The 71,306-nt window shown below is 45.6% G+C and overlaps 1 protein-coding gene across 2 annotated transcripts; it reads left to right on the plus strand.

Moving 5' to 3' along the window:
* Window positions 1-13,846: 13,846 nt before the first annotated feature.
* On the plus strand, window positions 13,847-38,685 carry NMD3 (NMD3 ribosome export adaptor). 2 transcript variants are annotated; one of them, XM_056808068.1, is made up of 16 exons: window positions 13,847-13,925; window positions 14,232-14,288; window positions 15,571-15,705; window positions 19,557-19,653; window positions 23,011-23,091; window positions 23,764-23,892; window positions 24,380-24,470; window positions 25,840-25,918; window positions 27,091-27,187; window positions 27,965-28,082; window positions 30,133-30,278; window positions 32,002-32,114; window positions 32,681-32,753; window positions 32,967-33,073; window positions 37,586-37,656; window positions 38,396-38,685. In XM_056808068.1, exons 2-16 carry the CDS (start codon window positions 14,245-14,247, stop codon window positions 38,524-38,526), a joined length of 1,512 nt encoding a protein of 503 aa, XP_056664046.1. In that variant the 5' UTR covers window positions 13,847-13,925; window positions 14,232-14,244; the 3' UTR covers window positions 38,527-38,685. The 2 variants fall into 2 exon arrangements, with proteins under 2 accessions (XP_056664046.1, XP_056664045.1); XM_056808067.1 differs by having other exon boundaries at window positions 13,874-14,028.
* The last annotated feature ends 32,621 nt before the right edge of the window (window positions 38,686-71,306 follow it).

Below are 71,306 nucleotides of genomic sequence, written 5' to 3' on the forward strand. Positions count from 1 at the left end.
ATCAGATATCATGATTGCCATTCCTGCCTTCTTTCTGTCAGTGAGGCCCAGAAGGTCTTACTCCGTCCTTTAATTCTGACCTTGTGGGTGTCAACCCACCTCATGTGTGTTTCGTGAAGACAACATATGGTAGGGTTTTGGATTCTAATCCATTCTGGTATTCGTCTACATTTTATGGGTGAGTTCATCTTATTCACATTCAAAGTTATGATTATCATTTGTGGACTCCCTGGCATTTTGATATCCTTCCCCGGTTCTAACCTTTTCTTCTTCGGCTCTACCTTTTAGTCCAGTGATTCACTTTGAATCAGTCCCCCTTGTCCCCTCCCTTGATGTTTCCCTTTTTAGTCCCTCCCTTTTTGTTTCCCCCCTCTCTTTCCTTCCCTTTTTGTTTTCCCTCTCCCCCTCCCCCCCCCTTGGTTTTCCCTTCTCCTTACCCTTGTTGGGTAAGATAGAATTCAAGATCCCAATGGATCTGGATGTTTTTCCCTCTCAGAGTTGATTTCCCTGAGGAAATTCCTCAGGGATTCCCCTAAGGTTTAAGTAAAAAACCCTCTCTTCCTCTCCTTCTTATAGGAGTTTTCTTCCCCTCCCCTTCCCGTATGAATCTTTGTGTGAGAACGATTATTCTATTTGGTCTTTCTTTACCCCCTATTTATACATTACATTTTCTCCACATGTTAGTATACATAGATTGATATAAATGTAGTCCTTATAGAAGAGAGTTTGAGTAAAAGAAGAAGATAACATTTTCCCCCTTTCCTTAATATTTACCTTTTCAGGTATTCCTTGCTCTTTGTTTTTTGGTATCAAACTTTCCACAGAGCTCTGGTCTTTTCTTTGCAAAAAATTGGAAATCTTTTATTTTGTTGAATGCCCATACTTTCCCTTGGAAGTATATAGTCAGTTTTGCTGGGTAGATGATTCTTGGTTGAAGACCCAGCTCTCTTGACTTTCTGAAGATCATGTTCCATGCCTTGCGATCATTCAGAGTGGAACTTGCAAGGTCTTGTGTGACCCTGATTGGCATTCCTTTATATCTAAATTGTCTTTTTCTGGCTTCCTGTAGGATTTTTTCTTTTGTTTGATAGCTTTGGAATTTGGCAATTACATTCCTGGGAGTTGTCTTTTGGGGGTTTAGTGTAGAAGGTGTTCTGTGAGCTCTGTCAGTGGCTGTATTACCCCCTTGTTCTAGAATCTCTGGGCAATTTTCTTTGATTATGTCTTGTATCACGATGTCGAGTTTGGTGTTTATTTCTGGCTTTTCGGGAAATCCAATTATTCTTAAATTATCTCTTCTCCCTCTATTTTCCAGATCTGTCACCTTGTCGGTGAGATATTTTATGTTCTCTTCTAATTTCTTGGTATTTTGGCTTTGCTTTATTAATTCTTGCTCTTTTACATGATTGTTGTCTTCCAGTTGCCTGATTCTGGCCTTTAAAGCCTGGTTTCCCTTTTCAGTTTGGTCACACCAGTTTTGTAGATGCATGAATTTCTTTTGCATTATTTCCCACTTTTCCTCCCAAAAGGCTTCCATCTTTTTGGTCATTTCTGATTCAAATTCTTCATGGGTTTGTGGAGAGTTTCCATTTCCTTTGGAAGGTTTTGGAGCAATTTCTTGTGTATCGTCTTCTATCTCCTCTGTATTTTGTATTTTGGCTCCGTAGAATGTGTCCAAAGTTGCCCCTTTCTTCTTATTTTTCTTGGAATTTTGGGGCTTCTGTGCTTCTATGGAGTTTGCCATCTCTGAATGGGGAGGATTAGCTTTTCTTATCTCTGTCTGGTGTTCAGAGGCTTTAGTCCTGGGCAGATTGTCGGTTCTATGAGCTTTCCCTGGGTTAAACTGAGTATGCCTTAAGGCAATGACTTTCACTGGAACTGGAATGGAAGGGTTGGACCAGGGGGCCACACTCCCCCCCCCCCCCCCCCCCGGCTCTCTCTGTTTCCCTGCTGCTAAGGTGCTCCCTCGACTGGACTGGGTCGGGTTGCTTTCCGGAAGTTGCCTTCAGAATAGCTGGCCATGAGGCTGTCTTGCCCGCCCTGAGGGTTGCTGTTGTTTCAGACGACCCTGCTCTCTGAGGGGGGAGGGGCTGTGGCTTCCCGGAGCCTTGGACTTTGCGCTCCTACCCCTTAGGTCCGAGTGATCTCGGGTTCTGGCTTTTGAGGGGGGCTGTACCTTTTGATCCAGGTCCAGATCCAGGAGGAGGATTCGCTGTTGATCGTTTTGAATTTCGGCGCCTTAGGAGCTTATAGTTTGAGGTCGGTCGGGAAGGGTTTCCGGAGATCTGAACTTTAGCTTTCTCTAAGCCGCCATCTTGACTGGAAGTCCCCCATAAGCTTTTTTTTTTTTAAACCTCACCTTCCATCTTAGAATTCATACTATATATTGGTTCCAAAGCAAAAGAGGTAAGGGCTAGGCAATGGGGGTTAAGTGACTTGCCCAGGGTCACATAGCCAGAAAGTGTCTGAGGCCAGATTTGAATTCAGGACCTTCCATCTCTAGGCCTGACTCTCAATCTAGCTAGCCACCTAGCTGTCTACCATTCATAAATTAAAAAAAAAAAACTGTTTTGTTGTTATTTGAACAATCATCAACAGGCAAACATTTCAATATGAGAAGAATAAAAGAAAGACTGATCCTGAAACTATAAATTGGTTTTCCATGGTTCTTACCTTTAAGATACTAATAACAAAATTGTCTGTTGGGCTCCTTTTTCTGAATTCCTTTTTTATTTTCATCCAGAAACTTTTCAGGAAGCTCAACTACACTGTACCCTGGGCAGCACAGATTTCTGCTTAAAGGTTAAGACATTGTCAGCAGCCTCTTTGCACTGGAACTCAAGCCAATTAGTCATTTCTATTGCAGGCTGGAGTTTGCCCTTTGGAATATTTCATGGGAGTATTTGTCATCAAATCACAGTATTTATTGCGGCTGCTATTTATTGTGGAAACACTCCGGGGGTTTTTCAATGCCTTGGCCATTATGGTTCTAGGAAGGAAATGGGTTCAGTCTGCCTGGAACAGAAAACCAAACTGCTTAAAGCTAGATGAATTCCTTGCATGGGGAACAGGGGCGTGTTACTGCATGACAAACAACTCATGAATAAATATGATTTTCAAGGCCACTACTTATCCTCTTGGAAGCTTCCTGAGAAAAATTAATGAGTAGATCCAAGAACTGGTTAAACCCAAGTCAATTTTTGCTAAGCTTTTTGATTGCACATTCTGTGCTATGGATTAGAGGATACTGGACAGAGGCCATAACTGACAAGGCGGCCAAAGGTGTCAGGCTACAGTGGGCATACACAAAAGGGCAGATGATGAAAAAGAGGCCACATGGGGCTCGAGCTTCTTAATTGGTACCACCAGGTTCTTGCTGTCTCAGTTTGTTAGCCAAAGGTGCTGCCACTCATTTAGGAAGCCTGGAATGATAGACTCGGTGGTGGGTATCTTATTTTCTGATCATAAATATTAATTAATTAATGCTTCATTATTGTTTGGAGATTGTCCAATAAACATTTACCAAGTAGGTGATGCTACTGAGAATCAGAATCCTTGCCCATTGGGGTCCGTATGAACACTCTGCTGGTGCTTAACATTCACTGCTTTGAGGCACTAATTTCAACGATGAGGTTTTATAAAAGGTAAACATTATGCGACTGTTTCCCCTGCATCAATGATGCTTGAGCTTGGTGAGTCAAAATTCACCAAAAAACTGAGCATAACTCGGGTGATGTGTCACTTTGAGAAAAAAAATAACAATACCACCATAATTTCATGATATTTATAGTTTAAATAACCAAAATGTAATATATAACTGTATTTAACAAACCAAAAACTAATTATTTAACTTACCTGCTTAGTGACTTCTTTGTTCATCTGTCAGTCGGTTTCTTTTGTTGGTCTTGAAATTATTTAACTTGTGTGGGGTGCCATGAACTAAGATAAGTGAGGGGGAGGGGGAATTTTTTAACTAACTTGCCTATTAGTGACTTTTTTGTGGCTGAATTTCATTGGCTAAATCTTCAATTGAAGGTTGGCATTTTGTACACTTCAAGCCTAAGCAAGCGCTACTAACTTCATCTGTCAATCTATTTCTTTTGTTGGTTTTGATATTATTTAATGCTGAGAATAAGGACTCACAAAAGTACGTAGAGGGAAAAATTGTGAGTAAAACCGTTGCTATATTTTTCAGGGTGCTAAAAGTGTCTGGTAATCAGTTCCAGGCGGTCCAAATTTCCTGTTTGTAGTGGCACTCCTCGTGATTCTATAAGCGGCACCCATAGCACAGGTCCTCACCTCTCCCAGCTTTCCCCTAACTTATCTCAGTAATGATGGTCAATTAGAAATCCATGACACCCCAGAACAGTAGACTGGATGATGGTTGCTATGGTTATGTGGTTGCTGGTAACGGTGATCACTGGGCCCCCAGAGATTAGTCCCCTGTGACATTCTGCTGCTCCCTGTTCCACTGGCCAGAAGTGAGGTCAAGGATCCCCTAATGGCCTAATTGGAAGTCCCAGAATTAGATGCTCTGTGCCGGAATTCTGTTGTTTTGGCCTACAGACCTTCGTCATAGAGTGCCTACACTATACTATAGCAAATGTTTTATCCTCGGCTACTGTGCCTGGCTGTGCAGGAGCCAGGGATGAAACGTCCTTCTCAGTATGTGGCCCCATACTTCTCTGTATGAGGCTACATGTGGCTGCATGTCATCAAAAATGGCTACACGTGTCAGTGCTGACACATATGTCATAGGTTCACCATCAGGGCCCTGCATTATGCTCTTTTTGTCTTAGTTTTTCTTTTTAACTTTTTTTTGTTTTATTTTCCCAATTATATGTAATAACACTTTTAAACATACATTAAAATTATTTTAACTTTTTTTAAAGGCAGGAAATAGTGCTTATTTTAAAAATAGAAACATGGAGCAAATTCCTTAAGGAAGGACAAACCCTTTTTATATCCCAATTTACCCCCCTTGGGTTAATGAAAGTCAATGAATGTCAAGTCAATTAAGGGAACAATGCAGGGAGCCAGAGCACCGATTCCTTCTCTGGATGCTTTTCTGTACTCACTATTGTTCTGGACTCTGCCCTTGACCTCCGCCTGCTTCCTAGGGTGGCTAGCTCACCTGTCAGGTTACTGGTCAATCATGGACGTGAGTCAAAGGCAAACACAGGCACAAGCAGAGGCCTGGTTGGTGAGAACAGCCAACTTCAGGAACGTTACAGATGGGCCAGTCAAGAGCCTGGGCCAGCAACTAGTCCCCATCAGAGCGAAGGAGGAGGGAGTTCCAGCAGCATAGAATGTTAGAGAGAGGGGTAGTGAATTAGTGCAAAGCAGGCCCCAATTTCTCAAGGGGGAAAACGAAGGCCCCCAGGTCATGTGGCAGAGCCAGGAACTGACATATTGAATACTGAACAGGAAAAAAAAAAGTCTTAATTTTCAGGTATTTTGTCTGAATTCTAAGAAACCGAAATGCTGCTTCTAAAGGGAGATCCTCTTGAATTTCCTGCCTCCAGCAACCTGGCGGTCTTCTACGCACTGGGAGCCTGGACTCTATCCTGAAGGGGATCTTATGTTTTGGGCTTCAGTGAGAATGAATGGTTGGGTCTGGCGAGTTAGAAATTATGGAGAAGCAGATGCCCAGCCAGGGCTCCAGAAGCAACTGGATGAAAAGGGCTGTGAAAGCCAATTAGTTGTAGATCCTGTGCCATTGCAGTGAGCAAGAGGACAGGAAGAAATGAGCCTCCCTCCCTCCCTCCCTTGGAGAGGGAACGCGATATTGCATATGCTGTCAAAGGTGGCTGGATTGCCATTTTAAAAAGAATCCCTTATCTTCTCTATTAGAATTGATACTAAGAATCAGTTCCAAGGAAGAAGGGAGGTAAGGGCTAGGACCAAGGGTCAAGTGATTTTGCTCAGGGTCATACAGCTAGGAAGTGTCTGAGGTCAGATTTGAACCCAAGACCTCCAGTCACTAAGCTTGGCTCTCTAGCCCCTGGGCCACCTAGCTTCCCTTGCCATTTGATTTTAACTCTTTTTATTATACTAATTATTATTATCATTATTATAAGAAAAAGCTTAATACATCAGAGGAAGGGTGGTGATGTAAAAATAAAAGAAGTCAATAAAGTAGATCTTTTTTGTAAATAATAAATATTCAATGAGAATACCAATGATCATTTCAGTACCAAATCATTAGTGGAACTGGTCAATTATAAACATGAATAATATACGCAGTCAGGTGGTACAATGGGTAGAGCACTGGCCTTGGTATCAGGAAGAACTGAGTTCAAATCCTCCCTCAAACACTTATTGTGTGACTCTGGGCAAGTCCCTCAAAGCCACTCACAGCCTTAGTTTCCTCATCTGGAAAAATGGAGATAATAATAATAGTATTACTTCCCAGGGTTCTTGTGAGGAACAACTGACTTAATATATTCAGAGCATATTGAAAATATTAAAACACTCTTTTAAATGCAAGATATTACTACTAATCTTCCTGATTAAACTTAGTAGGCTTGCAATGAGGCATTTTAGAAAGCTATTTGTCTTGACTCTTTTTTTTATGCATGCCTGCCGGCCAGGCTTGCATTTGTCCTGTGCACATCCTCAGATCTGGCCTCAGACACTTTCTGGCTTTGCGATCCTGGTCAAGTCACTTAACATCCTTTTGCCTCAGTTTTCTCAACTACAAAATGGGGGTAATAACAGCATCTACCTCGAAGGCTTGTTGCAAGATCCAAATGAGATTTTATTTATTAAAAAAATTGCTTAGCATATTGTAGGTGCTCAATAAATGCCTATTCCCTTCCCTGAAGCTCTCTAGGGTCTCCCCTCAATCTCCTTCTTAGATAGCCAGCATTTATAAAGTGCCTTAAGGTCTCTGAAGGGTTATGTTTCTGTTCTCTTATTTGAGTGAATATTGAGTATGAGGAAGACAGGAGGCAGATGTGGCTGGACTTCAGAGTGTAGAAGGAGAAGCAAGGTCCAGTGAGGCTAGAAAGTTGGGTTAGGACCACCTTGTGTATAGTTTGAAGGTAAGAAGCAGCGAGGTGGCACAGGAAGTTGAACTCTGGATCTAAAATAATGAAGAAACCTAGTTGTATTACCCTGGGCAAGTCATTTAAACTTTCTGCCTCAGTTTCTTCATCTATTAAATGGGGACAATAATAGCACTTACCTTCCAGATTTATTGTGAGTATAAAATGAAATATTATTTATAAAGCACTTTACCAAACTGAAAATGCTATACAAATACCACGTGTTATTAATAAACAGAGGGCTTTATCTTTTGTCTTAGAGGTTAACAGGAAGCTATTGGAGTTGAATGGATATCACATGGTCAGACCTATATTTAAGGAAAATTTCTTTGGTAGCAGTAGATAGGGTGGGCTAGAGTGGGGAAGAGATTTAAAACAGGAAAATCAATTAGAATGCTCTTGTAATAACTGGGGGTGGCGGTGGTGGTAATAAGGGCCTGAAATAAAATGGGAATTATGTGATTGGAGAGAAGGGGGCAGATACAAGGGATATAGTGAATGTAGAAATGGCAAGATTTGGCAACAGACTGGAAATATGAGGTGAAGAGTCTGCCTTAATTCTGGGATTACAATTCTAAGAGAAGTTAGGATGTTAGTGCTTTTGAAAGAAACAGGGAAGTATGGGGCAGCTAGGTGGCACAGTGAATAGGGCACCCAGGCCTGGAAATTGGAGGATCTGGGTTCAAATTTGACCTCAGATACTTCCTAGCTGTGTGATCCTGGACAAGTCACTTAACTCCATTTGCCTAGCCCTTGCCCTTCTGTCTTAAAGTTGTTAGTGGGACAGATGGAATGGGTTAAAGAAAAAAAGGGGTGGGGTTTGTGGCAAGATAATGAACTCTGTTTGGGACACTGAGGGAATTTGAGATGTTTCTCTAATGGCCAATTTGTAATGTAAAATAGGCAAGTGATGGTATGAGACTAAGACAGGGAAACAGTGGTGGCTAAACCCAAGGAAGGTGATGAAGTAGAGAGAAACAGACAGAGACAGAGAGACAGAGAGAGTCAGATAGGAAGAAGGAAAGAAGCCAAATTACAAAGGGCTGAGGAGCGAGAGAAGGAATGGGAAATAGAGATAGCCAGTGCAGACAGCTTTTTCAAGTAAGTAGTTTGACTGAGAAGGGGGAAAGAGTATTGCAGAGCCTTGTGAGGGGTTCTTAAGGATGGGAGACACTAATTTGTGTTTGAAGGCAATAGGGATAGAACATTGCCCTCTGTATCACCCATGATTCCGAGTCTTTTGAGATTGTGCCATTGTGTATGGATAGGAGGGTTGGCCATGTGATTTCAATGGGATCAGGAGCTTTTGGTGAGGGAACTACACAGATCAGCAACTGCCCTGCATCCAATTGTCTTAGAGAGAAGCTTGGGAGTTCTTAGTTAGTAATTTGCCCATGGCTGCAAAGCCTGTAACTGTCGGGGCCAGTATTTGACCCCAGTTCTCTTTCTATTCATTGCCTGAACATTCCTGTCCATTGGGAGAATGCTGATGTGAGAAAGCTGGGCGTTAGCAGTAGGAAGCAGCTTGGGATTAGTTCTGTGTCATTTAAGATTTATTATTATTTATTTATTAAAAGAAAAGGTCCAGGGGGCAGCTGGGTGGCTCAGTGGATTGAGAGCCAGGCCTAGAGACGGGAGGTCCTAGGTTCAAATATGACCTTAGTCACTTTGTAGCTGTGTGACCTTGTGCAAGTCATTTGACCCCCATTGCCTAGCCCTTACCACTCTTCTGCTTTGGAGATAATACCCCATATTGATTCCAAGAGGGAAGGTAAGGGGTTAAAAAAAAAGAAAAGGTCCACTGTTATCTCTGAAATGAGATAAGGCAGCTCTCTAGTCTCCAATTCTGTAGTCCAATTACAGGAAATACGCACCAATGAACTTGTTCATTCACTCAGTTTTGCTTTCTTGTGTTGCTAGGTTGATTTCTGGATCTCGGTCTAGGATATCATGCAATATGCTCCATGTCACCTGCAAAGAGGAGTGTCTGGAGAACCTCACCTAACTTATCAACACATGATTCCTCTTGAAAATGTTTCATGAAATTAATTTTCATTGGCTTCCCTTTGGCCACTCATAGAACCAATAAAAGCTATTTTCATAGAATATTTTCTCTTTTTTTCTTACTCAAAATACACCAAGAGTTACAAGCCACCATTCAGTGATAATTCTTATAAAGTACAACAGTAAAATCTTAGTGAAGAACTTCAGGAGTTCAGCTTTCTACTCTCCACTTGGAATAAATACTAATTGGAAAAGGAGATTCTTCATACTATGAATTAGTTTTGCAAGCACAAATGTTCAAAACAGAGAAACAACTTTTCAAGTGATTTGGAAACATTGTAGGATCAGTAGTTTAGAACTGGATGGCACCCAGAAGCCTTAAGAGTCCAATCTTCTCATTGTCCAGGTGAGGAAATTATGGCTTAGGGGAGGGAAGTGATGCCAGTGGCCATACACAGAGTAAGTACTCCAGTCAAGATTTAATCCCAGATCAGCTGACTCCAATTTCAACATTTCACAATTCTGCCTTCTGTACCAACCTGCATCAGATTATTTATAGTTAATGTCCCAATTAGAAGTCCTTATTTATTCATTGTGTTAAAGGCTATGGCAGGCAATCACTGCTTACTCTGAGTCCTTGAAAGTTACAGAATTGCAAAGTAAATACTCACTGATTGAATGCTAGATTTTTCAGTGGTTCACATCAGTAACTGCCCTCCTCCTTCCCCACAGTCCATCAGTATGAATTACAAAGAATCAGATTATACCCTAATCAGCAATCCCAACTGTCCCTGGAAATTGAATCTGCAAAAATTAATAGAGTTTCCAAAATAAGCATCCTCTTGAGATCACTTCAGTCTCTGGAAATAATAATGCATCATAAAGATGAAGACTGCTTGATAATAGTTTAATTATTTGCTTTCTTGTTGGTCATGATCAAAACCATTAATATTTACTACTTGAGGTCCTCTAACCCTAGGCAAAAGACTGCATTGATAACTACATTCATAAGCATTTTTTCCATTTTAAAAGGCTGTTCAGCTTTGTGGACACTTTTTGTTTTCACACAGTGGAAATTTCCCAACATTTCCTCAAGTAAATCTTGATTCAGAAAACATTCTCTGACCACAGTTTATTGATTGTTAACAGGAAAGAGAGATGGGCCCCTTAGCTTTGACAATATGGCAGTAACACTGATCATCAGAATTGACCAGTTTTGTTGCCTCTCAAGGTCAGCTTTACTTCCATTGTGGCACTCATGCACATCAATCTTTTGACCATGAGTTTCTTCACTCTGTATTACTTCATACATAGCTCCCATGTTTTTCTGAATTCCTTTAATTTATCAACTTCCAATATGTGGAATACAGTTTGTCCAACCATTCTTGAGTTGCTGGGATTATATTTTTCCTCTTTTTTCTTATGATAAATAATAATGCTATGAATATTTCTATTTCTGAGCATTTGATTGTTTTTGACAACCTATTTCCGGTATATTCCCAGTAGTGGAGTGTAAAGGTAATGAATAATTTAGTATCTTGCCCTGTATAACTCCAGATGGTTTTCCAGAATGGTTAAACCAATTCTAGCTTTCACTAGCACTGAAATAATGTAGCCATCTTCCTACAGCCCCTACAATAGGATTTCCCATATTTTGCCATCTTTGCTACTTTGTTACATCCAAAAATGTATATTTATAGGCTTATTAGTGATCTTGAATCTGCTTTTAGGGTCTTGTTTACAATTTGTAATTCTTTTGAAAAACATTCATTCTTGTTTATTTCAGTCCCCTCCTAGATTTTGGGATCTCATTTGGGGTTTTCTTGACAAAGATTCTGAGTGGTTTGCTATTTCCTTCTCCAGCTCATTTTACAAATGAAGAAACTGGGGGAAATAAGATCGTGGCTCGGCCAGAATCACACAGCTAATTCATTGTCTGAGGCTGGATTTGAGCTCCTGACTTCAGGCCCAGCACACTGTCCACTGAGCAACCTAGCTGCCCACTTACATTTTTTGACTCCTTGTCTACTGGAGAATGGATATTCCTTTTTTAGATTTTTGTCAATTCTGGCAGATTTTAGATGTCAAAGTACTTGGCTTGGAATCTGGGATTCAAACCCCAGTCCTCTGCTTTTCCCACTTTCCAACACTTGTCCCCAAGGCCATTGAGTTACCTACTGGAAAAATGAATCAAGAAAGCAAGTAGTGCTCCCTCCCCCCGCCCCCCCCCCCCCAATGTCTCCAATGGCTTCTCTACAGTCTGGCCTTTCCATCTCTGCCATCTCTGGGTCAAAGAGAATTTCTTTTCATTTGTCCTGCTCTCCCCCTAACACATTCTGTGATTTCCCACTTTTAAGTCTTTGATCTCTCTGTTCCCTCTGCTAGAATGCCCTTCACCCCTGCTTTACTGGCCCAACTGTGAAGATTACATTTAACTCTCCCCTGATTGTAACAATGAAACTACTTAACTCTCCCCTGATTGCGAAGATTAAACTGTAACCCCTGTCTATTTTTAGAACACCTTCTTAAAGTTGAGTATAAAGATCTGCCCATTTTAGATTTAATCACCAAAGGGGTAAACATCCCACTTAATCATTGAGTGGGGAAGGTCTGTGACCCACCTCAGTGATAGTGGGTGACTAATTAGAATCAACTGACTGCCTTCTGGGTAGTCCTAGAGTAGAGTGTCAACTGTGACTGGTAAACGTAAAAATAGGGGAAGACACAGGAAGTGACACAAAAGAAGCTTTACTGGCCTATCTTTAAAAAGAGCTGTTACTTCCTGTGAGAGAATTCTTCTTTCTTTGATCTGCTAACTGGACCTGAGACCCTGTTCCTTTGAACTGACACGTGGTGAGTGAAAAGCTGACTCTTAACTGCTGGATTTTCTGAAAAACAAAACAAAACAAAACTATCCTCAGGAGACACTTACTCTTTTCCTGCATCCCCAGGGCCTACGCTACAACGGCTGAGACCCCTCCAGGTAAGAACTAACTCTCCCTGCCTGGACTGAGAGAAGGGCTGGAGATAAATTACTTAGTCTTAGGCTAGATATCTTACCTTATCTTCTCTCTCATTTCTTACTTCACTCTTTCTACATTTTGTAATGAAATTGTAAATAAATCTCTCTGGAATCAAATTTCTGGTGACCACATTCAAATTATAAGTCCAACTCTTTTAAAATAACCGCCTCCCTCCCCCCCTCACAATCCCTACTTTTCCTTTAAAGTTCAACTTAAAATCCAGGTACTCAGAGAAGATTTCTCTGAGCATCTTGCCCTTAAAGGGTGCTTGGATTTTAATTCAATCCATGAAACACTATTAAATGTAAGGCAATATGCTGTCTTAAAGGAATTTATTTATTTACCAATTACATGTAATCAATTTCCACATAAGTTTTCTAGTTATATGTTCTAAACTGACTCCTTCCCCTTTTCCCTCCCCCCTCCAGGAACTGGCAAGCAATTCAATCTGGATTAGACATGTATTATCTTGCAAAATATATTAAGGAATTTATTTTCAGAAACATTTTGTTGGACTCCTCTCTAGCAGACTGCCCTTGCATTAACTGTTACTCTAATTATCCCAGTTGGTGTCCAATCTCCCATCAGAAGGCTGGGATTCTTCTTATCTTCACTTATTTCCCCCTTACCAAGTAAGCTCTACACACAGTGGGTGTTTTCAACTTGACTTTTAATTTCTTATATATGTAGTGATAAAAGTGTTGGCTAAAATCACACTAGAAGGGGCAACTGGGTAGCTCAGTGGATGGGAGCCAGGCCTAGAGATGGGAGGTCATAGGTTCAAATCTGACCTCAGACACTTCCCAGCTGTGTGACCCTGGGCAAGTCACTTGACCTCCATGGCCCAGCCCTGACCACTCTTCTGCCTTGGAGCCAATACACAGTACTGATTCCAAGATGGAAGGTAAGGGTTTATTTAAAAAAAAAAATCACACTAGACACTTGAAATTGCCCCAGAAATCCCCCCAGGATCTACTGATCCTGGGGGAGGAAGAATTCTAGGAAAAGATCACACTTAAGGGTACCTTCTAGCTATGGTGCTCCACCATTCCAAGCGTAAATAATTGTAATTTCTAAACTGCTTTGTAAATAACGAAATGCAAAAATATTAAAGTCAAAGTTTTATGCAAACAAAAAAACCACAGGATTGTGTCAAACTTCTTCAGCTGCTGGAGGGGCTTGTGGTGGACAGGAGAGCAGTGGCTCCCTCAGGTGCTAGCTGTGTGACCCTGGGATAGTCACTGACACTTCAGAATTCTGACCCATGCCCAGGGGAGGGTTTAGACCCTTCTGTCTCAGAGGCTGAGGTCTACGGGGCACAATGAAGCAATCTTAGACCCGTAGTAGCTGGGCTAACTTGTCACTTGTTTGTACTGTTTGGGTGCTGGGAGTCAATGGGAATGGCAGAGATTAAAAACAAAAAATCCTGACCTTCTGTTTTGGCATCAATACTGTGCTTTAGTTCCCAGGCAGAGAAGCGCGGTAAGGGCTAGGCAGAGAGTTTAAGTGACTTGCTCAGGGTCACACATAGCCAGGTATTTGAACCCAGGACTCCCGTCTCCAGGTAGGACTCTCAATCCACTGAGTCACCTAGCTGTACTCTCTTTACTATAGAGAGAGTAAACCCTTTCTCCTTCCTCTATCTTCCTTATTCTCTCAATCCGCCTCCCCACCCGTCACCCAGTTCCACCCGTTTCCACCCGCTTTTCCCCTCCTACTTTTACTCCCTTAGTCCTCCCCTCTATTCTCACGCTGGCCCCTTTAAGAAAGTCAAGTTTTAACTCTCGTGCGCTCTCGTGCATGCTCTCGCGAGACTTTCTTTCCGGAAGCGGCGGTGCCGGTACCGCGTGTGAGTATCCGGAGGTGCTGGGAAACTTTTCGGCCTGAGACCGGCAGATCAGGGTCGGGGAGAGGAAGGACTCCGGGCTACGATCCAACTCTGGGGGCGGAGGGTGAGGCAGGCCAGGCGGGGGAGGGGATGGTATTCACTTTCCCTTACAGAGCGGGAAACTGAGGCCCCAGCGGCTGGCACGTATGTGACCCCAAATTCTCGGTGAAGGCCTGGGAACAGGAGGAGGCGGAGGCGCTGCGGGGTCTGGGGAGGGCCCAGGAAGCGCCCTTTATCCCGACCCTACCCTTCTTTTCTCTTCTTTAGGGCTCTGCGGACCATGGAGTACATGAAGGGCCCAGCTGTGAGCAGCCAGGGATGCGTGTAAGTTACGGGATGTGGTTCACCTGATCAATTTCACTGCCTGTTTCCCTGTCAATTTCCTCGCGTCAGTTTCACCTGTCAAAAGGCTAGTCAGGAAAGGGCTGGAAGGAGCGAGTGTCTCAGAGTAGTTCCCTGAGGATATGTAGACTTTGACAGTTCTCTCAATTTTGGCACCTGAGATTGTCGTGGTACGAAACTATTTACAAATAAGCTCGAGTCTTGCCTTTCGGAGAGACAAGCCTGGGGGCCATCTGGGTCTACTTGAGATTCCTTTGGTGGGATGCTTAGTTTAAGTTTTTTAGAGAGCCCTTAAAAGTGTTGGACAGCGAGGATTGCGGAGTTTGGCTTTTTTATTTTTATTTTTATTTATTTTTTGTTTTTACTTTTTATTTTTAAATCCTTGCCTTCCATCTTAGAATCGTTACTGTGTATTGATTCCAAGGCAGAAGAGAGGCAAGGGCTAGGCAATAGGGGTTGTGACTTCCCGAGGGCCACCAAATTCGAACTGTCTAGTCTAGATTTGAACCCAGAACTTTGGGCCTGGCACTCTATCTACTGAGGCCCTTCCCTGACTCCCATTTAGATAGATACTTTTGACTATTGAAAAATAGACCACAACAGAAAAAATGAGGATGAGAACATAGAATTTAGAAATGCAGAGATTAGTTTGTTAAATAACTAAATTAACAGAAAATAAACCAATATCATGCCTGTGTCTGGTACTTAAGCTTGGATTCAGCCCTGAATTTGCCATGAGTGTGCTGACATGCCTTTGGAAAATTGAGAATGCTTGTACTCAGATTTCCAATCTTAAAAATATTTCAGTGGCATAAGATATGGCTTTACCCATCTCTTAACTATTTGAGTCAGTAACCATTTATTAAGCATCGACTGTGTGCCAGGCTCTGTGCTAAAGACCGTCCCTGCCCTCCAGGAGCTCCCATTCCAATGAGGGACACATCAGATGAACAGACATACTAGGTCTAGGACAAGTGGAATCGCTTCTGTTGTCTGCCTAAAATCTTTTTCTTCTCGGAGTGCTTTTTTTTGCAGTTGGACTGTAAAATGAAATGACTTCTTAGGGGGAATGTCCCCGACTGATGGCAATTATTCTCATTCAGTGCCAATATAGAATGAATGCATTATTTTTAAAAGCAATTTCTTGAGGATGAGTTAATGTCCGAAAGAGGGTGCTAGTGCCAATTGAGCCCCTTGGAAGATGTCTTGTCATGTCCTATTTGAGAGATCTGGACTTTGCTTAATTTTGTTTCATTTCCTGAAGCCTGTGCTGCGAGTGTGGCGTCCCCATCCCCCCAAATCCAGCCAACATGTGCGTGGCCTGTTTGCGGACACAAGTGGACATCAGTGAGGGGATCCCCAAGCAAGTCTCAATTCACTTCTGCAAACAGTGTGAAAGGTACGACATTGTAACTTATTTAACCTTCAGATTTTCATCCAGGGCGAAAGAAGCCTTAAGTTTTGGGGCAGATACTCAGGAAGTCCAAATTTTACAGTGCACTTTTCTAGTGTAAATTAAGGTCAGCATGAAGGTGTTTTTTCTTGACTTTAATAAAGTTGATGTTTTTGAGAGTAGATAAGAACAGAATAGTAAGAGGAACAATTTAGTTATTACCACTAGTTTGACTTTTTGTTTTTTCTTTGTTTAATTGATATAAGTGAAATGAAAATAATCAGCACTTTTAGTTGGAACAGTTGACATTTGTATCAAGTTGTGGATGTGTTCAGTACTTAAAAAACATTTAACTTTTCTTATTATATTCAATAATAAACATTTATTAAGTACCTACTGTAAGAACAGCTAGATGGCACAGTGGATAGAGTGCCAGTCCTGGAACACTCATTTTTCTGAATTAAAATCTGGCTTCCAGTGCTTACTAGCTGTGTGATCCTGGGTGAGTCACTTAGCCTGGTTTGCCTCAGTTTCCTCATCTGTTAAATGAACCAGATGGAAATGGCAAACCACTCCATTATCTTTGCCAAGAAAACCTCAGATGGGGTCAGGAAGACTGAATCAGCTAAGTGCTGGAGATACAAATATAAAAAAGGCAGCCCCTGCCTTCATGGAACTTACAATCTAATGGGGAAAGAGTACTTCAAAAGAAAGCTTGAGGGTGGTTATAGGGGTAGGAAGGAGAAAGTTTTGGCTGAGGAGCTCTAAATGAGGGCAGGGTGGGAAGTGAGATGTCTGGGGGCCAGACAGTTTTCTTTGTTCTCATTAGGTGATGATTGAATTCAGGCTCTACCTGATGAGGCTGAGTACCAAGACTGATAGGATCTTGCAGGAGTCTTAAGGTTTCCCAGTGATGAGCTCCCCATGAGTGCACAGACTCCGAGAGCTGCAGATACCCCCGTGACTGGCTTTGGGGACATGGATATTCAGGGATCAGATTTTGCTTATGATTTGGCAAGGCTTTGAGTGTGTCCTCAGTGATCCGTCAGTGGCCTGGGGATCAGTGTTGAGCTGGAGTATTTCACCTAAAGCCAAGAGGGGCTGCAATCAGCTTCAGTGGTGAGAGAACTTGGGCTGATAAAAATCTTATCTTTGAGAAAAGGGTTTGTTCCTCAGCTTTCAGAATGGCTGTCGTTGTAACGAGAATTATTTTACTGTAATTTTAAATTCCTAATAACATCTTTTCTGTAATGAAAACTTAATTTTCTTAGTTTGTCCACTACCTTCTGTCCCTAACTGAGCCATCCCCCCCCTCAAAACAACACCTGAAAGCCCTCAATGCACAGCTGCAGAGTCTAGTGGGACAAATCTCCCCATCAGCTCTGTCTAAACACGCTTGTCTGTTTGCATTTGAAGCCCGTTATATCTCTGGCAGGAGTTGACTTTTGGTTTCCTATTATGTTGGTCAGAATTCTAGTCTTTCAAAGGTGTTTGTTGTTCTTTGTCTGCTAACTTTGATCTGGCTCATCCCCCTTGAAATCATCCATTTTATCATTTTTTAATGACTCAAGAACATACCTACTTTCTTAGCTGTTTCCCGATAAGATACATTGTTGGTTCCAGTTTTTGGCGAGCTCAGAAAGAGCAGCTGTAAAGATACTTGTACAGACATCCTTTTCCTTTTAGCAGTCCCACAGCTGTTCTTCACCTATAGATAGATCTGTGTGTCTACATTTGTATCCACCATGATTCTTGGGGATGGATGGAAACACCTGCTGCTTCCTAGGTAGCATGGCCTGGCCTCAAAGCTTCTTTTCTTTCGTGGTTTCTCTTTGGCCACTCCTTGGAGGTCAGCCACTCACCCCTGCTCTTGGTTAGTGGGTATCTCCAGCTTCTTAAATAGCAAGAGAAAGATGTGTTCCCAGCACATTTTGCTTGCCTGTCTTGCCTGTCTTCACTTGGGTGAGGTGAGAGAACCGAGAGCCGGTCTCCCACTGAGGGAGTTTGGGACTAGTGGGTCTGGCTTCAGGGTGTGATTCTGGACCTGAGTGGGACTTTCTGCATTTCCTGGAGGACTTGGCCTTTTTTTAAGGCTATGCGTTGAGTGGTTTCATCTGAATGGTGGTTCTGACTGGAAAGCCAAGCCATCGAGGACAAAGCACCGTCTTCTCTTCTCTCTGTCCCTTGCCATCGTTGCTGACTCAGGGCTGCCCCAGCCTTGGAGAGGGTGGGCAGGTTTTCTTCTACGACTCCGTGTGGCTCCTTGAGAGGTCTGCCTGCATCACCACTCTCTGTAAAAATGGAGACTTGAATCTAGGACTTCAATCCCCAGAAGTCCTTGCTCCACTTCCCCAGAATGCTTTGTAATCTCACTGAATTCTCACCTGGGCTGAGAGCAAATTATGATATAAAAGGTCTCCACTGGCAAGCAGACGGGTCTCATGATGTGAATGAAATTGAATTGGGCCTCTCGGCCCACCTGGCACGTGCCTTTCTTACTTGTATTTTTCTTAAATTCTCAACCTTTAATAAACCTCTAAAAATATAATATTCCTTGCAGAGAGAAACTAATTTCTACCTGCCCCAGCTTCCCCCTAAATTTTAACTCTTATACTTTTGATGTCGTATGAAAAAGAAATGGCTTTAATTTGTTAAATTAGTAAAATTGGCGTCACGAGAAATATGATCCCATTCATGAAATTAAAATTAAGTTCTGCGAAAGCATTGTTTTTAGTAAAATAACTGCTGCAAGCTGGTGGGTGGACGTGGGAGTGGGGAAGGCAGAGACGCAGTGATTCTCCCGGGGCTCAGATCTCAGATTCCCAGTCTGCAAAATGAGGGAGGACCCAGCATCTTTGCACGTTCTCCCCAGGCCTACGATGGTGTACATTATTTTATGTGTCAGGAATTTAGGTGTAACTCTTGTTAAATATGAAAGCGACCTTTGGTGGGTTTCCTCATTATCAGAGGGGAGTCAGGATTGGTTAACGAGGATGGAAAAGCCTCTTAGGCATTTGTCATAACTCTTGGGTGCTCTCTGATGTTTGTTTAGCACATGAACAGGGTAAGTATTTGTCAAGGGAACAAACGATTTTCTAAAGCTTGAGAAAGTTCTCCTTACACAGAAACCGTTTGGGTATCAATTCGAGATCATCCTTCTCTGTCACTAACGGGAAGTTCTCTGAGGATCACTACTCGGGAGCGCCTTACTTCATGAACCTAAAGGAAGTTATAAAATAAAATGTAATTGTTTGGGGTACATAGTTATATAAGGCAGCTCAAATGGTTCTTCCTCAAGATAACATTTTACATGACGGCATCCTAAATATTTTATATGTATGTAGAAGTAGTCTCTTGGTAACCGAGGATGACGATTGTCTTTGTGCGTTTTTGTGCACAAAGACACTTGTGTGTGAAGGAGATTTAAGTGGAAAAGTTGGTGCACAGAGACAGTCCTTCTCTCTCGGCGTTGGAAGCCTGGGTCCAATGGCACAAAAAATTGTTACACCTGGAGACTTCCTCAGCTGCATTGGGTGGCTGTGTTGTCTTTTGTGCTCCAACACGCCCTGAGCACTCCACAGTGCTTTGCTGCGTCGCCCTCTCAGCCGTTGAACCTTCTTGTTGGTTTCTTCCATCTGTTCAGCCGAAGCAGTCTTCTTTATATGTATAAATTGAATATAAATCATGAGATGCTATAATGTAACACCATTTTTGAAACTCCCTTGTTTTGGTACTCTGTTTGGCAACTTTCTGAATCGATGATCCTGGGAACTAGAAATTGTTTGAGATGTTGCAGCCCATTGTCCTAAGGATGCGCGTCTGCTCAGGCATGTTCATAATGTATTCTTTTTTTGCAGGTATCTTCAGCCTCCAGGGACGTGGATACAGTGTGCCCTAGAGTCTAGGGAACTTCTGACTTTGTGTTTGAAAAAGATCAAGGCCTCTTTAAGTAAGGTGAGCTAATGAGCTGCTTGGACTGGCTGTTCAGATCAGACCTTGCAAGGCTCTTCATAGCAGGGGACAAACCAGAGTAAAAAGGAGGCACTTTAGGATGACACAGTAATGCACGGGTCTAGATTTCTGACTTGCTGGGAGCTTTTTGGGGTGGGGTTCTTGGCCAAGCATTGAAGTAATGCAGAAGGGAAAGCAGGGTATCTTTTAACATTTTATCCTCGCAAACGGCTTGCTTCTTTAAACTTATGTCGCTCGACTTGCTCTTTGCATGAGTTCGTTCCAGATGTCTTATTCAATTCCTGTTCAGAAGGCGGGCTTTTATGTTAAAGCTTGTCATTCGAACCCTTGGCAGCCATGCCCAGAGAGCCTTGGGCCTCAGGAATGCTTGCTGCTAACTAGGACAAAGTGGATTTGATGAGGGGCGGCATTCAGTGACTTTGGCCTCCGGGCATTCTGCAGTTGCTCAGGTTACGTTTAATCAGATTTCACAGGTTTGCTCTTCTCCGGCAAAGCCGAATTCATACAAACTCTCTTAGGCTAAAAGAGATTCAGGCGTGCAGGGCTGGCCTCGGGATCAGTGCGCTCAGTTTGAGTATTTGCCCCTGTCTTGCCCCATCAGGCTTTTGTCCCCATGACGCAAGGCTAGAGGGGTGGCGAGTGCGAGAACTGGCCGCCTGAACTGAACTCGGGGCGGGCCAGCCGGATTGCTGAACGGAGTGCAGAGATGAAGACGTGGAACTTGGGCAGCTATTGGACAAAATCAGGCAAAAAGAGACGGAAGCAGCGGGTTGTCCCGGTGCTGAGATTTGCCCAGGGCCCAGTGGCCGGAGGCCCGGGAGCCCTTCAGGGGTGGGTGCCTCGCAGCTCTCCCCAGGAGCTGCCGGAGCTCGGGGCGCTGGCCAGCAGCCTCCCTCCTGCCGGGCTCCTGGTGCTCCCAGACATGAAGGGGCTGGGCTGGTCATTGCAGCCCCGGCACCTGCGGCAGAGAGTGGGGCACAGAGATGCCCACCTAGTGTAAAAATTAAATTAGTCTCCAGTAATAGGAACGTTATATTTTATGAGGTTTGTGAAGGATTATTAGAAATCAAGGAATAAAGAGGAGACAAGCAAGAAAACCGCACGCCTCGGGCGGATTAGCCCATTCAAACCCCCGCGCTTAGCTTGCTCACTACATCCTTGCAAACGGAAGAGGGCCAGGTAGGCGCTGCTGCCAGTCAAACACTCCTGTGATCTCGCCCAGGTGGAGACTCAGGTCAGATTATAGGGAATTCTGGGAAATACCCAGGACTTCTGGGGACTGAAGTCTGGGGTTCAGATCTCCATTTTACATAGGTCAGCAGGGAGCGGCGCCCTTTTTAGTGTTCAACCCTCACCTTCTGTCTTAGACTTGATTCCCAGGACTCGTCTCAAGGCAGAAGAGCAGGAAGAGCTGGACCGTGGGGTGAAGTGACTCCCCCAGGGTCACCCCGCTAGGAAGCCTCCAGGAAGAGGCCAGGGGCGAACCAAAGACCTTCTGTCTCCAGGCCTGGTCCTCCATGCACTGGGCCACCTAGCTGCCACCTGGGGAATAAGTATTTTGAAAAGCCTCCTATGTGCTGCGAAAGGCCTTATAATGATTCATTTGGCCCTCCCAATGACTCCCTGAAGTAGGTGCTGTTGGTGGTCCATTTTCTATTTGGTAAAACTGAAGCTTAAACAAGATAAGTGACTTATCCAGGGTCACAATTATTAAGTCTCTGAGAATGGATTTGAACTTGGGTCTTCCTGACTAATTATCCCAACGTACACGTAACTTCATTTCCCAAAGCAATAAACACAGAATTTCTGGAGAGCTTGGCATGAGAGCTTGCAAGCCAAGGATGTTTGAGGATGGATCGGAGGGCAGCCATCAGGTTTGGGCATCCCCGGAAACCTGGACGGGTCATCCGAGATCTTGTGTAGATGAAGCCGCCGAAGACTATAAGATTCGGATACAGGCAAGCGGCCAGACGGACGCTTGTCAGGAGGGGCGGCACAGGGACGTTTGGCTTTGGGTCCCTTTTGTTCTTAACAGAAATGGTCAGTGCCGGCCGTTGCCACAAAGCAGGATGTTCCTGCCATGTCCCGCTCCACCAGGAAGCAGAGCTGGACATGGGGAAGAAGGCCTCTTGACTTGCTGTGACCCGAAGGTCTCGAGGTGTCGTGCCGGAAGCGCAGAGAATGGGACACGTTGATGGAAAACCCCGCAGTAGGCTGTAGGCGCTGGCTGGCCTGCTCCTCGTTTACTTGTGGATTTGTTTCCTTTCCACCCCTTTCTGCAAGCCTGCGACGTCCGGCCCCTTCTCATCCCGCCCTTTACTAAAAAGGCTTTCCTTGGGCCCGAAGTGGCTTGGAACTCGTCGGCGTGCTCCCCTCAGTGTGCCGTGCCCAGACGCCTCTGCTTCTCCTCGGACGGCTCCTCATACAGTGGGGCAAAGTAGGGCTTCCGGACACGGCTCGGCCTCCGGAGAGGACGGCGCTCTCCCAGGGCCCTGTCTCCGTCACAGCCTAGCTCAGGAGCTCCCTCCCGGAGGGGCCTCCCCCTCCACGCTCCCGGGTGGATGACTTCAGCCCCAGTTAGCCTGTGCTTGTCAGTCTGCCATCGGCAGAGTGTCAGCTCCGTGTAGGGCTTGTTCCAGCTCGTGCCATCTTGCCACTTGGCGGCCAGACCTCCAGTGGCATTGGCAGCCCTCTGCCCATGAGGCAGAGGAGCCCCTGCCCTCCCCTTGGGATCCCGAGGCTTTCCTTGGGACCGTTTGGCAGCCCAGCCAGAGGCCATCTTGCCCACAGGGTCAGCGACTGGTCCCCGGTTCTGGCTTGCGTGGAAGGGGCAAATGGTGCTCTCGGGGCCTTCCTTTGACTCCCTTCTCTGGTAGGAGAGGCTGTGGGGTCATGGAAAAGCGTCGGCCTTGGCTTTCGGAGCCCAGCTGGTCTGGGTCTGTGCTGGGCCCTCGGGAAGCCCTTAGCTCAGTCCAGGAAACGTGCCTGTCCTTCGCTCCAAGGGCTCAGAACAAACCCGGCCAAGCTCTCCAAGAAGGAGCAAGAAAGGCCGGGGTGATCTCAGGCGTGCTTCCCATTCCTTGGATGGTGAGACCGCGCCAAGGGAGAAGATGCCTTTTTCTTCCCCTTGGTAAGCGCTCCTCGTTGTGGTCTGGATCGGGTCTGTTGTGCTAACGTGGGATTTTTGCCAGTGGAGCCTGGCTGCCTGGCTGGTTCTGCTGCCTGCCCAGGACGCCGTGGCCTCCCGGCGGACCCGTGGCCTTGTCAGTTCTTGTGGGATCTGGAGCTTGGCCCAGGGGGTTGGGGAAGCTGCTCACGCTTTTATTTGTCTTCTTGAAGGTGCGACTGATCGAAGCCGGCTTTGTCTGGACTGAACCTCACTCCAAGCGGCTTAAGGTTAAGCTGACTATCCAGAAAGAGGTAAATTAAGCAGGAAGGCAAGTCCTCAGAGAGAGCGATGCAGAGGTTTTTTCTTTCCCATGGAGACAATGCTAATTCCGTCATTATTAGTCTTCTCGTTTTGGGGTCACCCCTACATCTGGCTGGCCTCTTAGGGGAAGCAGACGCAGGAACGAGGATGGGAGGCTTAGATCAGCTTCTGAGGGTTTTTCTAACTAAAATGAAAACATCAGCTCAGCTCAGCTCGGGGATCCTTCCTTTTTCTTTTGAAGATTGCTCTTCCCACCTTCTCCGTTTCCAAAGCTGAATTATATATAGCTCATCCTTCTTCAAAGACTATATTCCCAAGTGAAACTACTTTAATTTAAGAATTTTTGCTAGCCTTTGAAATGTTAATGCGTAAGACATCTGGGGCTTAATCACTATATCTTTTTACCTTTTTGATCATATAATCTACCATTTTCTACATATAGGATGTTAAATCTGAGTAGTTTATCCTTAATTAATATTGAATACATTCTGAAGGCACTTAAATGAACAGATTTTCAATTAATGACATGGTGAGCTAGCAAAGACTAGGTGCGTTTCAGGCATTAACATCTTGGAGCCACAGGGAAGGAGGCTTTAGGTTCTGAACCAGAGGTGGCCCACCCTGGGGATAAATGGGTGAAACGGCTGCTTTTCTTGCCTTAGGTGATGAATGGTGCCATTCTTCAACAAGTGTTTGTAGTAGAGTACGTGGTTCACTCTCAGATGTGTGATGCTTGCCATAGGGTGGAGGCCAAGGACTTCTGGAAAGCTGTGGTGCAAGTCAGGCAAAAGGTAAAAAATTGGAAGGTGGGGGTGGCCAGGTGACTCAATGGAGAGAACACCAGGCCTAGAGACAGGAGGTCCTGGGTTCAAATGTGGACTCAGATAATTCCTAGCTGTGGGTCCCTGGGCAAATCACTTAACCCCCGTTGCCCAATCCTTATTGCTTTTCTGTCTTGGTACCAATGCATAGTATTGATTCTAAGACAGAAAGTAAAGGTTAAAGAAAGAAATCCGGACCACAAGATGTTGGGATGAGGGAGGTGCGCATTTTAGTGATCATCTGTTAGCTTGTCTCTGGCTGGGCCCTTTCTCCCTTGAAGATGCACCACAGGTGACTTCAGGACCTGTTACATTCTTTTGAGACTTAAGGATTGAGATGTTGTTTGTATTTTGTTGATCACATTATGTTAACATGCAATTTTTTTTTTTTGCTCTTTGCTCTTTAAAGTTTGTTTTGGGTTTAATCATCTCGCCTTCTTTTTGGATCTAAATTTAGACATTACACAAAAAAACATTCTACTATCTGGAGCAGCTGATCTTGAAACATCGAGCGCATCAGAACACACTTCGGATCAAGGAGATTCACGGTGAGTCAGGGATTAGCCTGAATTTGGGAAATTTAAATGAAATTTGAACTTTCACTCCAGATTCATAAATCAAAGATGACTTTTCCCTTGTAGACATTGTTCCTTCCATTTGTCATTTGTGAAGGACCAGGGAAAGAAGGGAGGAGAATAAAGGAAAAGACCTTTCAAGGGGGAAAAGATCTGCCTTCTTGCTTTGTTCTGGACACCCCAGAGCATTTTCATGAACCCTTCAGTGCACAAGTCTAAACAAACAAAAATATTTTTTAATAACCCATTCCTTCTGTCTTAGGATTGATACTGAGTATTGATTCCAAGGCAGAGGACAGGTAAGGGCTAGGCAGTGGGGGTTAAGTGACTTTCTCAGTCACCCAGCTAGGAAGTGTCTGAGGCCAGAATTGAACCCAAGACTTTCTGACACCAGGCCTGGTGCTTCCTAGAGCTGCCCCATAAACATGTTTTCTTTTGTATTGATGGTAAGACATTAAAAGATGCCATTTAGAGTTTTCATGTGACTTTATCAGTGCCCATTTGGGGCTTTCTGAGTCATAGTTCTATATTACAAGTGCCTTCTCTCTTGCTAAGGATAGCGCTTGCTGGGGCCGCTGCCGTCTTTGCTTCTTAAAGATGTGATTAGAAGGAGCACATTCAGGGTAGTGATGGTGAACTTGCAGGCTCCAAAAAGGCAGATGGGGAAACTGAGACTTAAGTGATCAAGGGACTTTGGCAAAGTCAAGGGAGTTTGAGCTGGCTTCAGCCAGGGACTTCCCTACTGTCCCTTGCAAACAGGCCTGTTAACACTCAGTGCCGAAGGAACCCATAGACCCTGTTATATATAGACTCAGCCCATTTAGCAAGGAATTCATTGAGGGCCTCCAGGGTCTAGCAGACTTCTCTTGGGATGGGGTTTGTGTCCAGCAGGCAGAGGGAAGAGCATTTAACTGTCTTTTCTAGGTGTGTGAAGGCCAAGAAGGCCCTGCTGTCTTCTGGGACATCCTGGGCTTACTTGTGGGCAGAGCTCTTGGTGGAGTGTTAGTACAGCTTCCATGGCAGCCCCACCTTTGAGAAAATAGGGCTTTTGTCCTTTAAACTGGGGTGGGGTTGGGTAGTGCAGTGGGGGATTGGCCTTTGGAGACTTGGGGTTCAGTTCTGTTTTATGGACTTGCTAGAGGAGTGATCCTGCATGAGTCACCCGCCTCTTTCCTCCCTCTCCTCGTCAGTAAAATGGGAATGATGAGCCTCCTTGGTCACAAGGTTGTTGTGAGCAGAGCCTGTGGACCCTTCATGTGTTCTATAATTCAAAGGGTTTCTCCCCTGCGTTGTCTGTTGAAGCAGTCACAGATGTTCATAGCAGCTTCCCTTTTCCTTTAAGATGGCCTGGATTTCTATTATGCCCAGAAGCAGCATGCCCAGAAGATGGTGGACTTTCTCCAGTGCACAGTCCCTTCCAGGTAGGCGCCAGTGGTGGGGAGGATGATGGTGGAGGAGATCCTCCAGTCTGAAGTGCCCCTTGTTGAGAGTCCCAGGAGATGTGGGGACCAGCACAGGCAGGGACACCCTCAGGAAGGGCCGGGCAGTCCTGACCAGTGCAGCCAGCAAAGGCCAGTAGAGGGCATTCGGGATTGGGTGATTCTCTGGGACTGGGGAGCCAGCTGGAGCAGAGATAGGAGGGTGTGAGCCCGGGGTGGGGGATGGTGAGGGGCTCTGCAGGGCAGGCCCAGGAGAGTGGGCAGTTCAGCAGCTTCCTTACCTGGGCCAGACAGCTGACTGAGCCCTGGGAATGGAGGAAATGGGGCCCATGAAAGGGCAAGACCATGGGCTGTAGGGAGGGAGTGGGAGCAGAGGAGCCCTGGAGGCAGGGCCGCCCGGGGCCAGGAAAGGAGGGAGGGGCCCTCAGGGAGGATTCTGGAGAAGAGGTTGCGGGTGCTCCCTCCCGTTCAGCGGTGCCCTGGACAAGCTCTGTGGTCATCTCCATGCTGATGACCCCCAGAGGTGAGCTCCAGCTGTGCTGTGCTGCCCAGCCACCCTGGGTGACTGGGATCTGGGAGGTGGATTCGCTTCTTGCACCTGGCCAGAGGCCAGGTCTGGTCCCCTTCCACTCCTCCCCAGGGCTCAGCCCCGCCCACTTCCGGTCTGCCCCGCCCCCACTTCCTGCCCTCCTCGCCCGCCCCGCCCCTGCTTCCTAGTCCCGCCTCTCCTGTTTACAGCCCTCCTCAGCTGCCCATACACTGCTGTCCGAGGTTTGCACAGGTGTGCATATATGCACTGTCACGCCTGTGCACACGCACTTGCACACACATGCAGCGATCTCTTAAGCATAGGCCTGTCTGTGCTTCACCCACCACAGTAAACTCGGACTCGCGGTTCTTTCTGGGGTGTCCCCGCCCCTTTTGTGGCTTGAAGACTCTTCACAGCCCTGCTGACTTAATGCGGCTGCGGGCTTCTCTCACCTGATCCTGCCACCCTGGTGCCCCGGCGCCGAGCAGATCCTGTGCCCCGACGTTCTTTGCGTCTTCTCTCCCCCCTCCCCCCCTTGGCCTGTTGGGGGGGGGGCGGGGGCTGACCCCACCCGGCTAGGTGAGGCGGCCCGGATGTGAGCTGAACTTCTGATCTCCCATTTCAGATCCAAATCTTCGCAGAGGCTCATCTCTCATGACGTCCACAGCAACACGTACAACTACAAGAGCACCTTCTCCGTGGAGATCGTGCCCATCTGCAAGGTGAGGCCAGAGCAGGGAGGCAGGGCCCTTTCCACTGCGGGGCTGGACAAGCCTCCCTCCAGGCTTTGGGCTAGACCGGCATTAATGGGCCGATAAAGCCTAGGAAGAAGAGCCTCCGGCCTCAGCTGGCCAAAGCTGCACTTTTACGCAGCCTTCCGGGGTCTCCCGGCGGCCAGCATCTGAGGCGGGATTTGAACTCGCTCTCCTCCCCCGGCCAGCCTCTGTAAGCTCCCTGGTGGTGGGCCTGGCTTGGAGTTTAATTTTCATCCTCCAGCCCCGGGCTCTGGCCTGCTGCTCTGCCAGCAGAGGGCAGCGCAGCGGTTTCCTCTGGGCGCCTGGGACTTTGCCGTCTCTGCCCGAGCTGGGGCTCTGCGGAGCCCTGGGTCGGCCTCCCGGCCCCCTGGGCCCCCAACTCTCCCCTGACCCATCGCGGGGCTCCTCTGGGTGTCTGAGCGGGCTTTGCCTGGGCCCTGCAGCACGGGCGGGCAGTGACGGAGGGCTCAGGAGGACCCGAAATCAGGTCCTGCCTCAGGCGCTTCCTTCCCTGGGTGACCCTGGAGTCCCGTCAGCTGCCCGGGTCACAGGGTTGTCGGAGCGGCTTGGCCCGAGGGAAGCGCTTTGGGAGCCTCGAGGCGGCGGAAGGTCCCCTTCGTGGAGGGGCTCCAGCCCCATCGCCGCCTCTCCCTCCGGCTCGGACCTGTGGCGCCTCCCTGAGGTCCTGGCCGCGCTCTGGCCCGGCACTCTGGGCTCACCCGGCTTCTTCCTGGTTCTGCTCAGGACAACGTGGTGTGTCTGCCCCCCCGGCTGGCCCAGAGCCTCGGCAACATGAGCCAGATCTGCGTGTGCATCCGCGTCACCAGCGCCGTCCACCTCATCGACCCGAGCACGCTGCAGAGTGAGTCGGAGGCTGGGCGGGGGAGGGGCGCCCTTCCGGCATGGGGCCCCCCAAGGCGGGAGACGCGGTTGTTAGAACCAGGAATTGTGGCCCGGCGGCCTGGAACCTCCCTGGGCCGAGGGCGTGGGCTGAGCGCGCCGCCCCCCCATCGTTTGATAGCGTTTCTAGGAATGGTCTCTGTCGTCCCCAAACGCTTTCTCATGGAGACGTCTCGTTCCATGAACTCGCGCTGAAATTGGGTCGTGTTTGCCGTCATTCGGGGCTCCTGGCCCCGCTATGGCCGACGGGAGCCCCTCGGCTGATGGCGGCAGCCGCTCATGGGAAAGCCGCCCTCCTGGGGGAGCCGCGGACCGCACAGGCCGCTCTTCGCACTCTTGGGCCGCCTCGACTCTGAAGACTTGAGTTTCGTCTTTAGAAGCTGCGCCTGGACGGCTTCCTGAGCAGAGTAGTTAAGGGAGGGCCGCGGGCGCGTCTCCCTGAGGAACCACACGGGAGCACCCGCCGGGCCTCCCTCCTCCCTCTGCTGCTCCACCGGCTTGGGCTGAGCCGCGTCGTGCCGGAAGGGTCTGGGGTGGCCCCGCTCTCCCCCTGCCCCATGTGCCGAGGCTTGAACCCCTCTGCCGGGAGGAGGGGAGCGCGGGCTGCCCGGGGAACCGTCCAGGAGGAGGAGCACGGGCTCCTGGGGAACCCTCTGGGAGAAGGAGGGGAGCGCGGGCTGCCCGGGGAACCGTCCAGGAGGAGGAGCATGGGCTCCTGGGGAACCCTCCGGGAGGAGGAGTGCGCGGGCTGCCCGGGGAACCCTCCGGGAGAAGGAGGGGTGCACGGGCTGCCCGGGGAACCCTCCGGGAGAAGGAGGGGTGCACGGGCTGCCCGGGGAACCCTCCGGGAGAAGGAGGGGTGCGCGGGCTGCCCGGGGAACCCTCTGGGAGAAGGAGGGGTGCACGGGCTGCCCTGGGAACCCTCTGGGAGAAGGAGGCGCGCGGGCTGCCCAGGGAACCATCCAGGAGGAGGAGGGGAGCGCAGGCTGCCCAGGGAACCGTCCAGGAGGAGGAGCACAGGCTGCCCGGGGAACCCTCTGGGAGAAGGAGGCACGTGGGCTGCCCAGGGAACCCTCCAGGAGAAGGAGGGGTGCGCGGGCTGCCCGGGGAACCCTCTGGGAGAAGGAGGGATGCACGGGCTGCCCGGGGAACCGTCTAGGAGGAGGAGCACAGGCTGCCCGGGGAACCCTCCGGGAGAAGGAGGGGTGCGCGGGCTGCCCGGGGAACCCTCTGGGAGAAGGAGTGCGCGGGCTGCCCGGGGAACCGTCCAGGAGGAGGAGCATGGGCTCCTGGGGAACCCTCCGGGAGGAGGAGTGCGCGGGCTGCCCGGGGAACCGTCCAGGAGGAGGAGCATGGGCTCCTGGGGAACCCTCCGGGAGGAGGAGTGCGCGGGCTGCCCGGGGAACCCTCCGGGAGAAGGAGGGGTGCACGGGCTGCCTGGGGAACCCTCCGGGAGAAGGAGGGGTGCGCGGGCTGCCCGGGGAACCCTCTGGGAGAAGGAGGGGTGCACGGGCTGCCCTGGGAACCCTCTGGGAGAAGGAGGCGCGCGGGCTGCCCAGGGAACCATCCAGGAGGAGGAGGGGTGCTTGGGCTGCCCGGGGAACCCTCTGGGAGAAGGAGGCGCGCGGGCTGCCCAGGGAACCATCCAGGAGAAGGAGGGGTGCGCGGGCTGCCCGGGGAACCCTCCAGGAGAAGGAGCACGGGCTGCCCAGGGAACCCTCTGGGAGAAGGAGGCGCGTGGGCTGCCCAGGGAACCCTCTGGGAGAAGGAGGCGCGCGGGCTGCCCAGGGAACCATCCAGGAGAAGGAGGGGTGCGCGGGCTGCCCGGGGAACCCTCCAGGAGGAGGAGCACGGGCTGCCCAGGGAACCCTCCGGGAGAAGGAGGGGTGCGCGGGCTGCCCGGGGAACCCTCCAGGAGGAGGAGCACGGGCTGCCCGGGGAACCCTCCGGGAGAAGGAGGCTCATGGGCTGCCCCCAGGCCTGGCCCCTCACACTGGCTCATTCTCACCCAGTCGCCGAGATCGACGGCAGCACGTACTGGCGGTACCCGTTCAGCAGCCTGTGCCACCCCCGGCAGCTGGAGGAGTTCATTGTCCTGGAGTGCAGCGTCGTCCATAATCAGAAGGCTGCGGCGGGGGCCGGCACCAGGTCAAACAAGGTGAGTCCCTCCTTCCAGGAGCGACTCCTCCACGTGCTGGCAGGGAGACGGCCGGCGGCCCCAGGCCTGTCCAGGAGCCTTTTAAAGAGAGTCATCGCCCAGACAGTCAGTAGCCTGGTGCTTTCTGGGTGTGTCTACACCTTCCTGAGCTCTTGGGAGTGACCCGGGTTCTTCCGGGGCGGGTGGTCTGTTCACCCTGCGGTGAGGCCCCTCCTGGCTGAGCCCTGGGCCCGGAGGAGATTCCCATCTCAAGGGCCTGCCATGGCCCCAGCTCTAGGCTGGCAGCTCCCCGAGGCCTCAGAGGCGGCAGGACCCGAGCACCGCGTCCCTCCGGCTCAGCTCAGGATCCTCTGGAGGGGTGGTGGGAAGTCACTGCTCCGGGCCTCCCTCCTCCCTCCCAGCTCTGGGTCCGGCTTGCTGCTCACAGCTTCTCCCTGCTGTGGGCCAGGCCCCGGGTGTAATGGTTAGAATTATGGTTGAGACTGAATGTAATTATTTTGGTCACCAAGGATTTTATTTATAAAGTCCTAATGAAACACCCAAGTCAGCTGGAAATTTAATGGTGATTTAATTGATAGTGAAGGAGGTTAAGGAGAAGGAGGAAGGAAAGGAGTAGGTTTTCTCCCCCCACCTGGCTAGTACTGAGCAGAGAGATGAGATAAGGTTTTGGAGTATGAAGGAGGAAGGAGTCAGGCTGAACTCCAAAAGGAAAGGACTAAGCCAAGATGTCTGAACCTGAAATCAGCTCCAGGGCAAACTCACCTCCAGACACTGACAAAATAACTGCCACCACTCCAAGATTGTCGGAACGCCTAGCACACTCTCAGCCAGAGTCGCCTCTCCAGGGAAAGAGAAGAGAGAGGAAGTGACGTGCCTTATATGGACGGTTTTACGTCACTTTCCTGCGTCTCATCTGTACCAATGAGGACTTAGCTTGACTTAGGACAGCCCAGGGGTTTGTCTGCTTTTTCTGCACGTGTCTGTTGAAGGCCATCTCCTCAGATAATTAAATCTTGAGTTTGGTGCAGACCTTCCTAATCGTGTTAAACTAAGGAGGGTGGAGAAATACAGGGTTTCCAAGACCTGATTCTGTTAGTCCAAGTATCTATTTATTGTTACTGATCAGGAAATAGCTAAATCAAATCTTCTAAAGTATGGTCTGATTAGGGTGGAATAATTTTAAAATTCACACGGGCAAAAGAAAGGCCAAAGAGATCCGAGATTTAGGAAGCTTGTGTTCCCTCGGGAGATCCCAGGGCACACGGGTGTGGGGGGGGGCAAATGAGGTTCGAGTTTGGGTTTGAACCCTTCACTTCCACTTGAGAATCAGAATCAGTGCTGTGTGTAGTGGAGGGGGTGGTGGTGGTGCCCAGGGTCACCCAGCTGGGATGTGTCTGACCTCCCTTCTCCAGGCCTGGCTCTGTCCACTGAGCTGCTCGGCTCTCCAAACTAGGACTTAAAGCACCCTGGAGAGGCGTTCTCTGGCCGAGCTCTTGGGGCTTAGAGGCCTGGGTGTGGGGATGGGCTGTGCCCACGCTCTTTGCTGGCCGGAGGCCGGGGCATTCCGTGGGCAGGACCACCGGAGGGGAAGGCCTTGTGGGCAGGGCGGCGTTGCCGTAGGTGCTCCACAGGGTACTTCCATCGCAAATTAAATATTCTTTCCTTTGGGAGAAAGTCAGTATTGCCTGGACCGCTGACCCACCTGTGTCTTTCCTCCCTCCAGCACCTGCTTGGCGAGGCCTGGGTCCAGAAAACCTCAGAGATGAACACGGACCATCAGTATTTCTGCCGGACGCACTTGGGCCACCTCCTGAGCCCCGGAGACCTGGTGCTGGGGTGGGTCCTCTTAGGGCGGCCTTCAGGGTCTCTGCAGGCATCTGTCGGGAATGGCGCTCTGCGAGCCTGGGGGGCCGGCTTAGATTCCCACTTTTCTTTGGCAGAATTTGCCCTGGAAGAGTGTCCTCACTTGTAGTGGGTGGGGAAGGACGATGGGCTCTCTGCGAACTGGCTTTGCTCCCTTCATTTCCCCAAAGAGGCCAAACAAGCACCCTGACCCGGGGACAGCCTGATATTTCTTTCTTGTGGCCCCATTTCTGTTTGAATTTCTGAATGCAGAAGGAGCCGGCGGCGGTGCCGGCTTTTGCTCAGAGCCCTCGTGTAGGTTGTGAGGGTTACAAATGAAAGGCTGGACTAAAGGCATGGAAATGTGGTCACCAAATCGATTCCTCGCGTCAGGACGACTTTATGGAAGCTTATTTAGGAAAGGCAGAAGAGTGAGAGAGAGGAAATGAGAGCAGGAGAAGATGGAGACTCCGGCCCCCTCGTAGAGCGGCCGCGCTCGTCCTCTCCGCTGCGGAAGGAAGAAGATTCTCCTCGTTTGATTTTTCATTGTCTCGTTTCAGGTTCGACTTGGCCAACTGCAACGTGAACGACGAGTACGCCAACAAGATGCCCAGCCAGCACATGCCCGACGTGGTAAGACGCTGGGCCTCCCCCGCCTCCGCGTTGTCCTTTATTCCGGAGAGTGGAGGTGGGACCCCGGGGGAGAGGGGGCTCCTCCTTTAGAGAGGCCGGCTGTCGAGCAGCTCTGTGGAAGGGAGCTGAGGGTGAGGACCCGACTCCTGTCCTGGGCCTTCCTGGGCCTTCGCTGCCTCCCAGCTTAACTGCGGGGTCTTCCTCGGGCTCTAGGTGTTAATTAAGAAGAGTTACGATCGGGCCAAGCGCCAGCGTCGCAGGAACTGGAAGCTCAAGGAGCTGGACAGGGACAGAGAGACCATGGACACCGATGATGAGAGGTGTGTGGTGTGGGGGTCTGCTTGGAGGGGAGCCTCGGGAAGCCCGGGCTTGGGGTGCCCCGGAGATGGGGGTGGTCGGGCGCCCTAAGGAGCACTTGCCAGATTGGGAACTCTGCTTGGGTTCTCTCGCTTGACCCCTAGGCTTGGAAAGGAGACAGGGCCACGGGCTCAGGGTCCGTCTCCCCTGGACCCTGCCCCCCTGGGGAGTGTAGCTGCACCCCCTCTCCTGTCCTCTGGCCCGGCTTCTCGGAGGGAGGGCGCCTTGAGTTGGGGATGTGGGAAGAGGGGCAGAAGGGCTCCCAGAGAGGGCTCTTCCCTTGTGTGTGGGGATAGTCCCCCCTCCCAGCCTGCCCGAGACCCCCTTCATGGCGCCGTTTGGCTCTCATTGGGGTGAGACCACACTCTATCTGTGGTATTATGAGCCGCTCAGGTGTCCAAGGTCAGAGTGGACGAATAGCAGAACCAGAGCATGAGGCCTGGGCTAGAGACTAAACCAAGATGGCGCCAGGGCTCCCTCCCGATGGCATGATGAGGCTCTGGTGTCTGAGGTCAGAGCGGAGGAATGGCAGAACCAGAGCATGAGGCCTGGGCTAGAGACTAAACCAAGATGGCGCCGGGGCTCCCTCCCGATGGCATGATGAGGCTCTGGTGTCTGAGGTCAGAGCGGAGGAATGGCAGAACCAGGGCGTGAGGCCTGGGCTAGAGACTAAACCAAGATGGCGCCAGGGCTCCCTCCCGACGGCATGACAAGGCTCTGGTGTCTGAGGTCAGAGCGGAGGAATGGCAGAACCAGGGCGTGAGGCCTGGGCTAGAGACTAAACCAAGATGGCGCCAGGGCTCCCTCCCGATGGCATGATGAGGCTCTGGTGTCTGAGGTCAGAGCGGAGGAATGGCAGAACCAGGGCGTGAGGCCTGGGCTAGAGACTAAACCAAGATGGCGCCGGGGCTCTGGTGAAACGCTTCCTCCAGAATGAGGTTTTGTGGGGACCCCATGTGACAGAGCACAGAGAGACTCGCCTGGAGTCGTTGCCTTGAACCTCGGGCGGTGGAGGCCCAGGTCTAGGCTCGGTGGGTCCCTTCCGCCCAGAGCTCCCTCGACGCTTGGGACGAGGCCCAGGAGAGCCGTCCTTGCACGCGCTCTTCCCAGGCACCCTTGCGGGGCTGGCACACACGGTGTCTGAGCCGCTTCACAAACGAGGGGGTGGAGGCTCCGAGGGCCCCTGGGCTCAGGCCGAGCCTCCAGCCTCCTGGCTTGCTGTGTGCCCCGAGCCGTGGCTTCTTGGCTGGGAAGAGTTTTACTGTTGGTGTTGACCTCGGTGATAACTGGGAGGCTTTGCCCACCTCCTGGGCCGCTTTCGCCTCCTGGGCGGCTTCCTCTGAAGGGAAAACGGAACTTTGGGCTGAGAAGGGCCGCCCGTTAGAAGTGATGGAGGGAGTTGAGACCAGAAGCGCCGTCGCGCTGGTCCGTGCGCCACCGTCCCTCCTCATGCAGGCACGGCTTGCCGCGGAGGGTGACTTGGGACACAGGCCGAGGGGGGCGTTTTGGGGTGTTCTGGGCCCGGGCGCTTCACCAGGAGCGGCCCAGTGAAGCCCTGCCTGACGCTGTCCCTCCCGGGGCCGGACGTCTTTCCGGGCTTGAAGGTGGCTCTTGGTGGGTCTCAGACTTGGGCAGGCCCGTATTTCAGTTCAGGAGATGAATCGCTATTTCCGCCCAGGATTCCTTCTGCGTCGTTGGGCGCCGTTGTAGGTGCCGGAGTGCGTGCGGCGTCTGGGAGGACCGACCCGGGAGGGGTGGGAGGGATGTGGAGGCCTGCGGATGCCCGCTGAGGGGGAGGCCAGCTCTCGGGGCCTGGGGAGGACCTGGAGGTGGGCTGGTTTGAGGTGGGCTTCCAGGAGGAGGAAGCCGTGGGTTCTGGACCTTGAATGCTAGATCGTGGCTCAGCAGGAGGGCCTTTGGGGCACCCTAGACGTGGGGACTGGCTGAGGATGGCAGTGGGCAGGGGCAGGATCGGGCATGGTTTGTGGCGGCCCCCGAAGACCAGGCCCGGAGGTGGGGCTGGACCTGGTCTGTGCTGGGAAGCCGGGGCGTCCTGACCCCACCGGGGGCCGCTCGCTCTTGGCTTGGTCGGCTTCCATCTACGACGTTCCGCCGCTGGGATGGGCCGCGTCCGCCTTCCGCATCAAGCGGGTCCCGGGTGAGCCCTTCCCGAAGGGAGGGGACACGAGCCAGGCTGGGCTTTCAGAACTCCTTTCCCGGCTCCTGCTCGGCTCCTTTTATGTCCACAAACGTCTCCCCGCGAGGCCTTCCTCGCCGGGCCCTCCGGCGTCGGCTCCACGATGACGACTGATGTGAGGAACGCAGGGAGTGACGACGGTCACGCAGAGAGCCGCCGGCTCACGGCGGGCTCCCGAGTGTTTGCTCTCCGGCTCGATGCGGCCTCGTCAAGGCTGACAGCAAGAACGGAGCGCCTGGAGCACGCAGAGGGGCCGAGCCTGCCGTCCTCACGCGTGTGGAAAGGGGGGGCCCGATTCTGCCTCACGATGGGGCCGCAACAGATGTATTGGCCGCGCCCAGGAGCACCTGACGAAGTGGCACCCCAGACAGCGCCCGGTTTGGCAGCTTCCTGTCTGGCTGCTCCCTCCCAGCCTGCGGCCTCCACCCGACGGGGGCTCTTAGTCTTCGTGGGCTGCCTGACAAGCTGTCCGCCCTGATCCTCTTCAGCCCACGCGGGTGGATCTTTGGGCGGCCACTCGTGTCTTTCCAGGCTGGCAGCTTCTCCCAGAAGTGATCTTCCAGGCCTGTCCGAGCGGGCGTGTTCCCCCATCCGGGCCGGCTTCCTCCATTGGCTCTTCTGGATTAACTCACTCGCGGGCCGCATTGCCACAAAATCGTCAGCAGCAAAGCCCAGAACCCTTCCCTGACAGGCGCAGCTTCTCCACGGACGGACAAGGCCAGAGCAAAAGAGCCGGGCCGGGCCACGGGCAAGGCCAAAGGGGAGTCAGGCATTGCCTCGCCGGCCGCACGTGCAGACTCCCCACAGCCGGGGAGGCTCCTCTCAGGGCGTGCGTCGAGCATCGACTTCCGTGGCGGAGCGAGAGCCCGGCCGGCCGTCGGCTCGGAGGGGCCCGATGGGCCAGGCTTCAGCCCTGTGGACAGAAGAGCCGTCCTGGGGAAAACAGGCCCAGAGCCAAGCGCCGGGTGTGCGAGCAGCCGGGACGGCACGCACTGCATTGAGGGCGTCTCCTGCCTGAATCGGCGCGCGTTCGATTTTGATTGTCCAAATGAATATGAAGAAGTAGAAAGGGATCATGTGGCCCCTGTTTTGTAAACAGCATTGCAGTTTAAAGGGAAATATTTTGTGTGTATTTGCTGTGCCATGGTGGTTAATATGCAGTGCGGAAGCCAGAAGCACTCGCTCACTCTCTCTCTCTCTCCGTCTCTGTCTCTCTCCTCTCTGTCTTTCTCTGTCTCTGTCTCTTTCTGTCTCTGTTACTCTCTCTCTCTCGTTCTCTCTCTCTCTGTCTCTCTCTCTCTCTGTCTCTCTCTGTCTCTCTGTCTCTCTCCTCTCTGTCTCTCTGTCTCTCTCCTCTCTGTCTTTCTCTGTCTCTGTCTCTGTTACTCTCTGTCTCTGTCTCTCTCTGTCTCTGTCTCTCTCTGTCTCTCCATCTCTCTCTGTCTCTCTTGTCTCTCCATCTCTCTCTCTGTCTCTCTTGTCTCTCCATCTCTCTCTCTGTCTCTCCATCTCTCTCTGTCTCTGTCTCTCCATCTCTCTCTTTCTCTGTCTCTCTCTGTCTCTGTCTCTGTCTCTGTCTCTGTCTCTCTCTGTCTCTCTCTGTCTCTCTCTCTCTCCATCTCTCTCTCTGTCTCTGTCTCTGTCTCTCTGTCTCTCTCTCTCTCTCTGTCTCTGTCTCTGTCTCTCTTTCTTCCCTCCCCTCCCTTCCCTCCCCCCTTCTCTCTCTCCTCTTACCTTCTGTCTTGTAATCAATACTATGTATTGGTTCCATGACAGAAAAGTCCGTAGGCAGTGGGGGTTGGTGACTTGCCCAGGGTCCCACAGCTAATCATAGCTGTCCTGTCCCATGACATGCTTCCAAACGGGCACGGCACGTCACAATCAGTAGCGTTTTACCCATGGCTTTGAGCTTTGGGGAGTGCTTCGTGTTGATCATGTCGTTCGGTCTTTACCACCGTCCTGGGAGGAAGGAGCTGGTATGCCTGTTTTATCGGTGAGGAGGTAATGAGACATCAGCCTGGGACTTGGGCAGCAGCACGTACCATGAAGGCATAGTGGATTTGCCTTTCTTCTTCCCTTGACCGTCTGACTCTTCCCCACACATTTATTGGCCATTTGGAGGCGGAAGTAAAATCTGGTCCTTTCTTAGCTCCTGCATTCAACCTTGAAGTCTTAGAACGTCTTTTCCCGTGTGGGGCGCAGCTCTTGGGTTCACAGCGCCGGCTGTCTCTGCGCAGAATGGCTGGCTCAGTTACTCTGTGCAAATCTCCTTCTCTAGGCAATACCAGGACTTCCTGGAAGATCTGGAAGAAGACGAGGCCATCAGGAAGAACGTCAATATTTACAAAGGTGAGCATCGACGTCTGTAGACAGTCTGTGGTTTGTCCCGGCAGGGTTCGAGCCTTGCTGATGCCGGGCCTTCCTTCACCCCTTTTATGAGTATTTTCAGTGGTCTGGCTTTGATTCTTCCCCCTTTCCCTCCTGCCCCTTCCTGGGAAAGGCCTAATTCCCATCTCCCCCGAGCACCAAAAGAGGGCTTGGGCCGCCCCAGGCCTCTGTCGGGGCTTCCGCCGTTGGTCCTCTGGAGCGAGGGTGGTCCTGATGCTGGTCGCAGCTCGCAGCCTCAGGATGCTCCTCGTGGTGGTGTAAATGTGGCCACGCGCCCTTGTCCCGGGGCTGCTCTGGCGCCGTTCGTCGTCTTCCTCGGTTTCCCTGAGACCATCTTCTCCGTCATTCCTGACGCTATTCCACCCCATCCATCCACCTGCCTTCGCTCAGCCTTTCCTGTCCGGGCGGCACCCTCGGACCTGGACCGTTTCAGTCTGGGTCCTCCGAGGTGCTTCTAGTTAATGTTTGCCCTTCGTACGTGTGTTTGGAGAGCAGGAAGATCCCGAGAAGGCCGGCTGTGTACACGGGTCCCCCTTGAGTCCGGGATGGCTGTGGTGCGGGTCGTGGCAGTCCTGGTCGGGGGGAGGGGGAGGCTCCGGCCGGCCGCTCCCAAGACGACCTGGGTTGAGGCTGTTGGGACTCGCCTCATAGCGTGGGGAGTCGGGGTCGTCACTGTCCCCTCTTCTCCCTCATTTCTCAGCCTCCACCATCCCCGTGGAGAGCGACACAGATGACGAAGGGGCCCCTCGGATTAGCCTGGCCGAGATGCTGGAGGACCTTCACATCGCTGAGGATGCCACGGGTGGAGAAGGGGCAGCGATGATGGCCTGATGACGCCGCCAGGTCCTAGACTCGGTTTCCCTATCTGGAAAATGAGAACTCAGATGAGGGGGTCGCCAAGACCCTTCATGCTCTGAAATGGTTTCTGGAAAATATTAGGCCGTTGAAAAAGGAAAGGTTTGAAGCTGAAATAAATTCAAGTAGAATTGAGTGCTTACTCGTGTGCCATAAGTGAAATAAAATGAATGATGGTTTTAAATTTGGGGGGGGAAGTTTCTATTTGGACACAAAAAATTTCTAAAAAATGTCTTGGGGGGGAAAAACAGCCACGTTCTCCATCTGTTACACTGTTCACATTTCCCGGGGTTTGCCTGTGAGCTTATTTTATCCCTTGGTGACTTCCAGTCTTCGTGGCATTTGCCAGGATTGCCCCCCGCCCTCCGGACAGCCCCCTCCCTCCCGGATGAGCTTTGCCTTTTTACTGGGACTTGGACCTTGGGAGAATCACGCCCCACCGAGCTCCCTGACTTCAGCTCTTTACCCCCAAGCCCACAAAGCAGCGTTTTAGCTCAGAGGGGTCACACACATGCCCCACGGCAGTCCCAGTTGTGGCCAGAACTAGATGAAAGTGTAATTGGGAGATATTTAACAAAATAAATAGAAATACGGCCAAACGTAGGCAAGATTATACTTTAAAAGTAAGGCAGTCTGAGGTCTGCAGGGGTCCTGGGGGGATTAAGGACCTCTGCTTTAATTTTGAGTTTGTCAGCACTCGAGGGAGAATCCTGGTTCTTTTTTTAAATTAAAAATGCATTTTTTAAATAAGCTTTTTATACTGCTTCTTGCGTGCTCAAATAGACGAACGGATCTGAGACTTTTGGGGAGCTCCTTCTAGTGATGCATCTGAGGCTGCCCCCAGACCTCGGTGACTTGTCTTCCTCCTTCCCAAAATTTTCACAGGGCGTTCGCCCAACCTGCTAGAAAATACTGGGTGCTTCATAAATCGGTGCTGCCTGGAGCCTCCCGTATTTTTCCCAACATCTCCAGGTTTCCGGTGAAGCGCACTGTCCACCTGGCATCTCTTGGTCTTGCAGTGGGACCAGTCCATTTGTACTTCCTTCTAATTCTTTTCCCTCCCTCCCCCCAAACTATTACCTTATACTGTGTATTAGTTCCAAGGCAGAAGATTGGTAAGGGCTAAGCAATGGGGGTTAAGTGGCTTGCCCTGGGTCACATAGCTAGGAAGTGTCAGGTCAAATTTGAACCCAGGACCTCCCATCTCCATCCTGGCCTGGCTCTATCCACTGAGCCACCTGACTGTTCTCATTCCCATCCATTTTTTTACTTCTACTCTTTGGAATTCCTCATTGGTTTGCTGTTGCATCCTGCTCACACCACATGACTCTGCTTTGCCCGGTGTGTGATTTTTTAGTTCTTCAGTCAATAGGTCCCGTCTTGCTGTGTAGCAACACTGGTAAAATGTTACTGATGAGAACCAGAGTGTCTTAACAGATGGGAAATGAGCCGTGGCATTAATAGATAATAGATAAAACCTGACTCAGGAATTTAATGCCGAGGCATTTAAAAGAGAAAGATTTACGAGGACTTCATGACTGTTGGGAAGCTGCCCTCTGAGAAGTTCAGACAGAAGAGGGATTCCCCATTCTCCAGAAGGCTTCATCTGCCATTGCAATGTCTGTCCTGGGTCCCAAACCACCCACTCAATTCTTATAAAGCCCCCTCCAGACTTGCCCCATGATGCCTCAGGAATGGCACTCCTCCGACCCATGGCGGGGTCCCCGATGGATGGCCAGGCGGGTTTTTAGCAACAAGGTTTAGGGAATTGGGGTTGTGGTTGCTTCTTGTGGGGGCCTTAACTCTTCCTATATGGTTGATTGCCTTGGGAAGCTGTACTTGGCTGTCAATGCATCAATTTTATCTTCCTTTTAACTCCTGCCTTTTATTTTGTCCTGGGGGAACTCGGGGCAACTTGCCCAGACTTCTAAAGTTTGTCCTTTTGGGCTATGTCGGCTCTATTTTATTATCAGGGAGTGTTTCAGCAGCAAACTGCCTTACTGGAATGTTTCCATTTTATAAGAAAATTGGATTCATCAGAAAAAAGTTCTTTTGATAATTATTTTTAAAAATGGACAGTAATCAATGTGTTAGATTCATGACGTTCCTTCAACGGGATGCTTCCCATCTGTAATCAAAGCGAAGACTCTTGGATGCAGATAAAGAGATCATCTTGTTTCATGTTCCTCTGATTATCAGTATCAATTTCTGACTGCATTTCAGTGACCTGAGTGTGATTACAGGAGTTGGTTATTTCCCTTGTGGACACGTCAGGACCGCGGAAAGACTGCTGGATGTTCTTTGGTGTTTTATCACTCACCAAGAGGCCTCTTCAAGCTGAGGTTGGATGGAAGAGTTGCCATGTTGGCCGTTTGCCTTTTCCTGCTTGACTATTTTCATAGGCTGTTGAATTGTGCATGATGCCCCAGGATATAGGAGTGGTTTGCCATTTACTTCAGCTTATTTTACAGATGAGGAAACTGAGGCAAACAGGGCTAAGCAACTTACCCAGGGTTACCCAGTTAGTAAGTATCTGAGGCTCGATTTGAATTCAAGTCAACCTGTCTAATTTCAATGGTTGCTTTATTTATTGGCGGTGACTGCCACACGAAGAATCTGCCATATTGACTGAAGCGACCTTATAACCTGCCCTGGGACCTAATTTGCTTACCTCAAAATAGTTAGGACTTCAGCTGATTTTCATGGTGAAGTGAATGGTGATCTCACTCTTCAGTAGTCTAGATTGGAAACCATCCACACCTTTTTTCAATGCTGTCCCAAGACTCCTTCAGAGAGGAGCTGTCTAAGGTACTGGAATTCTGCCTCCAGATTTATACTAATATTAGGGCATTCAGTCTGCCCATCTTGTATTATTAGAGGTAACCTAGTATAAGAGATAAGAGTGTTGGACCCGGAGTTACAAAATCCTGGATTCAAATCTTTCCTCTGGATGCTTGGTGATCAAGGTTTAAGTCTGAGCCTCCCTGATTCTCTTTTCTCTTTTAAATAGAAGTATTCAGCTCCCAGCCTCGTGGCGTGGTGAGGTTTAATGAGATCAGATGTTTATGGGGTTATAAAAAAGGCAGGAGATGGCAGAGTTTCTAAAGAACAACAAAAAAGGTCATTAGTCAAGGAGTCCTGAGAAGGCAGAGCATGGCAGATGAGAGCCAACCAGCACAGAACAGACAAGGAGCCATCATCAAGGGTAGTAAAGGAATTTGTGAATGAAATAGGGGACTGGGCAGAGAATGGACTCATTCAGTGGTGAGGGCAGGGGATCAGTGATGGACAGCCCATGTGTTCCACTGGTATGGAGATGCCAAGAGAAGATGGCACTGGCTAGCCACAGGGTTGAGGAAGCAGCCTATGTGGCACTCAGATCCCCTGCTCTTCTCCAGGTGTGGGTCCTCCAGTGCTTGTGACCTTCCTTGCCATGATCACCTCTAAGGAAGGTGACTTCTAGAGAGCTTTTTTCCTTCTAAGAAGTTGTCTGAAGACACGTCCTCTTCAGGGCTGGGAGAGCCCCCTGCCACTTGCCACTCCTAGAGTGCCCTCATGCCCAGCATCTCTGATGTCCCTGTAGGGGATGTGGGAAAGCTGGGATGTTCGCAATGAGCCTATTTAGTTGTGGCTTTTGTCTCTGATTATGGTACCCTGATGCCTTTGGACGGACAATGTCCTTAGGAGTCATGCTCTTAATGTGTGACCTTATCAGGCCCTCTTCCCCCTCAGGATGCAGGAGTTGGTCAGTGAAGCTGGAGTTCTCAGGTCAACAAACATGAATCACTTGCTGGATGCAGCTGGGCTCTTAAGGAGAAAATGTATCTCATTTCTTCCCTCCACGTGCCCCTGACCTGCTAACCTAGAATTCTATCAATGGCTCCATGATACAGCTGAAACCTAGAAAATGCCTCATCAAACAGGACTTTCCTAATCATTCTTATGAAGGATTATTTCAGTTTTTGAGTGCAAAAAAAGCATGGTCCATTGGACAGAAAAGAGAGGACCTGGGCTTGGCACTCATTGCCTAGGATACCTCGTCATCATCTGGCTTCAGTTTCCCCATCTGTAAAATGATGGAGTTGGGACACAATGGCTTCCTTCAGGCCACTTTAGGTTTTAAATTATCTATTCTCTGTGCAGAACATGAACTTGCAGGGAGAGATTCATTTTTATTGCCATCCTCGGAGTCTGGAACATCCACCGTCAAACTTTAAATCTTGTTCTTGCCTTCGCAGTGGATGAACAGCTTCTTTCCAATTTGCAATGCATCTTTGCATCCCACATGAATAGGGTATGTCTATTCCTTATCAAAAAGCCACTTTCCATAAGAGTCTACTTCATCATCTTCAACATGTTGCCATTGAAGGAAAGAAAAGGGAAGAAGATAAATTAGACAACTATTTTGGCCACAGACGGGGGGAAAAGAGTTCTGGGAAAATCTCCAGATCAGAGCCAACCACTAATTTCTTTGCTTTTGTCCACATACGCTGAATGAGGAGGCTGGTCCAGAAGCTGCCTACTTTTATTCTCAGTTCCAAGACAGTTTACTTGAGAGAAGTAAAAAAAAAATACCCTTGAGTTACTCAGGGAACCACATACTCATCGATAGCAGCAGAATTGGAGCTGACCTGTTTCTGGGGTCGAGTGGGCCAAAAGAGAAAAGATGGTCCTTGATCCTGAAAGAAGGGTCCTTGAATTCTTGCTGAAGGCTTTCTGGAAAATAAATTGTGTTCGTAGGCAATGCAGCATTGAGTGATGAGAAGAACACCAGATTTGCTATGAGAAGGCTCGTGTTTGAATTCCAGCCCTACTGTTTACTTGCTGTATTAATTTAGGTGATGAACCTCAGTCTCCCTCCCTGTAAAATGAGACAGTAGAACTCAGTAATCTCCAAGTTCCCTTCTGACTCAAAATTGAATTCTCATTAATCTCACTACAAAATAGAAACCTCCTATTTGAGGTTTATTTTCTCCAAATTGTCTTTGTTGAGAAATTTTTAATTACCTCAAAAGAATAAGAAAAGCAAATTTTCTTTTGAAACAAGCCAAGTACATTTTTTTTTCTGGTTTTGTTAGGATCTCAGCATCTCACAGCTGGCAGATACCATAGAAGCTTTCAATTCAAGTTGTTGGTATTTATTAGGTACCTACTATGTGCTGGACTTTGGGTTAAGAAATGGGGATAAAAAGCAAAGCAAAACCCAGGAAAACGTTAAAATCAAAACATGGTAGGCAGCTAGGTAGCTCAGTGGCTCGAGAGCTGTCTTGAGATGGGAGATCCTGGGTTCAAATCTGGTCTCAGATTTCTTCCTAGCTGTGCGACCCTGGGCAAGTCAATTAATCCCCCTCATGTCTAGCCTTTACCCTCTTCTGTTTTGGAACCAATATACAGTATTGGTTCTAAGACAGAGCGTAAAACAAAAAAAACCACGATCCCCCCCTTTAAGAAGCTCATCATCAAATAGTGTGGAGAAAGGCAGGTAGGGGACAATATTCAAACACACACACATATGATATATATATATATAATACCCACATACACACACACACAATAAATTGGAGATGATATCAGAGGGAAGGCACTAGCATTAAGCATCATCAGAAAAGGCTTTAATCCCCCCAAACCCTTACCTTCTGTTTTAGAATCAATACAAATATTGGTTCCAAGGCAGGGAAAAAGGTAAGACCTAGGCAATGGGCATTGTGTCTTGCCCAGGGTCACAGCTAATAAGTATCTGTGGCCAGATTTGCATCCTGAACCTCCTGTCTCCAGTTCTGGCTTTGCAGAAGGCAGGATTTTATCAGAGACTTGAAGGAAGCCAGGGAAGCCAGGAAGCAGAGATAAGAAGGGAGAACAATTCCAGGCACTGAGAACAGCCAATGAAAATGCCTGGAGTCAGGAAATGGAAGATTATGTGTAGGAAGAGATTGTTCTTGGGGATCAACTCAACAATTTTGGTTAAATGTGAGGCAAGACTCTAGCTAGGGGGTGAGAGGAGAACCATGAGAGATTTGAGAAAGGATTAGAAGATTTGAAAATTTTGTTTGTGGTGAGTGGGATGGTGAACCCATTAAGTGAGAGCCCATTCGAGATTCCATAACGTGAATTCGTAGTGGACTCAGTGGACATAGTTTCGTGATTTTCTCTAGCTTTGTTTGCTAGCATGGAAACAAGAGCATAAACAGTGTGTGGTGGGAATAATTTAAGACTGAGGCTTGGCAGGACAAGATCGGTGACAGGATAAATGAGGAAAGGATTGAAGAGAAGAGAATTTTAGTGTAAAATTGAACTGATTCACCAAGGAGTCAAGATGGTGCAGAGAAGGAAATACGATCAGCGGAGGGTGATGGCTTGGGAAAGAACTGAAGGCTGAGTCATGAGAGATCATGTTGATGATGAAGATTGGTCTCAAGTAGGGCAAGATTGGAAAGTAGAGGGACAAACACTACTTGACTTTCTAAAGACATGTCAATACTCATGGCAGATTCAGAGCTGAATTCAAGCTTCAGTCCAAGACCTAGGCATAATATTGGTTTGTCTCCTTGTTAATTATAATTATTTAATACATTAATCTCTACATTTCTAAATTCTACTGTGTTCTTGTCCTAATTTTTTTCTCATGTGGTCTCATTTTCCTTATAGTCAAAATTATCTATCTGCACTGGGGACAGCTAGATAGCTCAGTGGATAGAGAGCTGAGTCTGGAGATGGGAAGTCCTGGGTTCAAATCTAGCCTCAGACACCTCTTAGCTGTGTGACCTTGAACAAGTCACTTACCCTCCATTGCCTATCTGTTATCATTCTTCTGCCTTAAAACTGACCCTGAGTATTAATTCTGAGAAGGTAAAGTTTTAAAAAAAGAGAGGGGGAAGGAAATAAATTAAGGAACTGGGAAGTTAAAAGTGTTTAAGGGAACAACAATATATTTATTGAAGTCCCCTAGTATCAGGGCAAGAGTGGGGGGAGAGAGAAGGCTGTAGAGGAAGGAAAGAGATTGCCCTGGAGGCCAGCAGACACCTACCAGAATCTTGCTTGACTGATACATATGGTTTGAAGGAACCTCAAAGTCCTACAAGCCCAGGACTCTCCTCTATAGTATCAAGTGGTCCTTCAGCCTTTGCTTTAACATCTCCAAGAAGGGAGAGCTGATTGTCCCTCCATACTACTGTAAGACTAAAATTAATATCCAATAACTCCAAGGATTATATTTTATAAGATTTTTCAATAATCACTTGAAATAAAAGAAATGAAAGGACCAAAATAAAAGCCTGAGTAAAGGCAGCTTTCCCAGCTGCGTTCGGGGAAAAAGATAGTGAGAGTGGGGCTATATCAAAATATATCCCCTCTCCGGAAGGACGTAGGTACACACATAAATGGGATGCTGAGATTTCGAGTCCTGGGGAGCAGATTCTGATGACACTACTCATTTCACTTTTGGAAAGTTCTCATGGCATGCTGAAATTTGCCTCTCCCTAGCTTTTCCCCATTGCGGTAATCACCTTCAGCAATACACATTTCTTGGATAAAATGAATACTTTTGGCTGGTCGTCCATCTGTAAGTCTGAATGGATTATAGCTTGAGAGGAAGAAGGGACCTCAGAGGCCATCCAAGTGAAGTGACTCATTTTACAGCCAAGATGGCAGACAACTTTCGTGGCTTACCCAACATCATACATAGGTATCAGAGGCGGGAGAGCGAGTCAATTCCAGACTCAACAGCTGTGCTTTTAACATTATATCCCAGCAGTCTTTTGTGCCCTTAGATATTGTAACTAGTGGATGTGCAGCAGCGGGATGGAACCTTTTCTGATCGTGATGACATGACTTAAAAGGATAGATATTTAAAACATGCACATATGCTAAACAGATCAAGCCTTGTCAATCCACTGAGGAGATCTGCAGAAAGAAAGGAATAGCCTCTTTCTTGAGAATACCTAATGCCTCGTAGAAGACTTCTCTAGAGTCCAACAGTTTTATCCTTCAGATAACAGGGCCATGCAGGACTTCCCAGTAAAAAAACTGGAGCCCTTGAAGTGAATTTTGTTAATAGTGCCATTATGACTATTATTATTATTACATTATTGCCGCCATTATGCTCTTACCCAATTTTCATTATTATTCATTGGGGAGGAGTTCAACCCTTATGAAGAACTTGTTGAATTAGCTTGCCTTGCATTCCAAAGTGTAAACCTTAAAATTTCTTAGACTTATGAATGTTGGAAATTTCCCCATTTCCAACACTACCTAATGTTCCTAATTTCCAACCTAATTTCCAACATTCATAAGTCTAAGAAATTTTAAGGTTTACAAAAGTCAAGACAACTCAACAGCAGTTTGGTACCTTGTGGTGAAGGAAATCATGAAAGCAAAGTGGATGCAAAGCTGCCAAGTCATCACTTGTTCTCCAAGTGCAATAACTTGGCAAATGGATCGCTCATTTTCATTTTTTTAACCCTTTACCTTTCCTTCTTAGAATCAATATTATGCATTGGTTCCAAGTCAGAAGAATAATAAGGACTAGGCAATGGTAGTTAAGTGACTGTCCCAGGGTCACACAGCTAAGAAGTATCTGAGGCCAGATTTGAACCTCCTGTCTGGCTCAGTCTACTGAACCACCTGGCTGCACCGCCATTATCCTTTGAGGTTGGATTTCATTGACTTTTGGAGCTAGGAGGGAAGGTAGTGCTCAGCCAGTTCAGCTAAGTCTAGTGATGTCAGGCCTGGAAAGTTGAGTTTGGGAACAGAAAGAAGGTGAAACTTGAATGGGAAGTTAGTGGATCAACAAGCATTTAAGAATATTCTCATGCCAGGCACAGTCATAAGAGCTGGGGATAGGAAGGAGGTGAAGACACTATCCCTGCCCTCAGGAGCTCACATTTGAATGGAGGCAAACTATACAAACACACATGGGAACAGATAAGTGGAGACATGCCCATCAATTTCCAGATAAGCAAATGGATGGATACATACATCTATTGGGCAAATGGGAGGGACTCCAAGGGAAGGCTCTTGCTGTTCAGGGCGGTGAGGTGGAGACCTCTTGTAGACTGGAATTTGAGACATCTTAAAGGAAGCCAGAGGTGAGGAGGGAGATCCTGCCAGGTATTGGGGCTGGGCAGGGCAAGCTACAGTCAGGGGGCCAGAGTCACAAGAATGGAGTAAGTGGATAGAAGTAACATGTGAGAAGATTGGAAAAGGAGGAAGGGATTGAAACGCTAAATGGAGGGAAAACAAGAGTTAAAAACTGTTTTTATGTGTAATTAAAAAAAGTTAAACACAAGCATTCTCTCTGTCTGTTTCTCCCTTTCTCCCTCTCTCTGTCTCTGACTCTCTCCCTCCCCCCTTTCTCTTTTTCTCTTTCCCTCTTTCCCTTCCTTCCTGCCTTCCTTTCTCTCTTTTTCTCCCTCTTTCCCTCCTTTTCTCTTCTCTCTCTCTCTCTCTCTCTCTCTCTCTCTCTCTCTCTCTCTCTCTCTCTCTCTCTCTCTCTCTCTCTCTCTCTCTCTCCCTTTCTGTCTCTGTCTCTTCTCTCTGCCTCTGTCTCTCTCTCTCACACACAAAGTCAAATGGAGAATTTTATCTTTATCTTGGATTTAATAGGGAGCAACTGGAGTTTATTGACTAAGGGTGACTTGGTCAGGCCTGCCCTTGAGGAAGTTCTTCCCTTGGATGGCTGAGTGGAGGGGGCCCTGAATGGTGAGCAAAGAGCCAGGGAGACCTTCCCATCTGTTTGTGTGTGAGCAGTGATGGTAGTAGTGATGGTTTATAGAATGCTCTGGATGAAGCTGTCTTACTGTGACTAGCTTCACATTTTCTTTTGCATATTATTTATCTCCAGATATTTATACAGATTTTTTTGGAAAAGCCTTTATCACATACATTATGGACTCATGACTCACCTTTGCTTATGCTGCTCTGGCTTCTGGCCTTGACCTCTAATTTTCCTCTTTTTTTACCCAAATGGCTCAAGGCCCAGAGAAAGCCTCTTCTGGGAACTCTTCCTAGGTTTCTGTACCCTCTTCTTCACCTTTCCAGGCAGTATGGGAGAATAGTAAAACTGCTGTCATTGTTCATATTCACTGCCTGCCAGTTATTGAATAAGTGTACCTTAGGGTTGAGTTGGGACTTTGGCCCAGGGTGCCAATATCTGGGAGGTCCTGGCCTCTTTCTTCCTCTGTCAGATTATGCCTCAGACTCCCATGCTCTAGGATCCTCCTGTCATGGTACCCCATATTCTGGGCCATTGGGTGGACTCACTGGTGATAGGTCTCTTCCTTTCTCCTATGATCATAATGTCTATGGAGGTGATCCACCCACACCTCCAAAGTCAGATTATCTTGTTGGGTCTGAGAAAGTCCCCCAAGAATGGAGTAAGCAAGGGTACACCTTTAATGAAACTAACACATTAGGGCTGCTCCAAAGAAAGCGCCGCGCTGGCTTGGCTAGGGGAACACCTTTTATAGCATAGCGGGCTAGAATGAAATGTTGAGCAATAGGATGTCATGATTTGGCAGTTGCAGCTAGCGGAGGGGTTCACAATACAGGGAGTGTCTGCTTAGCTGCTGGAATGGTTATGCTGACTTGGGCAAGAGTTTACTCCTGGCCCTTAGAGGGAGGTTGTTCTGACCTCCTTCAATCTTCTGTACAATGACTACAGACGTTGCCCACCAACCCGGACTATTGACTTCCCTTCTCACCTCCCACATCCCTGCCCATAACTGTTTTTGCACAGACCTTGGCCATATCACCTTGACTTTCTGGGCCTCAGTTTATTCACCTGTTAAATGATTGGGTTAGTTGATCTCTAAGGTCCTTTTCAGTCCTAAAAGCAGTGATTTACATGATGATCCTTCAATATTTATTTGTATTTGAAGAAACAATGTAGATAAGGTGAATGGAATGCTCTCTCTGTTTCTGCTAGTGATAGGTCAGTTTGTGACAGGTCTTCTTTGCCAGAGTGCCCTTTAGGTGTGTGGCTGTCTCTTTTATGAACTAGGTTATATTTGAAGATAAGGACTGCCTTCTAGATGGTTCAAGAAGCCTAGCCCAGACCTTCCATAGTATGGATGCTCCAGAGCCACTTGATCATCAATGGATAAGACAAACGGATTGAAGAGTTGATGAAAAGGCTGAAGGTAGGAAGGCTATTTGGGGGTGCGGGGAGCACTGGTAATTTGGCGAATTCCTTCATAGTAGCTGAGACAGCTCACCCCTAGACAATGGAATAAGAAAACCCAAATGGTTTGGAAATGGTAATCAATGAAGTTTTCTTCAGAGATGTAATTTGGCTTGATTGAAGAGTGATTTGCTTATTTTCTTAAATTCTAGAAAGCTCAGACTCATCTCCATTACAGCAAATTCACTTTGTTCACAGCCCACATGGAGAGAGTCCAAAGATTCCTGTTACCACCAGTTGCCCAAATGACCCCAGTGGATTGGTAGTAGTCGTCCCCTGGTCCAAGGATCATTACTTTACTAGGGTCTTGGTGCCTTTCTAGTGTGCTCTAACATTTGCAATGTACCTTTTATGCATTAACTCATTTAATTCTCACAATAACCCTGTAAAGGAGGTATAATTACCATTCCCATTTTACAGATTAAGGAACTGAGACCAAAAGAGGACAGTGACTTGCCCACATCACATAGCTAGGAAAAGTCTGAAGCAGGATTCAAACTCAGGCCTTCTTGACTCTGAGTCCATCGTGATATCCAACTGTATCATATAAGCTCGCTTGGCTATCACACCCCTATAAACATGGATGGTCCTGTGAAGACTGGATTTTGCTATCTCCTGATTGTAACGATGAAGATGTTTAGCTCTTTCTTTATTATGAAGATAAAATTGCAATCTCCTGATTGCAACAATGAAGGTACTTAGCTCTTCTTTTATAGTGAAGCTAGAACTGTAAGCTACAATTTATTTTTAGATTTTAACCACAAAAGGTGTTAAGTAACTACAAAAGGTGAACTTACCAAAAGAGGTGTTAAGTAACCCCAAAAGATATAATCTAACCAGAGAAGGTGAGAACTAGCGAGTGGGATGTCCTGGAGAAAATCTAACCAAAGAAGGTGAGAACTAAAGAATGGACAGTCCTGGAGAAAATCTAACCAAAGAAGGTGGGAACTAAAGAATGGACAGTCCTGGAGAAAAGTGTCTGCTGTGATTGGTAGATATGAAAATTAGGGGAGGTGACACAAGAGAAAAAGTTCTTTAAAAAGAGGACCAAAAGGCAGAAGGACATCATTCATTTGGGCACAGACTCAGAGGAGGGACTGGAAGACAGACCCTTGAGGAGCAACCTGAAGGCAAACACCCAGACTTCTTTTAGACTGTCACTGTTGGTGAGTGAAAAGCTGACTTAGTGATCCCACCTTTCTGGAGGTGTGAGGCCTCCAAGAAAGGCCCATTGTCTTGAGTCTCTCTTCCCCTGGCTGGGGCTTAGAAATTCTAACTGGCTCAGAGGAAGCCAGAGTTTTTTTTCTCTCTCTCATTCCTTAATATCTTCCTTCTATCATAAATATTATAAACTACCATAAATTTCATTTATTTTAGTAATTCATTTTGGGATTTAGAAATTAAATCCCTGGCGACCACACATATAAATATTCGGAGTCCCAACCACAAAAAAATTTAACTGTTCAGCCGCTGGATTTGAAGGCTGTAAGTCCCTTGAAGGCAGGTACTTTCTTTTGCATTAGTATCCTTAGTGTGATACTTGGTATAATGTGCTGAATAAATGTGTATTCTTTTGCTTATGAGGAAGAAACAGTATTGATTCCTGCTAGAGGGTTAGAGAAATCAACCACGTCCATTTTAGCTCCAGGGAAACTTCTGTTTAGCCAAGGGGAAAAGCTAAATCCAGATATTTTTGCCCAATATTTCAGTTGTGGGGACCTCCTGCTAAAGAGGGCACCCCAAGAGCTGGCTACTGTGATAGCCTGAACCACTCAATGAACTTGAATGTCATATGATTGCATGGTTTCTTCATTTCTCATTCCAGACATCTCTAAGTTTTGGGCCAAGATGGTAGACCAGAAGGCCTGAAGATGCCATCAAGCTTCCTGGGCCACCTCTGGGGTCAAGACATCCTGGTAAAAGTGCCAGGCCTTTTAGGTCAGGGACTACTGATCTGGGATGCATTAAGAGAAAGGGGAGAAGCAGTTCCCCAAGTATCTTCTGCTATGGATGTATTTTGGGTTTCCTGTGTCATTGAGATGTGGGCCATTGACTTGGAGTTTGCTCTGCAATATGTTTTTCTGGCATTCTAAGCCCCCTGGCTGTATCTATTTGTATATAATATGAGCAAGTGACTATTAGTTAGGCATGTTGTATTTTCTGCATGTAATCTATGCATCTGGCTACTGAATGCAACTCTGTTGTGTGCATTCTGATGAAATTGTCCTTTGAAAATTAAAGTAAAATGAGAGAAATGGTCTGAGCCTGATGGGTTTATCAGTTAGGTCATCAGTAACCCAATAAATTAGGCATGTAGGTGGTTCAGTGTAATAGAGCATTGAGCTGGGAAGCAGGAAGATTCTTCTTTATGAGTTCAAATCTAGCCTCAAACACCTACTAACTGTGAGAGCCTGGGCAAGTCACTTAGCCCTATTTGCCTCAGTTCCTCATCTATAAAATGGGTTGCAGAAGGAAATGGCAAACCATTCTAGGATTTTTGCCAAGAAAAACCACAAAATGGGAGTCATGAAGAGTAGCACACTATTGAAGAACAACAAACCAATAAATTGGGTCTATGGATTCTCTCTATGACCAAAGATCCTGGGGATAAGGCTCATCAGCCTTAATATAGTTAAAAAAAACCTTCTTATGTTCTGTCTTAGAATTAATACTGTGCATTGGTTCCAAAGCTGAAGAACAGTAAGGGCTAGACAATGGGAGTTAAGTGACTCATTCAGGGTCATACAGTTAGGAAGTATCTGAGGCCAGATTTGAACCTAGGACCTCCCCATCTCTAGGCCTGGTTCTCAATTCACTGAGCACCCAGCTTCCCCTAGTCTTAATATAGTTTTGAGGAGTACAAAGTTTGGGTTGATTGGGAAGACTATATGATTGGTTATAGAGTAGAGAGCATCATGGAGAAGGGGATGCAATGATTGGTTATTTAATTTAATTTTAAACCCTTACCTTCTGCCTTAGAATCAATACTTATGTATTGGTTCCAAGGCAGAAGAGTAGTAAGGGCTGGGCAATGGGGATTAAGTGACTTGCCCAGGGTCACCCAGCTAGGAAGTGTCTGAGGCCAAATTTGAACCCTCCTATCTCTAGGCCTGACTCTCAATCCATTGAGCCACTCAACCCCCCACTTCATTATTTTAAAGAAAGCAGGCTAGCGCACTCAATGTGGGACTAGTAACTGCCTCTCTCTGATAATTGAGGAATGCTAATTGTTTTATAGAGCATCTAGGTGGCATTGTGGGTAGAACACTGAGCTTGGTGTCAGGAATCTTCATGAACCTCTGGCACTGACTATGCGTGTGACCCAGGGGGAATCACTTAACCCTGATTGCCTCAGTTTCCTCATCTGTAAAATGAGCTTGAAAGGAAATGGCAGTCCACTCCAGTATCTTTGCCAAGAACACCTCAGTGTAATTTCCCTCACCCTTCCAGAGAGTTGACTCTTATAAAAAAGAATAAGAAAAAGAGTAATAATTGGTGAAACCAACCATTATATTGGAAAAAGTCCAACCCCTTATGCAGTATTCCACACCCACAATCCCCCACCTCTGGAGAAAAATGGGAGGCGGTACCTTATCATGGGGTCAAGCTTGGTCATTATAATTTTGCAACCTTTGGTCTGGATCCATTTATTTCGCACTGGACCAGTTCATAAAGCACACTTGTGTCTATTTTATTTATCATTTCTTAGAGCACACATTAATATTGCACAGTTTGTTAACCATTCCTCCCTTGATGGGCAGCCACTTTCTTTCCTACTCTTTGGTTTCACCAAAGATGCTGCTATAAAGATTTTGGGCTTTGCTTTTTGTCAGTGACCTCCTCGGAGGCATTTGTGTCTTGCCATGGAATCTCTCGTCAAATGGGATGAACCTTTAACTTTGCTCCCCAGTCTCTCCAGCATGGACCATTCCCATCTTTTATCATCTTTGTCAAAATCTGTGAGGAGAGACCTCAGATTTGTGATGTGCATTTTCCTTGTTATTAGTTACTAGAACATTCTTTCAAGTGGTTATTAATAGTTTATTGTTCATCTTTTGTGAATGGCTCACTCATATCTCTTGACTACTTCTTGATTGAGAAACTACTGCTTACTCTCATGGAGAACATTTTTTTCTTCAGTCCAAACGGATCCACAACTACATCTGAGTTGGATATCTCTTCTCCCTTTTTTCTAAAGAACTCCAAACTGAAAAGAGCTTCAATTTTTACAAAAAAAAGTTTTGAATTCAGATGCCAATAAATAATGGATTTGCTACGGAATGACTGTGTCTAATGTTGCTAGGGCAGCTAGGTGGCACCGTGGATTGAGTGCAGACCTAGAGTCAGGAAGATGTCAAATCTGGCCTCAGATACATGTTAGTTGTGTGAGCCTAGGCAAGTCACTCAACCCTATTTGCCCCCCCCTCCAATTTGTAAAATGAGCTGGAGAAGGGAATAACAAACCAATCCAGTATCTTTGCCAAGAAAATCCCAAGGCAGGGGTCACGAAGAGTTGGACAAAACTGAAACTAATGAACAATAATCTGTACATTTATTTCTACCTCCTGCATTTAAAAAAGTGAATTGCTAAAATTAGCAACAGCCTCAAGCTAACCTTAAAAACCAAACCAGTTTTAGTCCCATAGAGACTAGTATTACTCAAATGTCTTCTGTTTCAGGCAGCATGTGGGACTGTAGACTGACAGTTGTATGGAGCCTTAGACATCATCTGGTTCAACATATTCACTTTACAGATGAGGAAATGGAGGCCCAGAGCAATGGTGATTTGCCCAAAGTCATAGATCTGTAGCTCAAGGGCTGAAAGGGACTTCAGTGGCCATCCAGTTAAATCTCATATTGCAGATGGAGAAAGTGAGGGATGGTTAAGGGACTTATTCAAGATCACATTTGTAGGAAATAACCAAGCTTCACTTCCAACTCTATATCTGACGTGCCCTAATACTCCTTTCAATTCTCAGTTCTGGGATCCTATGGCATCATTTTAACGTGATGTTCCCTTCTTTGAGAGTATCTGGTGCCTTGCCTATTCATCTATTTTATAGACACCATCATACCTGCAGGAGCAATCTGTAAGAGAAAAAAATTAGATCCAGCATGCAAGAGACCAACCCAAGGGGGGAAGGGCAAGGAAGACCCAAGATTCCAAAAAAGGAACAGAAGAGCTGAGAAGGTTTCAAAGCAGTTACTTCACTTTTCCTTGGGAGTCCTCCTGGAGTGGATAGTCTGAGAGGAAGCCTCCGAAACAGAGAGCCTCTCTGGACTGTGATCATCTTCCAGTGAACCCAAATTCCTCTGGTTCCAACAGAAGATGATGGAAGTAGATTGGGACTTTGTGGAAAGCCATCTGCTAAAGAAGATTCTTTCTATCCCCCAAATTGTCCTTGAACTTCATTTTACAACTAAATTAGATAGGAGGAAGGACAACCCAACAACTGACCAAAAGAGTGTCAGGCAGATAGCCTGAACCCTCAGGATTTGGGCAGGGGAGATCAGTTGTTAGTTCATAGAGATTCCTACTTCCCACTTTCCTCATTCAACAACCCCATTCTCCCTACCTTGTGCGTCAGAAATGGATGTAGTACAAGTGCTAAAATCACTCTTTAACCCTTCTTCTCCCTTTCTCTCTCTCTCTCTCCCTCTCCTTCTTCCTTTCCCTCTCTCTCTCCCTCTCTGTCTCTTTGTCTCTGTCTCTCTGTTTCTCTCTGTCCCTGTCTGTCTGACTCATTCTGTCTTTGCTTGTCTTTATTCATCCCCCAACACCCCTTAAATTTCACAACCCACAAGACTTTATAAACAATTAGGCACTATATAAATATTTATTTAAAGAACCAATGAATTATTTCAATTAATTAAAACTTTCATGGGGGCAACAAGGTGGCATATAGGTTAGAATGTCTGGCCAAGAGTCAGGAAGACTTGGGTTCAAATTCAGCCCTATACTTATTAAGTTGTGTGAGCCTCGGTAAGTCACTTTACTCTGTTTGTCTCAGTTCTTCATCTGTAAAATGATCTGGAGAAGGAAATGGCAAATCACTCTAGTATCTTTGTCAAGAAAACCCCAAACCGGCTCATGAAGAGCTGGACCTGACCAAAACAATTGAACAAAAAAATTAAAACTTCCACCAGATGGTGCTAGTGCCTGCTAGTTAGTTGATTTCAGGGACATCTTCATTTTTATTTTAATAGATGCAAAATTAGATTGTTTTTTAATTTAAAATTTAAAATATTTTCCCCTGTTTCCATGACTCATTTTCTTTCCCTCCCCTCTTCCCTCCCCAGTTCCAGAGCCAACAAGTAATTCCACAGAGTTGTACAAATGTTATCATTTGATACCTATTTCCATATTATTCATTTTTGCTATAGAGTGATTTTTTAAAGCCTAAAGCCCAAATCACATCCCCATATATACATGCAATAAATGATGTCATATGTTTTGCTTTTGAATTTTACTCCCACAGTTCTTTCTTTCAATGTGGGTAGCATTCTTTCTCATAAAACTTTCAGGAGTGTCCTGGCTTCTTGCATTGCTACTGGTAGCAAGGTCTATTACATTGGATTGTTTCATAATGTTTCACTTTCTGTGTACAATGTTCTTCTCCTGGTTCTGCTCATTTCACTCTGCATCAGTTCATTGAGATTCTTCCAGTTCACATGGAATTTTTCCAGATCATCAATCCTTACCACACAATAGTATTCCATCACCATCAGATACCACAAATTATTCAGCCATTTCCCCAATAGATAGACACCCCCTCAGTTTTCAATTTTTCCCCACTACAAACATCGGGACTATGAATATTTTGGTACAAGTATTTTTCCTTACTCTGGGATATAAACTCAGCAGTTGCACATAACTCCAAATTGCCTTCCAGAATGGTTGGATTAATTCACAATGCCACCAGCAATGTATTAGTGTCCTGATTTTGTCACATCCTCTCCAACAATTATTATTTTCCTTTACTGTCATATTGGCCAATCTGCTAGGTGTGAGGTGGTATCTCAGATTTGTTTTGATTTGCAATCCTGTAATCAGGACGGATTTAGAACACTTTTTCATATGCTTATTAATAGTTTTGATTTCTTTATCTGAAAACTGCCTGTTCATGCCCCTTGACCATTTGTCAGTTGGGAAATGGTTTGCTTTTTTGTACAATTGACTTAGCTCCTTATAAATTTGAGAAATGAGACCTTTGTCAGAGATTTTTGTTATTCAATTTTTTCCCCAACTTGTTGCTTCCCCAACATTAGGTTTTTCATGATGGCATAATAGTGAAGAATGTTTCCACTCTTTTGCTAGTCTTTCATGTGCTTCAGAAGTAATATTTTTTCTTGTTGTGTGATTCATATTTTGTCATTTAAGATATTCATTTTAATTTAATTTAGTAATATTTAATAAACATTTATTAAATACCTACTACATGCCAGCCTACTTATGTGTTTGTGTGTGTGCATACATATGTATATATAGAGACAGAGTGAGAATATAATCTCCTTGAGGACAGAGAATTTTGATTTTGTCTTTGTATCCCTAGTAGAGGAAATATATACACATATACAAATATCCACCTGCACTTTTTTGTTTTATTTTCTGTTTAATTGTTTTTCAGCTATGTCTGACTCTTTGTAACCCTATTTGGGACTTTCCTGGCAAAGATACTAGAGGGAATTGCCATTTTCTTCTCAAGCTCATTTTACAGATGAGGAAACTGAGGTGAAAGGAGTAAATAACTTTCCCTGGAGTCACACAACTGGTAAGTTTCTTACTGGATTTGAACTCAGGTCTTCCTGACTCCAGGTCCAGTGCTGTACCAACTGTACCATCCAGCTGTACAAATAGATAAATCCAAAGTACTTCACATACAAAGCAATTTCAGGAGAGAGAGAAGGCTCATAAGTAGGGACTTAGGAAAAATCTCATATTTTCCCCCCCAATAATCCTAAAAACAGCAACTGAAAGACTGATAATGGGGAGGAGCTCTCCCCCCAAATATAACTTTCTCCCAATGGTTATTACACACAAGAGTTTGGAGAAAGTCAGAATGTTGAAGGGCTTAATTTGTCGACATTGGTTGATTGTTGTCCTTCCTATTTCAAGAAGACCAAAATGACGCCAGTGATGTCTTTTGACTTGGACTTGCACATTAAATGGATTTAGTGAGGCAGAATTGTACAAAGACTTCAGCCTCACTCTTTCTTCCAGAGTCATCTGTGTCCAGTGGCAAAACAAAAGTCAGGCCACCTTGATGGTCCCGCAAGATGACTTTGGTATCTTTGATGTCTGATCAAGTTCCAAGCACTCAACAGCTCCTGCTTCTCCTGCCTTGGTGGCCACTGGAACAAATTCTAATCTTCCCCTTTGGCCAGGAGAAGTCTTGCCATGTCTGAGGTAGACATCCTCTTAACGCATCAGTGGTTAAAGCCTATTGGTTCCCCTCAATCAGGTTTAGCCCCTCTGCCAAGATGATTTTACTGGGTAGTGACTGCTACCCAGGCTGCAGCATCTTGGAGCCACAGGTGAGCATTGGGTGAAGCGTGGACCCCAACAGAGGATGAGCAGCCCTGGAACGGGCTGGGAAAGTCCTCACCCTAGAGGGAATACCCCTTATACCCCATATATTCTTGACACTAACGGTACTGCCGACTGCCACAATTGAGAGGATGTATGCAGAACACTCAGACTTTGAAGTGCTGTGTAAAGGATGATGGCCATGATTACTTGAATTGTTATCATCCTCTCTATTCACAGGAAACAGAAGCTCACAATACCAGTGATGGCCCAAATCTGTTAGCCTTCTTTCATTTATCGAAATTGGGATGTAAATTGGGACCTTTTCAAAGAGAAAATGATGGATAAAATGAATATGTCTGCTGGTCATCACAGGTTTTAATGCGACAAATTTTCATTAAACCTCTGATATATGCCAGGCTCTATGCTAAGCCTTGGGAATACAAAGAAAGACAAAAACATGGCCCCTGCCCTTAAGTTTCTCCTAGTCCAATGTCCTAAACTATATAAACTATAAACTATATACATGTAAGATTGTTACAATGTCAAAAGGATGCTGTCTGAGAGGGAAGGTAGTGACCATGATGCAAATTTCTGAGGCATAATCTCCAATGTCAAGTGGGGATATGACCTCCTTAAGACAGTGAAGAGATCACTGCCTATGCCACCAGAGGACCTGTGTTCAAATCTAGCCCTTATTACTTATTGACTATGGGACTTTGTGTAAGTCTTCTGTACCTCTGTTTCTTGATTTGTAAAATGGGCAATGGGGACTAAATTGGTCTCTGGAATCTCTTCTAGTGCTAGGTCTATCATCTCATGCAGTTCGTGGCTTTGGTAGGACCTTATCCTGAAAGTGATCCATTATCAAGGATCTATGAGATATCTTCGCTGACTTTGGTGCTGTACTAGCTGAGGAGGAAGGAAATATAAGGGGTGAAGCTGCCCTTCCCCTCAAGGAGCACCAAGACTGAGATTTCCTTAATATATCCCAGAAATGTCCTTTAAACTCTTTTGTCTTCCCAAAGATAATCTGATCTGGGGTCCAGCCCAGTTAGCAGGTTCTCAGCCAGTTTGGTTCTGAAATGGTAGATTAAAAAGAAACAAAACCCCTTACCTTTTGTCTGAGATTAGATACTGTATATGGTTCCAAGGCAGAAAAAGTGGTAAGGGCTAGGCAATGGAGTTAAGGGACTTGCCCAGGGTCCCACAGCTAGGAAATAAAACAGTAGATTTTAGAATTTTATCTCCATCTCAACATGACAAGAATTGCAGAGGATGAGAAGGTGTGGAAGGTTGTGATCTATGAGGTTGAGGGCAGTACAGACCCAATAAGGTATCAAAAGAAATTAATTAGCTTCCTATAGAGTGTCCCCAAAGTCTAAGTACAGTTTGGAGCTTTGCTAGCTATCAAACAAATTTGCTGTAAAATGGAAAACTGATTTTGATTCTGTTTTGCTAAGACAAGTTAGATTTAATATTCCCTTTTGCTGTTCCTTCCCCTCGTAAACTTCAGCCACCATTCAATGCCAGAGAAATTAATTTTGTTAGCAATGCTTTCATGACTATCTGGTTGCATTATCTGTGTTTTGTAAGCCAAACTAACTTTTTACTGGAGGCCTACTCAGCAGAAATATTTTTCTTGAGAAAGAATACTTCTCTCTTTTTGACTCTGCCTATGTCAGGAAGGCAGATGAAGGAATACCGATAAGCAGGATAAGCATAAATTTATGGCATCGTAAATTAATCGGAGCCTGTGATGTAAGTTTTATGCTATGAATTTACAAATTATAGTTGCAATGTTTTTTAAATATGAGAAATACAGTAATAACATTGCAGCATGGAATTCTGGGCCTCTGAGCCAGGAGGATGGGAATATGAAGTTGCCACTGAGAAGCTTTGCCTTTTGCCCAGGGTTAAAACTGAAAAGCATTAGGCACAGGTGGGAGAGTGGGGCTAGATTGTGAACAAAAAAGCCCATTGGTTTGTTTTTATTTTTGTGCGTGTGATTTAAAATTTAAAGAGAAAGTTATAAAAAAATTGGGAATGTTTCCACGAATCTTTGAAATTGAGCTAAACAGGTAATATATGAGGCCAGCTTTGAACTCAGGAGTTCTTGAATCCAGGACTGCAGAATGCTCTAACCATGGTGAAATCTAGCTGCCCATAGAAGAGAATGGTCATTTCCATACAGAAACAACAATGAGAAGGGCATGTCATGGGGACCCATTGGCTCAAAAGTACTGCCAAATGATCACCTTTAGCAATTTTTTTTAATTTAAAATTTTACTATTAGTGATTAAACATCCAGATTCTCTTTGGACAGAATTTTGTTTGGTAACCATATAAGATTACTGCAATAGGTAATTAGACCCTAATAGAAATTACATTTACTATTTAGAACGATGCAATTGATGACTCAAAAATTCTGAGTCAAAATCTAAACTCAGAAATTTGTGGATGGTGTGATTTCAGGCAATTAACCTCATCTCTGTTTGCCTCAGTGTACAGATCTGTAAAGGGGATAAAATAGCACCCACCTCCTAAGATTGTGGAAACACATGATTGTGAAGTGTCTAACACAAGATTTGTCATATGGTAAACATTATAAAAATGTCATTGTTATTTCTTTAATTGAATATAGTTGCCTTATACTGAATAACTATATTGGGTTTGAAATGTGATTAGTATAAAATGTTGAAGGTGATAAAATGAAGACTTTTCTATGTAAGATAATTTGGAAAGACATTCAACTTATTTGATATCATCTGACTAGTATTACATTTTGTTTTATGTTTTAAATTCATGACATTGTGAATTACTCTTATGTTTCTAAATTTTCTTATACTATAAGTTTTGAGAAACAATTGTATATAGGGGGCAACTGGATAGCTCAGTGGATTGAGAGCCAGGTCTAGAGATGGGAGGTCCTGGGTTCAAATATGACCTCAGACACTTCCCAGCTGTGTGACCTTGGGTAAGTCACTCAACCCCCATTGCCCAGCCCTTACTATTCTTTTGCCTTGGAACCAATACCCAGTATTGATTACAAGACAGAAGGTAAGGGTTTAAAAAAAGGAAAAATTGTATTAAAAATGCTGCTAAGAAGATAATGCAACAGTATCACTGAAAAATTGAACTCCTGAATTAGATACTGTGACATTATTAAGTTGTTGGATGCTATTGTTATGTCAAAACCTATGAAGTGTTTAATTGGGTGGGCAAATAGGTGGCGCATTAGGTAGAGTGGAAGATTCATCTTTCTGGACTCATCTGGTCTCAGAGACCCTGGGCAAGTCAATTAACCCTGTTTGCCTCAGCTTCCTCATCTATAAAATGAGTAGGAGAAGGAAATGGCTGACCACTCTAGTATCTTTGCTAAGAAAACCTCAAATGGGAACGTGAAGAGTTGGACATGACTGAAAACAATTGAACAACATCAACAGCAGTATTTAACTGGGTATATTCTAAAAGGGAAGGAGAATAATTACTTACTGTGTAGGGAAAAAAGAGGAGAGACCTTGAAAATTTCCTTTATTGGTAAGATTGCCAAGTTTCTTGGGACCATCTGTTTCCACAAGGTTACAAAATCTTATCAGCCCGGAGCCAGAAATTACTTACTTAATGTTGAGAAATTCCTATATGCTGAATTGGCCAGCTTAGTCTCAACAGACTCCAGTCTTAAAGATTTTTGCCTGAGGGATTAATATATAAGTTTTAGTAAGGTGGACCAGAGATTTACAGTAATTAGCTTGTGTTTATCTGTTTTTTTTTTCAAGTGAATCATCATCTATTCACTATCTATGTGGATTTCCAGAATGAAATTGTTATCCTAATTTCTAGGGAATGATTTTCCCACCAGAATAAGTTTAAACTAGAGAGGAGGTAAAGGATAATGATGTAGATTTTTTTGTGGGTGTGAGGTCAGACAAACTTTTATTGCTGACTAACTTATTGCAAAAACACGAGAGTAAAAAATAACTATCTTTGTGGCTTCATGGCCAAGATGGTGGCATAGAGGCAGCAAAAGTTCAGACCTCTGAAAGTCCTTCTTTACCAATTACAAACCAAATGCTCCTAGGGGATGGAAAATCAAACCTAACAACAAGACAGAGCCAAGGAACCCTCCTGCTGGACTCAATTTAAAAGATACACCCCCCAAAGTCAGAATTTGAGAATACTTGGGTTTAAGGGGAAGGAAGAAGGAAGGTCCCAGGACACCCCCTCCCCTCCCCAGAGCGCTAAGCCTTCAGTGGCAGCTGGAACCTCTGAGCAGGCAAAGGCACTGGTATGGAGGGTGTACATTGTGGGCAGGGCTGTGCCAGGCTCAGAGAGCTGAACAGAGGTGGTGGGGAAGGAATTAGAGAAGGAGCGTAGAGCAGGCAGACTAGCTGCAGCAGTGGAGATCATGCATATTGCTCCCCCCTTCCAGGAGGTTTTGCCTTCAGGGCACATCTAGCCCAACGCAGCTGGACTTAATCCCATCAACAGTCTTCAGAGGGCAGGGAAGCTCAAGTTCCAACACTCCTGCCCCACAGACTGCACTGAGAGACTTGTTGACAAAACTCCAGGAAGGAAGACTGACAGAAAAACCCAAACAAAAAAAATGATAGGAGCAAGAGCACATACAACTGCAGGGAGTAAAGGGGGGGGGATATGAGGAAACAACAGAAAAAGAAAAAAGAAATTACAATTGACAGCTTCTATACAAGCAATGAACAAAGAGCAAACAGAATAGAGGAGGAGGGAACACTAAGGAATACAACAGAAAACCCAGCAAATTGGACATAGGCTTTGGAAGAACTCAAAATACAATTAAAACACAATTAAGAGAGGCTGAAGACAATTGGGAAAAGAACTTAAAAACTAAGATAAGTCATCTGGAAACAGAGGCACTTGAACTAATACAAGAAAATGGTGTCTTGAAAGCCAAAATCAACCAGCTGGAAAATGAGACAAAGGAGATGAAAGATGAGGCAAAGAAAATGAAAGGTAAGGCAAAGGAGATGAAAGATGAGGTAAAAAGGATGAAAGATGACCTCCAAAGAAAATCAGACCAGAAGGAGAAGGATGACCAAAAAGCCAAGGATGAAATCCAGTCTTTAAGAACCAGAATACAACAACTAGAATCAAGTGACTTCACAAGGCAGCATGGCACTATAAAACAAAATCTAAAGAATGAAAAAATTGAGGAAAATATGAAGCATCTCATTCACAAAACAGAAGATTTAGAAAACCGTTCCAGGAGAGGCAACTTAAGAATCATTGGTCTATCAGAAGACCATGACAAAAGGAAAAGCCTGGACATCATACTACAGGAAACTATCCAAGAAAACTTCCCTGATATTCTAGAACAAGAGGGAAAAGTAGAGATTGAAAGAATCCACAGATCACCTCCTGTACTCATTCCCCAACTGACAACATCCAGGAATGTTATAGCCAAATTCAAGAACTATAAGACCAAAGAAAAAATATTACAAGCTGCCAAGAAGAAGTCATTCAGATACCATGGAACCACAGTGAGGATAACACAGGATTTGGCTGCATCTACACTGAAGGTCCAAAAGGCATGGAATATAATATTCCAGAATGCAAGGGAACTAGGTCTACAAGAATCAGCAAAGAACCCAGCAGACTATATTCTTACAGGGGGAAAGTATGGTCATTCAACAAAATAGAGGAATTCCAAGCATTTGTAAAGAAAAGACCAGACCTGAACAGAAAATATGATGCTCAAGCACAGAACTCAAGAGAATCATCAAAAGGTAATTAAAAAAGAGGGGAAAAAGAAAAACAAAACAAAATAACAACAATAAATTTTTAAGAGACTCAATAAGATAAAATATGTATCCCTATAAAAAATAGGTTATTGGTAACTCTTAAAAATTGTTATTATCATCTGGGCAGTTAGAAGAATTACACTTAGAGGGAATAGTAACAAATTGTATAGGATGAAATGACAAGACATAAATATGTATATAGATAAATGTATGCATAAATACATATACATGTGTGTATATATATTTACATATATACAACTAGAGCTAAAAAAGAGGTTAATACTAAAAGAAATGGGAAAAGAAACAAAAGGGGGTAAATTTATATGTCACAAAGAAGCTCATGGTGGGAGGGGGAGAACATCAATACACTGGAAGGGTAAAGAGGTTGGAGATAGGAAATATTCAACTCTTACCAAGTCTTACGTGCATTGAAATTGAATTTCAATTGAAATTATGTGAAATTGAAATTGAAATTCCCAAAGAGGGAAGAACAATGCAATCCATTGGGTCAGAGAATAGATTTGCGCCCTATAGGGAAGTAGAAGGGTAACAAATAGACTGGTGGGGAGGGAAGCAGTACAAGGGAGGGAGAAGTGGGGAATAGTTTTAAAAAGACTTCAAAGAAAATAAGGGGGGAATAAGAAGGGAGGGGGGTAGAAAGGGAAGTAAAATAAGGGTGGGTACAGGGGGACTGATTAAAAACAAACATTGGTGTAGAAGGAAACAGTGAAAGAAGAAAAGGCAGGACTAGGAGTAGAAATCAAAATGCTGGGAAATACACATCTGGTAATCATAACTCTGAATGTGAATGGAAAGAACTCACCCATAAAACACAAGTGAATAGCAGAGAGGATTAGAATCCAAAACCCTACCATATGCTGTCTATAAGAAACACACACGAGGAAGGTAGATACGCATAGGGTCGAAGTAAGAGGATGGAGCCAAATCTATTGGGCTGCAACTGACAAAAAGAAGGCAGGAGTCACAGTCATGATATCTGACAAAGCCAAAGTAAAAATAGATCTGATTAAAAGGGATAGGGAAGGTAATTACATCCTGATAAAAGGCAGTATAGACAATGAGGAAATATCAGTACTCAACATGCATGCACCAAATGGCATGGCATCCAAATTTCTAAAGGAGAAATTAGTGGAGCTCAAGGATGAAATAGATAGAAAAACTATACTAGTGGGAGACCTGAACCTTCCTCTATCAGAACTAGATCAATCAAACCAAAAAATAAATAGGAAAGAGGTAAGAGAAGTAAATGAAAGCTTAGAAAAATTAGAGTTAGTAGCTATGTGGAGAAAAATAAATAGGGACAAAAAGGAATACACCTTCTTTTCAGCAGCACATGGTACATTCACAAAGATTGACTATATTAAGGCATAAAAAACATTGCAAACAAGTGCAAAAGAGCAAAAATAATAAATGCAACCTCATATCACAATGCAATGAAAATAATAATTAGTAAGGGTACATGGAGAGGCAAATAAAAAATTAATTGGAAAGTAAACAATACGATTCTCCAGAATTGATTAAAAAACAAATCATAGAATTAATAATTTCATTGAAGAAAATGACAAAGATGAGACATCCTTTCAAAACCTATGGGATGCGGACAAAGCAGTACTCAGGGGGAAATTTATATCCTTGAGTTCATATATTAACAAGCTAGAGAGGGCAGAGGTCAATGAATTGGGCATTCAAATTAAAAAAACTAGAAAGTGAACAAATTAAAAATCCTCAGATGAAGACTAAATTAGAGATCCTAAAAATCAAAGGAGAAATTAATAAAATTGAAAGTCAAAGAACTATTGATTTAATAAATAATGCTAGAAGCTGGTACTTTGAAAAAAACAAATAAAATAGACAAAGTACTTGTCAATCTAATTAAAAAAAGGAAAGAAGAAAACCAAATTGATAGTATCCAACATGAAAAGGGAGACCTCACCTCTAATGCAGAGGAAATTAAGGCAATCATTAAAAATTATTGGGCCCAATTATATGGCAATAAATATGGCAATCTAGGTGATATGGATGAATATTTACAAAATATAAATTGCCTAGACCAACAGAGGAAGAAATAGATTTCCTAAACCACCCCATATAAAAAAAGAAATTGAACAAGCCATCAAAGAACTCCCTAAGAAAAAATCCCCAGGCCCAGATGGATTCACAAATGAATTCTATCAAACATTCCAAGCACAACTAATCCCAATATTACAAAAACTATTTGACAGAATAATCAAAGAAGGAGTGCTACCAAATTCCTTTTATGACACAAATATGGTACTGATTCCAAAACCATGCAGGTCAAAAACAGAGAAAGAAAACTATAGACCAATCTCCTTAATGAATATAGATGCAAAAATCTTAGATAGGATACTAGCAAAAAGACTGCAGCAAGTGATCATGAGGGTTATTCACTATGACCAGGTAGGCAATGCAAGGAATACCAGGAATGCAAGGATGGTTCAATATTAGGAAAACCATCCACAGAATTGACCATATTAACAAGCAAACTGACAAAAATCACATGATTATCTCAATAGATGCAGAAAAAGCCTTTGATAAAATACAACACACATTCCTATTGAAAACACTAGAAAGTATAAGAATAGAAGGGCCTTTCCTAAAAAATAATAAACAGTATATATCTAAAACCATCAGAAAACATCATCTGCAATGGGGATAAACTAGAAGCCTTCCCAATAAGATCAGGAGTGAAGCAAGGATGCCCATTATCACCTCTATTATTTAACATTGTACTAGAAACACTAGTTGTAGTGATTCGAGAAGAAAAAGAAATTGAAGGTATTAAAAAAGGCAATGAGGAGACCAAGCTATCACTCTTTGTGGATGATATGATGGTCTACTTAAAGAGTCCTAGAGAATAAACCAAAAAGCTAATCAAAATAATTAACAACTTTAGCAAAGTTGCAGGATACAAAATAAACCTGCATAAGTCATCAGCATTTCTATATGTCACCAACCCATCTCAGCAGCAAGAATTAGAAAGATAAATTCCATTTAAAATCACCCTAAACAACATAAAATACTTAGGAATCTATCTGCCGAGACAAACACATGAACTAAATGAACACAACTACAAAACACTTTCCACACAGTTAAAACTAGATCTAAACAATTGGAAAAACATTGATTGCTCATGGGTAGGATGAGCTAACATAATAAAAATTACAATCCTGCCCAAATTAATTCACTTATTTTGTGCCATACCCATTGAACTACCAAAAAACCTTTTTACTGAATTAGGAAAAAACATAACAAAATTCATTTGGAAGAACAAAAGATCAAGGATATCCTTGAAATAATGAAATATTGAAACAATGAAATAATGAAAAAAATGTGAAGGAAGACAGATTTGCAGTTCCAGATCTCAGACTATATTATAAAGCAGTGGTCATCAAAACAATTTGGTGCTGGCTGAGACAGAGAGGAGGATCAGTGGAATAGACTTAGGGAAAGTGACTTCAGCAAGACAGTCTATGATAAGCCTAAGATCCCAGCTTTTGGGACCAAAATCCACTATTTGATAAAAATTGCTGTGAAAATTGGAAAACTGTATGGGAGAGATTAGGTTTGAATCAACATCTCTCACCCTACACCAAGATAAACTCAGAATGGGTGAATGATCTGAAAATAAAGAAGGAAACTATAAGTAAATTAGGTGAACACAGAATAGTATACATGTCAGATCTTTGGTAAAGGAAAGACTTTAAACCCAACAAGAGCTAGAAAAAAAATCACAAAATGTAAAGTCAATAATTTAGATTACATCAAATTAAAAAGTTTTTGTATAAACAAAACCAATGCAACCAAAATTAGAAGGGAAGCAACAAATTCAGAAACAATCTTCATAACTAAAACCTCTGACAAAGATCTAATTACTCAAATTTACAAAGAGCTAAATCAATTGTACAAAAAATCAAACCCTTCTCCAATTGGTAAATGGGCAAGGGACATGAATAGGCAATTTTCTGTTAAAGAAATCAACGCTACTAATAAGCTCATGAAAAAGTGTTCCAAATCTCTTATAATCAGAGAAATGCCAATCAAAACAATTCTGAGGTATCACCTTACACCTAGCAGATTGGCTAACATGATAGCAAAGGAAAGTAATGAATGCTGGAGGGGATGTGGCAAAGTTGGAACAGTAATGTATTGCCGGTGGAGTTGTGAATTGATTCAACCATTCTGGAGGGCAATTTGGAAGTATGCCCAAAGGGTGATAAAAGACTGTCTGCCCTTTGATCCAGCCATAGCACTGCTGGGTTTGTACCCCAAAGAGATAATAAGGAAAAAGACTTGTACAAAAATACTCATAGCTGTGCTCTTTGTGGTGGCAAAACATTGGAATATGAGGGATGCCCTTCAATTGGGGAATGGCTGAACAAATTGTAGTATATGCTGGTGATGGAATACTATTGTGCTCAAAAGAATAATAAAGTGGAGGAATTCCATGGAGACTAGAACAACCTCCAGGAATGGATGCAGAGTGAGAGGAGCAGAACCAGGAGAATATTGTATACAGAGATTATACACTGTGGTGCAATCGAACGTAATGGACTTCTCCATTAGTGGCAATGCAGTGTCCCTGAACAACTTGGAGCGATCTATGAGAAAAAACAGTGTCCGCATTCAGAGGAAAACCTGTGGGAATAGAAACACAGAAGAAAAACAACTGCTTGATTACATGAGTTGAGGGGATATGATTGGGGATGTAGACTCTAAATGAACACCAACAACATGGAAATGGGTTTTGATCAAGGACACATGTAATACTCAATGAAATTGCTTGTTGGCTGTGGGAAAGGTGAGGGAGGGGAGGGAGGGAAATAATATAATTTTTGTAACCAAGGAATAATGTTCTAAATTGACTAAATAAATTAAATTAAAACAAAAACAAAATAAAAAATAACTATTTTGCCTTAAGCTATGATTAGTGAAACTTTACTATTTGAAGTGACATCTATTGGACTATAATCTGATACTGTTCTGAATTTTGAAATTCAGCTGCAATTGTCTTAATGATTTTTAAGTCAGTCATCTACCATTTGAGGGAGATGCCACTAATTGCTCAAAGGGAATCTAGTCTGAGAACTACTATAGGTGGATATCTGTTCCTGGGAAAGGTTAAGGGGATGATGTTAGCAGGCACTAACATGATTTCCTCTTTACTCAGTTTCCCCATTGTGCTATTTTCTTTTTGAATAGGATTGCTTTCCACCTGACTAATCCTGAGCCAGGTTATAAATCTCTGGTTCTGGGAGCTCATGTGTTTGAAACCTCTTTGGGACATCATGGTAGATAGGGGGGTGTCATCAGAGGCAGCAAGACCTAGACTTGTATTCCACCTCTGAGATATCCTGATTGTATGACCTTGGGCAAGTCACCTTCAGTGCTAAAAGTAGAACTCTTTAAGACTTTAAGTGACCGAACAGATACATCAGTTTCTTTCTCCAGTGACATTTTCTTTCTTTATTAGATTGCAAGTTCATCCCTGTAACTGCTGTGATACCTACCTGATGGAGCTTCCTCACTGTATTTGACCCTGATAACATCACTAGTCTGGACTCTCCCTCTAACAAAGGAAAAAGTATGCTTTAGACTCACAAGATCTCTTATATTCCATATAAAATTTTGTAAAGTACCTAGGGGTACAGTGGATAGAATGCTGAGCCTGGCGTAATGAAACCCAAGTCTGAATTCTGTTTCAGATACTTATTTAGCTTTGTGATCCTTGGCAACTAATCTATCTTCTCTGGATTTCAGTCTCTTCTTCTACCAAAATAAGAGGGTAGGTTGGCTCTGACGCTCCTTTGGATAGTTGATTCTCTATTTATGGGGATGCCAAAGAGCACTGGGTTGGGGAAACATTCCCAATCCCAAACAATTCAATTTAGCAATCATTTAGGATCTTCTTTGGGCAAGATGCTGGAGATCCTAAGAGGAAGAGCATTGTTATCCAGACAGCCTACTGTGGTCAACTCTAGGGCTGGCCATCTCTCCAGCTGCCAATTCATTCCAATCTTTATTTTCTTCTCTCCACTTCCTGCATTTTGACTCTTTCATCATCCGCGTATGCCTCTTACTCAGGAGGTCAGAAAGCAGGTGAAAGGGAAGGAAGTGAAATCAGCTCTGGTACAATATTTGATCAAGGTGGAGGTAAAGAAACCCTGGCTGAAATAAGGTATGAATCAGGTGAAATCACGTAATCTTCCTCCTCCATCACCACAGAAGGACATAGACTAAATGCAATCTTTCCCATCATCCTTGTGGGTTCATGTGTATAGGATTTGTGGAATGGACTTCAGACAATTCCAACTAAATGCTCCCTTCTTATAAGAGAGAGAAGTTTAGAATCTTTTTTTTTTTAAATATATTTTATTTGATCATTTCCAAGCATTATTCGTTAAAGACATAGATCATTTTCTTTTCCTCCCCCCCACCCCCCATAGCCGACGCGTAAGTCCACTGGGCATTAGATGTTTTCTTGATTTGAACCCATTGCTTTGTTGATAGTATTTGCATTAGAGTGTTCATTTAAAGTCTATCCTCTGTCATGTCCCCTCAACCTCTGTATTCAGGCAGTTGCTTTTTCTCGGTGTTTCCACTCCCATAGTTTATCCTTTGCTTATGAATGGTGTTTTTTTTCTCCTGGATCCCTGAAAGTTGTTCAGGGACATTACACCGCCCCTAATGTAGAAGTCCATTACGTTCGATTATACCACAGTGTATTAGTCTCTGTGTACAATGTTCTCCTGGTTCTGCTCCTCTCGCTCTGCATCACTTCCTGGAGGTTGTTCCAGTCTCCATGGAACTCCTCCACTTTATTATTCCTTTGAGCACAATAGTATTCCATCACCAACATATACCACAGTTTGTTCAGCCATTCCCCAATTGATGGGCATCCCCTCGTTTTCCAGTTTTGGGCCACCACAAAGAGCGCAGCTATGAATATTTTTGTACAAGTCTTTGTGTCCATTATCTCTTTGGGGTACAGACCCAGCAGTGCTATGGCTGGGTCAAAGGGTAGATATTCTTTTGTCGCCCTTTGGGCATAGTTCCAAATTGCCCTCCAGAATGGTTGGATCAGTTCACAACTCCACCAGCAATGAATTAATGTCCCTACTTTGCCACATCCCCTCCAGCATTCATTACTTTCCTTTGCTGTTATGTTAGCCAATCTGCTAGGTGTGAGGTGATACCTCAGAGTTGTTTTGATTTGCATCTCTCTGATTATAAG

The sequence above is a fragment of the Monodelphis domestica genome, chromosome 8 (assembly GCF_027887165.1).
Source record: "Monodelphis domestica isolate mMonDom1 chromosome 8, mMonDom1.pri, whole genome shotgun sequence".
Classification (NCBI taxonomy): domain Eukaryota; kingdom Metazoa; phylum Chordata; class Mammalia; order Didelphimorphia; family Didelphidae; genus Monodelphis; species Monodelphis domestica.

Coding starts and splice junctions, on each gene's coding strand:
- NMD3 (XM_056808068.1), top strand. CDS start 14,245: ATGGAGTACATGAAGGGCCCAGCTGTGAGCAGCCAGGGATGCGT. Junction 27,188..27,964: donor AGATCGTGCCCATCTGCAAG/GTGAGGCCAGAG, acceptor GGTTCTGCTCAG/GACAACGTGGTGTGTCTGCC. Junction 32,754..32,966: donor GCCAGCACATGCCCGACGTG/GTAAGACGCTGG, acceptor CTCGGGCTCTAG/GTGTTAATTAAGAAGAGTTA.